General features: G+C 41.7%; 1 long non-coding RNA gene across 1 annotated transcript; it reads right to left on the bottom strand.

Annotated features, from left to right (window-relative positions):
• Positions 1-3,708: 3,708 nt before the first annotated feature.
• LOC117519562 lies at positions 3,709-30,810 on the bottom strand. The gene is made up of 3 exons (XR_004563345.1): positions 30,745-30,810; positions 25,398-25,400; positions 3,709-3,743 (listed from the first exon to the last, which is right to left on the bottom strand). It is a non-coding gene; the product is annotated as an uncharacterized LOC117519562 (long non-coding RNA).
• Between the last annotated feature and the right edge of the window lie 41,279 nt (positions 30,811-72,089).

The raw sequence follows: 72,089 nt of genomic DNA on the forward strand, positions 1-72,089 counted from the left end.
GGTAAAGGCACTGGGGAGATGGCTGTCATTACATCATCAATAAATGCACAAGTTTACGTTGATATTTTGGACACTTTCTTTATCCCATCAATTGAAAGGATGTTTGGGGATGATGAAATCATTTTTCAAGATGATAATGCATCTTGCCATAGATCAAAACTGTGAAAACATTCCTTGCAAAAAGACACATAGGGTCAATGTCATGGCCTGCAAATGGTCCGGATCTTAATCCAATTGAAAATCTTTGGTGGAAGTTGAAGAAAATGGTCCATGACAAGGCTCCAACCTGCAAAGCTGATCTGGCAACAGCAATCAGAGAAGTTGGAGTCAGATTGATGAAGAGTACTGTTTGTCACTCATTAAGTCCATGCCTCAGAGACTGCAAGCTGTTATAAAAGCCAGAGGGGTGCAACAAAATACTAGTGATGTGTTGGAGCGTTCTTTTGTTTTCATGATTCCATAATTTTTTCCTCAGAATTGAGTGATTCCATATTTTTTTCCCTCTGCTTGGTCTAAAAAGTAATCGTTACTGACTGCCACAATTATTTTTCCTGTTTTTTATAGTGTTTCTTAAGCCAGAAAGTTGCCATTTGAAATGACTTTAGTTTTGTGTCATGTCTGTGATCTGCTTTTTTCTACAAAATTAAACAACTGAATGAACATCCTCCGAGGCCGGTGATTCATAATTTTTGCCAGGGGTTGTCTAATGTAGTTTTAACACTGAGAATGGCACAAACTGATATACAGTGAGGAAAATAAGTATTGAAACACCCTGCGGTTTTGCAAGTTCTCCCACTTAGAAATCATGGAGGGGTTTGAAATTTCACCTTAGGTGCATTCCACTGTGAGAGACATAATCTAAAAAAATCCGGAAATCACAATGTATGATTTTTAATACTTTATTTGTATGTTACTGCTGCAATAAGTATTTGAACAACGACCAACCAGCAGAATTCTGGCTCACACAGACCTGTTAATTTTTCTTTAAGAAGCCCTCTTATTCTGCACTCTTTACCTGTATAATTGCACCTGTTTGAACGTTGTTTACCTGTATAAAAGACACCTGTTCACACACTCAGTCAATCACACGGCAACCTGTCCACCATAGCCAAGACCAAAGAGCTGTCTAAGGACACCAGGACAAAACTGTTGACCTGCACAAGGCAGGATGGACTACAGAACAACAGGCACGCAGCTTGGTAGAAGACAACAACTGTTATGATTATTTATTAGAAAGTGGAAGAAATACAAGATGACTGTCAATCTCCCTCGGTCTGGGATTCCATGCAAGATCTCACTTTGTGAGGTAAAGATGATTCTGAGAAAGCTCAGAATGACACAGGAGGACCTGGTCAAGACCGGAAAGAGAGCTGGGACCACAGTCACAAAGATTACATTAGTAACACATGATGCTGTCATGGTTTAAAATCCTGCAGGGCAGCAAGGTCCCCCTGCTCAAGCCAGCACATGTCCAGGCCCGTTTGAAGTTCATCAGTGACCATCTGGATGATCCAGAGGAGGCATGGGAGAAGGTCATGTGGTCAGATGAGACCAAAATAGAGCTTTTTGGAATCAACTCCACTTACCATGTTTAGAGGATGAGAACAACCCCAAGAAAACCATCCCAACCGTGAAGCATGGGGGTGGGAACATCATACTCTGGGGGTGCTCTTCTGCAAAGGGGACAGGACAACTGCACCGTATTGAAGGGAGGATGGATGAGGTCATGTATTGTTAGATTTTGGCAAACAACCTCCTTCCCTCAGTAAGAGCATTGAAGATGGGTCATGGCTGGGTATTCTAACATGACAACGGCCCCAAACACAAAGCCAGGCAACTCAGCAGGGGCTCCGTAAGAAGCATTTCAAGGTCCTGGAGTGGCCTGGCGGTCTCCAGACCTGAACTCAATATAAAATCTTGGAGGGAGCTGAAACTCCAAACCTGAAAGATCTAGAGAAGATCTGTATGGAGGAGTGGACCAAAATCCCTGCTGCAGTGTGTGCAAACCTGGTGAAAAACTACAGGAAACGTTTGACCTCTGTAATTGCAAAAAAGGCTACTGTACCACATATTAACATTGATTTTCACAGGTGTTCAAATACTTATTTGCAGCAGTAACATACAAATAAATTATTTGAAAAAAATCATACATTGTAATTTCCAGATTTTTTTTTTTTTTTTAGATTATGTCTCTCACAGTGGACATGCACTTAAGATGAAAATTTCAGACCCCTCCATGATTTCTAAGTGGGAGAACTTGCAAAATCGCAGGGTGTTCAAATATTTATTTTCCTCACTGTAGAAGCATTTTATGCAAGTGTGTGGCCCCCCGGCACACCATATGTGTTGGGGGGTTAGCGGGAGGAGCGAGCGACACATGCACCACATGCGTGTTACTTTTTGCAACTCCAGCCGTGGGGGCACTTAGACAAATTTCACCACCAGCTCGAAAGTGATCACCTGCTGACTGTTTTTGTGCTAATAGTGCGAATGGCCACACATTTTCTCTCACAGTGAACATGCACCTAAGATGAACATTTCAGACCCCTCCATGATTTCTAAGTGGGAGAACTTTCAAACTCGCAGGGTGTTCAAATACTTATTTTCCTCACTGTATAACCATTACGTAGATCTTTATCAATAAAGAGGAATATAAAAATATAAAAAGGTCGGATCTAGTGAACAAAACACATTTCTTAATCAAATCATTGTATAGTAACAACTCATGGAAAAGTAACTGCAGCCTATGGCAGATGTCGGTCCAAAACTAAATCCACAGGTAATTTTCCCTTGTGATTTCAATTAAAATATAACTATATGTGAAAATAAAATGAAACAAAATGAATAATAATACCATTTTCATAAATAATTTGTGTGTATTTTTTGAAATAAAATGATGGAATATTGTGTTATATCTACAGTGCATCCAGACATTATTCACAGTGCTTCGCTTTTTTCCACATATTGTTATGTTACATCTTATTCTAAATGGAGTAAATTCATTTTTTCCCTCAAAATTGTACTCACAACACCTCATAATAAAAACAAGTGTTTTTTTTTGTTTTGTTTGGTTTTTTTTTGTTGTTTTTTCTGATTTATTAAAAAAAAATAAGATATTACATGTAAATAAGTATTCAAATCCTTTGCAAAGTACTTTGTTGATGCTCCTTTGGCAGCAATTGCAGCCTACCGTGTTCTTGAATATGATGCCACAAACTTGGTGCACCTCTCTTTGGGCAGTTTTGCCCATTAGTCTTTGCAGCACCTCTCAAGCTCCATCAGGTTGGATGGGGAGCGTTGGTGCACAGCCATTTTCAGATCTCTCCAGAGAAGTTCAATCAGATTCAGGTCTGGGCTCTGGCTGGGCCACTCAAGGACATTCACAGAGTTGTCCTGAAGCCACTCCTTTGATAGCTTGGCTGTGTCCTTAGGGTCAATGTCCTGCTGTTGCCCCAGTCTGAGGTCAAGAGTGCTCTGGAGCAGGTTTTCATCCAGGATGTCTCTGTACATTGCTGCATTCATATTTCCTTCAATCTTGACTCATCTCCCAGTTTCTGCTGCTGAAAAACATCCCCACAGCATGATTCTGCCACCACATGCTTCACTGTAGGGACGGTGCCTGGTTTCTTCCAAACAGGACACCTGGCATTCACACCAAAGAGTTCAATCTTTTTCTCATCAGAGAATTTTGTTTCTTATGATCTGACGGTCCTTCAGGTGCCTTTTCGCAAACTCCAGCCAGGCTACCATATGCCTTTTACTCAGGAGTGGCTTCCGTGATTGGTGGATTGCTGCAGAGATGGTTTTCCTTCTGGAAGGTTCTCCTTTCTCCACAGAGGAATGCTGGAGCTCTTTGATACTGGTGGTTGGCTCTCACTGCGGTATTGTATCACTTCCTGTTCCAGAGCACAGCGCTGTTTTTCTGTATCTGTTAGCTGTTTAATCTGCGCAGTTAGATTGATCTAGTTAACTAGATAACGATTTCACAGTGTAATCTTCACGTGCCTTAACTAAAGCACTCCTTCTGCTGAATCACCTCTAAATTATTTACACATTATTCACTTTGCGTGGTTTTAGGAATCCGCCAGCTTAGCGCAGCTACTAGCTCTTAGCCAGTTTAGCATGGCGGCTTCTCCTGTCTCTCCTGCACTTTTCTGCTCTGGGTGTGAAATGTTTAGTTATTCCTCGGCCTCCTTTAGCAGTAATGGTACTTGTAATAAGTGTAGCTTATTCGTAGCTTTGGAGGCCAGGCTGGGCGAATTGGAGACTCGGCTCCGCACCGTGGAAAATTCTACAGCTAGCCAGGCCCTGTAGTCGGTGCGGACCAAGGTAGCTTAGCTGCCGTTAGTTACCCCCTGGCAGATCCCGAGCAGCCGGGAAAGCAGGCCGACTGGGTGACTGTGAGGAGGAAGCGTAGCCCTAAACAGAAGCCCCGTGCACACCGCCAACCCGTTCACATTTCTAACCGTTCTTCCCCACTCGGCGACACACCCGCCGAGGATCAAACTCTGGTTATTGGCGACTCTGTTTTGAGAAATGTGAAGTTAGCGACACCAGCAACCATAGTCAATTGTCTTCCGGGGGCCAGAGCAGGCGACATTGAAGGAAATTTGAAACTGCTGGCTAAGGCTAAGCGTAAATTTGGTGAGATTGTAATTCACGTCGGCAGTAATGACACCCGGTTACGCCAATCGGAGGTCACTAAAATTAACATTGAATCGGTGTGTAACTTTGCAAAAACAATGTCGGACTCTGTTGTCTTCTCTGGGCCCCTCCCCAATTGGACCGGGAGTGACATGTTTAGCCGCATGTTCTCCTTGAATTGCTGGCTGTCTGAGTGGTGTCCAAAAAATGAGGTGGGCTTCATAGATAATTGGCAAAGCTGCTGGGGAAAACCTGGTCTTGTTAGGAGAGACGGCATCCATCCCACTTTGGATGGAGCAGCTCTCATTTCTAGAAATCTGGCCAATTTTCTTAAATCCTCCAAACCGTGACTATCCAGGGTTGGGACCAGGAAGCAGAGTTGTAGTCTTACACACCTCTCTGCAGCTTCTCTCCCCCTGCCATCCCCTCATTACGCCATCCCCGTAGAGATGGTGCCTGCTCCCAGACCACCAATAACCAGCAAAAATCTATTTAAGCATAAAAATTCAAAAAGAAAAAATAATATAGCACTTTCAACTGCACCACAGACTAAAACAGTTAAATGTGGTCTATTAAACATTAGGTCTCTCTCTTCTAAGTCCCTGTTGGTAAATGATATAATAATTGATCAACATATTGATTTATTCTGCCTTACAGAAACCTGGTTACAGCAGGATGAATATGTTAGTTTAAATGAGTCAACACCCCCAAGTCACACTAACTGTCAGAATGCTCGTAGCACGGGCCGGGGCGGAGGATTAGCAGCAATCTTCCATTCCAGCTTATTAATTAATCAAAAACCCAGACAGAGCTTTAATTCATTTGAAAGCTTGACTCTTAGTCTTGTCCATACAAATTGGAAGTCCCCAAAACCAGTTTTATTTGTTATTATCTATCGTCCACCTGGTCGTTACTGTGAGTTTCTCTGTGAATTTTCAGACCTTTTGTCTGACTTAGTGCTTAGCTCAGATAAGATAATTATAGTGGGTGATTTTAACATCCACACAGATGCTGAGAATGACAGCCTCAACACTGCATTTAATCTATTATTAGACTCAATTGGCTTTGCTCAAAATGTAAATGAGTCCACCCACCACTTTAATCATATCTTAGATCTTGTTCTGACTTATGGTATGGAAATAACAGTATTCCCTGAAAACTCCCTTCTGTCTGATCATTTCTTAATAACATTTACATTTACTCTGATGGACTACCCAGCAGTGGGGAATAAGTTTCATTACACTAGAAGTCTTTCAGAAAGCACTGTAACTAGGTTTAAGGATATGATTCCTTCTTTATGTTCTCTAATGCCATATAACAACACAGTGCAGAGTAGCTACCTAAACTCTGTAAGTGAGATAGAGTATCTCGTTAATAGTTTTACATCCTCATTGAAGACAACTTTGGATGCTGTAGCTCCTCTGAAAAAGAGAGCTTTAAATCAGAAGTGCCTGATTCCGTGGTATAACTCACAAACTCGTAGCTTAAAGCAGATAACCTGTAAGTTGGAGAGGAAATGGCGTCTCACTAATTTAGAAGATCTTCACTTAGCCTGGAAAAAGAGTCTGTTGCTCTATAAAAAAAGCCCTCCGTAAAGCTAGGACATCTTTCTACTCATCACTAATTGAAGAAAATAAGAACAACCCCAGGTTTCTTTTCAGCACTGTAGCCAGGCTGACAAAGAGTCAGAGCTCTATTGAGCTGAGTATTCCATTAACTTTAACTAGTAATGACTTCATGACTTCCTTTGCTAACAAAATTTTAACTATTAGAGAAAAAATTACTCATAACCATCCCAAAGATGTATCGTTATCTTTGGCTGCTTTCAGTGATGCCGGTATTTGGTTAGACTCTTTCTCTCCGATTGTTCTGTCTGAGTTATTTTCATTAGTTACTTCATCCAAACCATCAACATGTTTATTAGACCCCATTCCTACCAGGCTGCTCAAGGAAGCCCTACCATTATTTAATGCTTCGATCTTAAATATGATCAATCTATCTTTGTTAGTTGGCTATGTACCACAGGCTTTTAAGGTGGCAGTAATTAAACCATTACTTAAAAAGCCATCACTTGACCCAGCTATCTTAGCTAATTATAGGCCAATCTCCAACCTTCCTTTTCTCTCAAAAATTCTTGAAAGTTGTAGTTGTAAAACAGCTAACTGATCATCTGCAGAGGAATGGTCTATTTGAAGAGTTTCAGTCAGGTTTTAGAATTCATCATAGTACAGAAACAGCATTAGTGAAGGTTACAAATGATCTTCTTATGGCCTCGGACAGTGGACTCATCTCTGTGCTTGTTCTGTTAGACCTCAGTGCTGCTTTTGATACTGTTGACCATAAAATTTTATTAGAGATTAGAGCATGCCATAGGTATTAAAGGCACTGCGCTGCGGTGGTTTGAAGGGCTGGATCAGGTGACCCTGAACCATCCCTTAGTTATGCTGCTATAGATGTAGACTGCTGGGGGGTTCCCATGATGCACTGTTTCTTTTTATTCACCTCTTTTTGCTCTGTATGCACCACTCTGCATTTAATCATTAGTTATTGATCTCTGCTCCCCTCCACAGCATGTCTTTTTCCTGGTTCTCTCCCTCAGCCCCAACCAGTCCCAGCAGAAGACTGCCCCTCCCTGAGCCTGGTTCTGCTGGAGGTTTCTTCCTGTTAAAAGGGAGTTTTTCCTTCCCACTGTCGCCAAGTGCTTGCTCATAGGGGGTCGTTTTGACCGTTGGGGTTTTTCTGTGATTATTGTATGGCTTTTGCCTTGCAATATGAAGCGCCTTGGGGCAACTGTTTGTTGTGATTTGGCGCTATATAAATTAAATTGATTTGATTTGATTTAACAGAGTGACAGTTGGGTTCTCAGTCACCTCCCTGACTAAGGCGCTTCTCCCCCATAGTTCAGTTCCGATGGGCTTCCAGCTCTAGGAAGAGTCCTGGTGGATCCAAAAGTCATCCATTTATGAATGATGGGGACCAATGTGCTCATTGGGACCTTCAAAACAGGAGAAATCTTTTTGTTTCGTTACCCACATCTGCGCCTCCAGACAATCCTGTGTCGGAGGTCTATAGACAATTCCTTTGACTTCATGCTTGGTTTGTGCTGTGGCATGCACGGTCAACTGTGGGACCTTATATGTTGAAAGGTGTGCGCCTTTCCAAATCATGTTCATTCAGCTGAATTTACCCCAGGTGGACTTCAATTAAGCTGTAGAAGCATCTCAAGGATGATCAGTGGAAACAGGATGCACCAGATTTGAGCTTCATCGCAATGGGCTTGAATACTTGTGTACACGTGTACCAAAAAAAAAAAGAAAAGCATTTTCACTTTGTCATTATGGGGTATTGTGTGTAGAATTTTAAGAAAAAAAATCAGTTCCATCCATTTTGAAATAAGGCTGTAACATAACAAAAATGTGGAAAAAGTGAAGCGCTGTGAATACTTTCTGGAGGCACTGTACAACTCATTTCATGAAATCACTTTTGTCTGTATCAGCGTTGCTTCTCTCGCTCTCACTGGTGCACGGTGTGCCGTTATTTTCGATGCTATTGGATTGCGTCTGCATGTCTTCCAGCTGTCTGCTTCTCAGCCTGTGTGATGGTTTTTATCACATTACACGGGACCACTGAAGCATGTGTGGTAAGAGGTGTGCTGACTTGTCATTGTCAAGCATGTCTGGATTTTCTTTTTTTTTAAACCTGCCACTAATTTTTTTTTTTTCTGCTCCTGTCCCGTTAGATAAGAATGGTGTTCTGTGATGACGCACGTCATAGATGCCTAAACATTCCCGCTTTTGCAGTGGAGTAGTAACAAAAAAGTCAGGTAAAGCCACACACAATGGGTTGTTGCACAGTGACTGATAACACAATGGTAGCTGGAAGCTTGATGATGATCATTACATGCGAACTCATTTTGAATCTAAACAACAATAACAAAAAAAAAAAACTAAAAGGCAAACCACAAGATTAAATCATTTGGTAAAATCATCAACTGGATAGCAGCGTACTGTCACAAACGCCACTAGCTCAGCTTATGGCAAGCTAAAAGTAGACGCTCTCTTTTTGGCCGAACAACTATACAGTTTTTGTATAGTCTGTGTTTGTACATGCCTGCGTCAAATGTGCTTGATGAATTCCTGCACAAAAAGTAGTTCCCAAACAATGCTGTATTTGCAATGACAGTGCAATTTCATGGTTAACAAAAACATATGGAGTATATGTGGCACAAGGACTTGTGCATCTCGTGTGTTTTTAATGCCTAAATGATCGTAAGTCAAAATACTCACACTCATCCAGCAGCATCTTCTCATGTTGGCAAATTCAACGCTGGGTCAGGCGAAAGTAGTCCGGCGAGTTATCCCACAATGCCAAAATAGCAGAGATTTCACTCAAACGAGAGCGGCACTTTGAGCAGGGTGGGATAGCAGCCTAACATCTGAGAAGAACATATTCAAAGAATGCCCTGTTTGCTGGAAAACTAGCTCAGGGTCTTTGAGCCAGCTACAGGCTAATTAACCAAAATAGTTAGCTTGATAAGCCACTGTATAGGGTGACCAAACGTCCTGTTTTCCCAGGGCATGTCCTGTTTTCATGTTCTGTCCTGGTCATCCAGGGTTTTTTTTTTTAATTTTTTTTAGAAAGTGATGAAAATGTCCTGATTTTCATTGATTTTCATCTTTGAGCATCTTTGAGTAAACTTCCAGTATCATTTGAGTATGGGAGCTACTAATCGCCGGAACTATAGGCGTAATGAAACCGGAACAACTGGTAATTTGGCAGAACGATAACAATCGGTGAAATGTGTCATTTTAGCTTATATTAAGTCATTTAGCCACTATATAAAGCAATAGCTTGGCATGAGAAACCCCCAAACTCTTGACAGAACAGCAATGGAATGGCAGAACAGGAGCTAGTGTGGTGCCATCTAGTGTTAGTGAGGGTAAATTTTCCAATATGGTGATCTGCTATTTCGGCAATTTCAAAAGAGATAAGTTTGTGCTTTGAATAGGTGTGTGTGTGTGTGTGGGGGGGGGGGGGGGGGGGGGGTAGAGGGGGCTTTCTGCTTTGTATAATAACATTTTATTACACTATCTTGGAATTGGTTATCAGTACAAGGAGCGTGGGAGGTAGGGGACATAGTAAGGTGCTGTTCTGTCAATCATTCCATCAATTGTATTATCATTTCAATTCTGGTTCCGCCAAGTACTCGCTTTTGAGTATCTCATTCCGAGTGTCCTGGCTTTCAGTGATCAAAATATGGTCACCCTACCACTGTAGTAACAGGGCTAATGCTAAAAGGCTAACAAATGTGTTACTGATATGCTAAGCAGTTGAAGAGAATGCAGTTGTACTACCTTGTCTTGCAAATTAAATTTGTTTTTGAAACAGATTTTTTACAAAGATGTCTTCAAGTAGACATCACTTTTGTGTTTGTGTCACTGTAAATTTGTTTGTTTCAACTTTCTTTTTGTCATATCATATCTTGCCATAACAGTTCTAACATGAATCTGCATGTTGATTTGGCACACGTTTTATCCTGGATGCCCAAACTGACCCAACTCTACATTACATGTATAAAGGGTACGGGTGGTCTTGAACCAAGAACAAGCTAACCGTTTGGCCACCACACTGTCTGATATTTCCTCTATACTGCTATATATTTTCCAGCTGTACACCCTCCATCAGGTGCTCGAGGGTTCATGGGAGTTCGCCCAACCAGTCCACATGTGCTTTGTGGATCTGGAGAAGGCGTTTGACCATGTCTCTCAGGGCATCTTGTGGGGGGTGCTCCAGGAGTACGGGGTCCGGGGTCCTTTGCTAAGGGCTATCCGGTCCCTGTATGACCGCAGCAGGAGCTTCGTTCGCATTGCTGGTAGTAAGTCAAACCTGTTTCCAGTGCATGTTGGCCTCCACCAGGGCTGCCCTTTGTCACCGGTTCTGTTCATTACCTTTATGGACAGAATTTCTCGGCGCAGCCAGGGTGTAGAGGGGGTCCAGTTTGGGAACCACAGAATCTCATCTCTGCTGTTTGCAGACGATGTGGTCCTGTTGGTTTCGTCAAATCAGGACCTTCAGCGTGCACTGGGGCGGTTTGCAGCTGAGTGTGAAACGTCCAGGATGAAAATCAGCACCTCCAGAACCGAAGCCATGGTTCTCGACCGGAAAAAGGTGCCTTGCCCTCTTCAGGTCGGTGGAGTGTCCTTGCCTCAAGTGGAGGAGTTTAAGTATCTTGGGGTCTTGTTCACGAGTGAAGGACGGATGGAGCGTGAGATCGACAGACAGATCGGTGCAGCATCTGCAGTGATGCGGTCGCTGTATCGGACCGTCGTGGTGAAGAGAGAACTGAGCAGGGGGGCAAAGCTCTTGATTTACCGATCCATCTACGTTCCGACCCTCACCTATGGTCATGAAATTTGGCTCTTGACCGGAAGAACGAGATCGCGAGTACAAGCGGTCGAGATGAGTTTCCTCCGCAGGGTGGCTGGGCGCTCCCTTAGAGATAGGGTGAGGAGCTCAGTCACTCGGGAGGAGCTCGGAGTCGAGCCGCTGCTCCTCCACATCAAAAGGAGCCAGGTGAGGTGGCTCAGGCATCTTTTCCGGATGCCCCCTGGACGCCTCGCTGGAGAGGTGTTCCGGGCACGTCCTATTGGGAGGAGGCCCCGGGGAAGAACCAGAACACACTGGAGGGACTACGTCTGTCGGCTGGCGTGGGAACACCTCGGGGTTCCCCCGGAGGAGCTGGGGGAGGTGTGTGTGGATCGGGAGGTCTGGGCGACTTTGCTTGAGCTGCTGCCCCCACGACCTGACTCCGGATAAAGCAGAAGAAAATGGATGGATGGATGCTATATATTTATATAATTTATATGCACATTTTGTCCTCTAAAGGGACCAATAAATAAATGAATAAATAATTTGGAAGCTCTGCAGGTTTTGGTTAAATTTCGAGGCATACTTCTTGTCTGTGTTGGACAAGACACTTCAATTGCATTGTCCCAGCTGTAAATGGATACATGCCTTGTCTAGGAAAGTAACCTGCGATGGACTAGCATCCTGATCTGCGGACTCTTATCTGCTTCACACGATGATATCTGTGATAAACATCAGCACTTTTTGCCTCATTTTGAAAAAAAAAGAGGCAAAAAAGTTTTAAGATACATAGATGCTGACTAGGCCTTGCTAGTAGACTATTAAGTCTTAACTTTTGCTGACTTGCTATATATTTAGCTTTATGTTAAGCTGTGTTAATAAAGGTGTCAACTCACTAGTTTATGATCATAAGCCAGAAATCTTATTTCATTCCATCTGATTCAATTCTATTTCAGTAGATGTTTAGCTGGTACATAATTGATGAAAATGAACAATTGGTAAATGATTGATAATCAATGCAATGTTAGCAAATTTGTTACATATTGGACATTGGCAATAAGCACTGTTGTATATTTTACTGTCTTGATATGGTGGCTAATTTGCCACCAAAATTTAATTTTTCTTCTGGGTATTCTAGTTGACTAGCTACTCTTTGTTCAACATGGTTCTTTGGCTTCTGAGGTTGGTGGTTCCTTTGCTGTTAGCTTGTTGTCTAATGCATGCGCAATGTTGTCCTTCTGAACATGTATTCACAACAGTGCTGAAAATGAGAATCACACCCCATCTGTAAGGGTTTTATTTTCCTCAAAAAAAAAAAAACCTTAAACACCCAATGACCTATATTAGCTAAAAGGTATACAATACCCTTTAGTATGTGGCTGTAAGTGTGAGAGTCATATCCCAAGTGATAGGGGCGACAGGTACGAGACACGTCTGCATGACTAAGACGGAGCACAGCAGTATTAAGAATACAGATGAACCTTATTAACTCGTGCAAACTGGGTTCCCCAAAATCGAGCCGCGCATTATCTGAAACCGTGAGTGAATGAGATTGACCAAAAACATATATCGTAATAGTCAAATTTTTCAGGGTCCACAAATGAGTAAAGCCAAAATGTAAGTTATGCATACGCGAGTTAACGGGGTTCACCTGTATATGAATAATGTATTGCAGTTTGATTACACAGTACACAGTAGTGCCATTCAATAATTAGCCATATCGTATCTGTATTTTTACATCCTGTGGCTGTGACACCTGAGATATCACAAGATCTCCAACATGTGACACGTGGTTTCAACTACAATTGTAGATTGTGATACAAGTTCCACAAAAAGATCATCAGTTTTACATTAGAGCCCTTACTCCATTATATTTTTGTTGTTTGGAAGGGCATCCAGCATAAAAGTTGTGCTAGATGTCATTACAGATGTATACTGGATACACAGCCGAAAGACAACTCCAGTACACTGTTAATCACCACATGATTCTACTGGGATCTCTCATGAAAATGTCGGAGCACCTCTGCATGGAAATACCCAATGTTTGGGGAGGGTACACACTAACACTATGGTTATGGTTAGAGTTAGGAGAAGGGGAAGATTCTAAATAGCAAAATAAAATAAAAAAAACGTGTCACAAAAAGCGGCCGCTTTTCATCAAGGGGGCCACCGAAAAAAGTGAGACTGGGCTGAAATACCTCGTACCTGTAGCCATGACCACTTGGGATGCGAGTCTCTTCCCTGCAAAGACTTTTGTATCTAGTAGGAGATAATATCAATCACTCAATCAATCAATCAATCAATTTTTTTTATATAGCGCCAAATCACAACAAACAGTTGCCCCAAGGCGCTTTATATTGTAAGGCAAGGCCATACAATAATTATGTAAAACCCCAATGGTCAAAACGACCCCCTGTTAGCAAGCACTTGGCTACAGTGGGAAGGAAAAACTCCCTTTTAACAGGAAGAAACCTCTAGCAGAACCAGGCTCAGGGAGGGGCAGTCTTCTGCTGGGACTGGTTGGGGCTGAGGGAGAGAACCAGGAAAAAGACATGCTGTGGAGGGGAGCAGAGATCAATCACTAATGATTAAATGCAGAGTGGTGCATACAGAGCAAAAAGAGAAAGAAACAGTGCATCATGGGAACCCCCCAGCAGTCTACGTCTATAGCAGCATAACTAAGGGATGGTTCAGGGTCACCTGATCCAGCCCTAACTATAAGCTTTAGCAAAAAGGAAAGTTTTAAGCCTAATCTTAAAAGTAGAGAGGGTGTCTGTCTCCCTGATCTGAATTGGGAGCTGGTTCCACAGGAGAGGAGCCTGAAAGCTGAAGGCTCTGCCTCCCATTCTACTCTTACAAACCCTAGGAACTACAAGTAAGCCTGCAGTCTGAGAGCGAAGCGCTCTATTGGGGTGATATGGTACTACGAGGTCCCTAAGATAAGATGGGACCTGATTATTCAAACCTTATAAGTAAGAAGAAGAATTTTAAATTCTATTCTAGAATTAACAGGAAGCCAATGAAGAGAGGCCAATATGGGTGAGATATGCTCTCTCCTTCTAGTCCCCGTTAGTACTCTAGCTGCAGCATTTTGAATTAACTGAAGGCTTTTTAGGGAACTTTTAGGACAACCTGATAATAATGAATTACAATAGTCCAGCCTAGAGGAAATAAATGCATGAATTAGTTTTTCAGCATCACTCTGAGACAAGACCTTTCTGATTTTAGAGATATTGCGTAAATGCAAATAAGCAGTCCTACATATTTGTTTAATATGCGCTTTGAATGACATATCCTGATCAAAAATGACTCCAAGATTTCTCACAGTATTACTAGAGGTCAGGGTAATGCCATCCAGAGTAAGGATCTGGTTAGACACCATGTTTCTAAGATTTGTGGGGCCAAGTACAATAACTTCAGTTTTATCTGAGTTTAAAAGCAGGAAATTAGAGGTCATCCATGTCTTTATGTCTGTAAGACAATCCTGCAGTTTAGCAAATTGGTGTGTGTCCTCTGGCTTCATGGATAGATAAAGCTGGGTATCATCTGTGTAACAATGAAAATTTAAGCAATACCATCTAATAATACTGCCTAAGGGAAGCATGTATAAAGTGAATAAAACTGGTCCTAGCACAGAACCTTGTGGAACTCCATAATTAACTTTAGTCTGTGAAGAAGATTCCCCATTTACATGAACAAATTGTAATCTATTAGACAAATATGATTCAAACCACCGCAGCGCAGTGCCTTTAATACCTATGGCATGCTCTAATCTCTGTAATAAAATTTCATGGTCAACAGTATCAAAAGCAGCACTGAGGTCTAACAGAACAAGCACAGAGATGAGTCCACTGTCCGAGGCCATAAGAAGATCATTTGTAACCTTCACTAATGCTGTTTCTGTACTATGATGAATTCTAAAACCTGACTGAAACTCTTCAAATAGACCATTCCTCTGCAGATGATCAGTTAGCTGTTTTACAACTACCCTTTCAAGAATTTTTGAGAGAAAAGGAAGGTTGGAGATTGGCCTATAATTATCTAAGATAGCTGGGTCAAGTGATGGCTTTTTAAGTAATGGTTTAATTACTGCCACCTTAAAAGCCTGTGGTACATAGCCAACTAACAAAGATAGATTGATCATATTTAAGATCGAAGCATTAAATAATGGTAGGGCTTCCTTGAGCAGCCTGGTAGGAATGGGGTCTAATAAACATGTTGATGGTTTGGATGAAGTAACTAATGAAAATAACTCAGACAGAACAATCGGAGAGAAAGAGTCTAACCAAATACCGGCATCACTGAAAGCAGCCAAAGATAACGATACGTCTTTGGGATGGTTATGAGTAATTTTTTCTCTAATAGTTAAAATTTTGTTAGCAAAGAAAGTCATGAAGTCATTACTAGTTAAAGTTAATGGAATACTCAGCTCAATAGAGCTCTGACTCTTTGTCAGCCTGGCTACAGTGCTGAAAAGAAACCTGGGGTTGTTCTTATTTTCTTCAATTAGTGATGAGTAGAAAGATGTCCTAGCTTTATGGAGGGCTTTTTTGTAGAGCAACAGACTCTTTTTCCAGGCTAAGTGAAGATCTTCTAAATTAGTGAGACGTCATTTCCTCTCCAACTTACGGGTTATCTGCTTTAAGCTACGAGTTTGTGAGTTATACCACGGAGTCAGACAGTTCTGATTTAAAGCTCTCTTTTTTAGAGGAGCTACAGCATCCAAAGTTGTCTTCAATGAGGATGTAAAACTATTGACGAGATACTCTATCTCACTTACAGAGTTTAGGTAGCTACTCTGCACTGTGTTGGTATATGGCATTAGAGAACATAAAGAAGGAATCATATCCTTAAACCTAGTTACAGCGCTTTCTGAAAGACTTCTAGTGTAATGAAACTTATTTCCCACTGCTGGGTAGTCCATCAGAGTAAATGTAAATGTTATTAAGAAATGATCAGACAGAAGGGAGTTTTCAGGGAATACTGTTAAGTCTTCTATTTCCATACCATAAGTCAGAACAAGATCTAAGATATGATTAAAGTGGTTTGTGGACTCATTTACTTTTTGAGCAAAGCCAATAGAGTCTAATAATAGATTAAATGCAGTGTTGAGGCTGTCATTCTCAGCATCTGTGTGGATGTTAAAATCGCCCACTATAATTATCTTATCTGAGCTAAGCACTAAGTCAGACAAAAGGTCTGAAAATTCACAGAGAAACTCACAGTAACGACCAGGTGGACGATAGATAATAACAAATAAAACTGTTTTTTGGGACTTCCAATTTGGATGGACAAGACTAAGAGTCAAGCTTTCAAATGAATTAAAGCTCTGTCTGGATTTTTGATTAATTAATAAGCTGGAATGGAAGATTGCGCTAATCCTCTGCCTCGGCCCGTGCTACGAGCATTCTGACAGTTAGTGTGACTCGGGGGTGTTGACTCATTTAAACTAACATGTTCATCCTGCTGTAACCAGGTTTCTGTTAGGCAGAATAAATCAATATGTTGATCAATTATTATATCATTTACCAACAGGGACTTAGAAGAGAGAGACCTAATGTTTAATAGACCACATTTAACTGTTTTAGTATGTGGTGCAGTTGAAGGTGCTATATTATTTTTTCTTTTTGAATTTTTATGCTTAAATAGATTTTTGCTGGTTATTGGTGGTCTGGGAGCAGGCACCGTCTCTACGGGGATGGGGTAATGAGGGGATGGCAGGGGGAGAGAAGCTGCAGAGAGGTGTGTAAGACTACAACTCTGCTTCCTGGTCCCAACCCTGGATAGTCACGGTTTGGAGGATTTAAGAAAATTGGCCAGATTTCTAGAAATGAGAGCTGCTCCATCCAAAGTGGGATGGATGCCGTCTCTCCTAACAAGACCAGGTTTTCCCCAGAAGCTTTGCCAATTATCTATGAAGCCCACCTCATTTTTTGGACACCACTCAGACAGCCAGCAATTCAAGGAGAACATGCGGCTAAACATGTTCATATAGATATAGATATCATAAACATCTTTCGAACTAAAACTTTTTACTTTTGTTTTGGTTGCAGAAAATCTATTCATCATTTTTTCAGACTAATAAACACCACATTTACGGAAAATCAATCATAATTAAGACTCTGCTATAGCACCCCAGTATACCGTAACCATTAAGCACAGGATTAAGGATGGAAGGATTAAGGACAGAAAAGGAGAATAAATCAAACATCACTGCTGTGACAATGGTCTTACTGCCATTTTAGTTGTGATCTGAAGTTTTCTTTCTCTCCCATCAACACAGCGAGATAATACTGCTTCACAAACGAGCACATTCTAATCTTATTATTGAAGCCGAGTTTGTCATTGTGCCTTTGATGTGTGGAGCGTAGCTTTCCCTTCACATTTTCCATGTGTTAAATATGACGGCTCTAACGACCTAGAACGTAATGAGAGGTAATTGCCAGTGCTAACTGCAGCTCAATTGAAAGCCTTTATTGTTCTCTATTGGACAGCATTTACACCCTGATAGCACACTCTGCTAATTAGGCTTGATGCAAATCTTTGTTAATGAGCGATATGTGAGCACTGTGTGTTTAGGCTGGTCTCAGTAAAGCTATTAAACACAATGCACACTGGTTTAGGAGCTATCCTTAAAGCTCGATTGTCTGATTAGTCCTTTTAAACTTTTAAATCTACGTCTCGTTGAACTGAACGATAGAGTTTGCGGTGTTCGCCAGCTGTCCTTATTTTTATTTATTTTTTTGCTGGGGGAGGGGTGCTTTCATACTCACCCTCCTCCTGCCTGAGAAAAAACAAAACAAAACAAAAAACAAAAAGGACACCTTTTACCCAAGATGCATCACGATCTGGCCTTCGATTGACCCCGTCCGCCATAATGCCGACGTCTAGCCGCGGGCGGGGTCAAATATCGGTCACTCTCATCCAGTCAGAATCTCTCTGCAGCGTCCACCTCTTCCTAATTGGTAGCAAGTTGGAATACAGCAAACGCAATGGCGACAAGAGCAACAACAAAGCGTCATATATGGTAAGCTTCTTAATCTGTGAAACTGGCCGATGCCCCACTTTTTACGATTCATTGTATTTGTTATTTTTTTGAAAGAAGCTTTTCCGCTCTCCTGCTGCGCTGGCTTCACATTCAACGTTTTGGCGATTTGTTGTGTTTACAGGTCAGCGGAGGTGCCGAGTTTGCTATTAGCTGACATTTTTTTCCCACACTGAAACACCTCAATGGGTTTGGATCCCACACAGCTGTGAAGTTCACAGGAATGTTAGCACATCATCAAGCGACCCCCGTCATCCTACCTTTGTTTGCCTGCCAGCTGACATTAGGCCTCTTCATTTCAGACTTGTTAGAGGTACCGAGTGGGTCAAGTAAGACACCTGACCGCAGACTTGATCCATGATTTTATTGATCAAGAGTAGGCTTGTCAAATTCCTGCATAAGAATTATTTTCTTAATGTATGCATAGAAATATAATTGATTGAACCATGATAATCAGTATTAAATCAATAATTATTATTATTATTTTATTCTGGTGCTATGCTGTAAGGTTTTAATGAGTAGAACATCCTCTTTCCCTAGCTGAACCTTTTCCCACCCATCTGAGCTTTTATTTCATTATAGTCTTACTAAATTACTCATATTTCTCTTTTTTACTCCAGTGATTTATGTGGTGGGAGATGGGGACATAATCCTACCTTCTTTATCATCTACTGCACCAAAAACTTTATACTCCTTTAAATGGCACACTTTGTTCTAAATAAGGAAGTTGAAAGAAATGTCGCTTCATGTTCCGTTGTGATCTGCACAATAATGTCATCAGAAAATGGAATCAGTCAAGAGTTTGGAAATGACTTTTTTTTTTTCCAATTTCTACTAGTGTCACATTTAAAACACCACAAAAAATTTCAAAAGGAGAAAACAAAGTGCTGAAGCAAATTTATCATACGGAAGACATACAAATTAAGTTGTTTACTATTTTTAAATAAGTTCTGAAAACAATTCATATATCACAATCAATAATATCTAGTACAGTAAAAGTTTTAGACATATGTAATGCATCATAAAAGCATTAAAAATTAGGAAAACTTCATAAATATTCCTACATAAATAAAATATATGATGAATATATATATATATATATATATATATATATACACACACACACACACACATTATATATGTATGTGTGTTTATCCAGTTTATTTATATATTTATTTATTTATATATTTATTTATTCATTCATTCTTATAGGTCCTTTTTTTGACCCTGTGTGAATATAGCATCAAGGTGACCCCGTGTCAAAATTTCTGGAAACAAATTTTATTTGTTTTTCCAAATGCTGAGTATAGTTTCTTTAAATGGGGGCAGTGTTCAAATCATTTTAATACAACACCTACAATAATGTGCAAATGTTTTAAGCACATTTGAACCATCTAAAATTTTTAGAACAGTTGTAATGCTGCAAAATATCTAATAATAGAAGTAAATGTGTGATTATGTGTCACATAATTTATTTCACCATAAGAACACTGGATCGCATCTGATTGATTGATTTGTGTCATTATTATAACAACTGGCTTTGGATTGCTATGGAACAGGTAGCACACGTGCCAGTTTTTTTTTGTTTTTTTTTCATGCCTGTGTCAGTTTTTTAAAATCAGTATTAGTTTATTTGATTTTTGCTGTAATAAATGGAATAAATGTTTGGACCACAATGAAAATAAGTATTATTGTGTTGTATTTTAAGGTGCATGATATATTTTTGTATTTTGCACCTTATTTTATGACATAAATTAAATCAATTAATGAACCAGTTTCACATTTTAAACATGGTCATTTGTTAAACCATTGACAATAAAATTAAAGGTTATTTTAAAACTTCTTGAACAAATTAACATCATTTATCAAATAAATATAAAAAAAAAAAAATCTTCATGCAGTTCACATTTAATCAACTAGATCCAGTGTGCTCAAATATCAGGTAGGTAGAGAAAATGTTACATGGACTTTTAAGGTCACATTCACTCACTATAAAATGTTTGAATAACTGGTTGTTTCAGAAAAATGAAACATTTTCCCATGTCTTGGCATAGGGCCAGAAAGTTTTCCTTGACCTCTGACCTTGATTGTTGTCTAATCCTAACACAAATCAAACGGCGTCTTCCCTTCCACAGGCCCAAACAACCTGCCACGTTTGGACAAAATGGGATTAGGGGTTCTTATGATGTATTGCTGAAATACGTGGTCTATTAGATAAGAAACCGACCCTTTTATTTTTTTTTTAACTATATGGATTTGAATGACATGCGATTACACCAATCATGCTTGAACCCTCGTGTGCATGCGTGAGTTTTTTCACGCGTGTCGGTGACGTCATTTCCCTGTGGGCAGGCCTTGAGTGAGATGTGGTCCAGCCCCCTCGGGTGAATTCCTTTGTTTCACACGCTGCTTATCAAACTTTTTTCTGGACCTGTGAGGAATATCTGAGTGGACACTATTCGAGAAATTAAGCTGGTTTTCGGTGAAAAGTTTAACGGCTGATGAGAGATTATGGGGTGTTTCTGTCGGTGTAAGGACTTCCCACGGAGCGGGATGTCCTGCAGCGCTTCCAGGCGCCATCGTCTGCCTGTTTCGACCTGAAAACATCGTAATTTAAGGCTTAATTCACCCAGGACGTCGTGAGAGAACAGAGAAGATTCAGAAGAGGCCAGCATGAGGACTTTATGCGGACATTCCACTGTTTAAGGACATTTTGTAATGAAAGATGTGCGCACAAATTCGCCAAGTCGTTTCCGTGACGACTTGGCAAATCTGTGTGCGCCGCGACAGGAAAAACACCTCCGTGTTGAAAACCATTTGTAAACTTCAGGAGGCTTTTGATGGCTTTCAACAAGTGAGTAACTGAGAAATTGTTTAACAGCTTGGGCATGTTCCAACTTGCCCGTTAAGGTTTCCAACGGAGGTGTTTTTCCTGTCGCGACCCCCCGCGGTCAGGTCCGGCCCGACATGCGACTCTGCCCGCACGTTCTTTCATTACAAAATGTCCGTTAACAATGGAATGTCCGAATAAACTCCTCATGCCGACTTCTTCTGAAAGTTCTCTGTTCTCTGACGTTTCCTGGGTCAACAGAGCCTGAAATGTGGACGTTTTCAACTTGAAACGGTGAGACGCTGCCGCCTCGAAGCGCAGATCGCCGTCAGGCGCCGTGGGCCGTCCTTACGGCGACACTACCAGACCAAAATCTCTCATCAGCCGTTAAAATTTTTACCGAAAACCAGCTGAATTTATCGAATGGTGTCCACTCAGTTGTGCCTTACAGTTTTGAAAAAATTTTGATCAAACAAAGCAGCAGTCTCTGAGCCATTCCTAAACAATGAAAAAATCAATGAGAGAGTGGGCGACTCCTCACTCAAAGACTGCCCACAGGCGAATGACGTAACCGACAGGCGTGAAAAAACTCTCGCATGTCCACGAGGGTTCAAGCATGTCTGATGTAATCACACGTGATTCAAATCCATATGGTTTTTGAAAAAAATAATAAGGTCGGATACTTTTCTAATAGACCTCGTATATACAAACACAGACACAGAAAAACCAAGGTGATCACAGGTGTGTTCCTCCAGCGATGCTGACATGATCCATCTTATCATGCAATACATTTGGAAATGTTTTGTGTTCAGTTTCTCTTTTTGTTTTAAGATAGTCCTCTCAAACTTCTCCAGCCGTTGCCAACTGTTTTTTCCCTCTGTGAATCAAGGACAGTGGAGAGGACGAGGTGTGATTGCTTTCACACCCTGGAAGTAATCATTCTGGACCTGCCACATCTCTGATTAAGACTGATAAATATCGACGAGCAGTTAATGAGATGTCAGGCAGAAACAAGGACCTTCCCTTCATGGTTACCGACGGCTCCAACGGAGAGGAAAAATGACCTCGACTTGGCAATGTCATGACCGGCTTTCAAAAGCAAAAGCACAAGACGTTAATTATCCTTAGATGGTGACGGAGATTCGAAATGGTGCAGGTGGATTACTCACATCAATGGCCAACAGATGCTTGTTGGGGTATTATGATTCACGATTATGTCAGTTAAACAGAGAATGATTGTTCTTAATTGTCATTTAACGTTTTTCTTTTTGTTTTACAGTAGCAAGGTGGAGCAACAGTTAGCACTGTTGTGTCACAGCAAGAAGGTTGAATGTTTGAACCCACCAGGGTTTTGTGTGTAACATTTGTATGTTTTCCTATGTTTATGTGCATTCTCTCCACATCGCAGAGAAGAAGCTGTTTTTTACTCATCGTTGATGTGCATGCAGGGACAATTGGGCAGTGCAGTCTCATTTGAGGGCAAGCGCTAAATGGGTAAAATATGACGCATGAGACACAATTTTTCTTCATCCAGGGACAGCCCTCATTTGTCCCCAGCAAAAACATGACACTTTCTCTGAGTTTTTGGGCAAATTACATGCAAACAACCTGAAAATGCAAAGACAAAGTGACAATGCGGTGGTTAGCTGTGCAGGCTAACACTTACTGACATGACCACTCCCATTTGCCTCGTCCTTTGCAGAAATATAGCACTTTCTCTGTGTTTTGGGGCAAATTACACACAAAGAAGCTGAAAATGAAAAGAAAAAGTGACAATGCGGTGGAAAGTGGATATGTTGAGGTTTCTTTTTGACCCAGAGCTCAAACTTGTTGAGGCGGTTGTGCAGGAGAGAGAACACAGCTACACTTTGGTTAGCTGTGCAGTCTAATGCTTACTGACATGACTGCTTCATTTGCCTCGTCTTCTTGCAGAAACATGACGTTTACTCTGAGTTTTTGGGAAAATTACATGCAAACCAAGAGAAAATGCAAAGAAAAAGTGATGATGCGGTGGAAAGTGGGCAGGTGTTGAGGTTTCATTATGACCCACAGCTCAAACGTGTCAAGGTGGTTGTTCAGGCGAGAGAATGTAGCTACTCAGGTTAGCTGTGTAGGCTAACACTTACTGACATGACCTTTTCCCATTTGCCTTGTCTTTTCACGACTGCTTTGGTGATTGCAGCCAAAAACAAAACAGTACACAATTTTTCCGTTAGAAGTGACGCTCTTTGTGGGGAGAGACTAAACCCCAGGCGGAGCGTGGGAGTGTCAACAGAAATCATTCAGAGGATGGGGTTTCAGTGCAAACCATTTAAAACCGGCACAACCGCTAGGTGATGGAGAGTATGCTTTTAAGTTAACCATGCCGGACTGAATGGTTTGTGCTGAAACTCCCACACTCCCCCCGAGGATTCTCTACCGTGTTCATGCCAGCTGTCCCCAGATGTGGTCAAATCCTGCAATATCACACGGGTTCAAACAAGACTGTACTGCCCTATTGCAGCTGCAGTTCATCTTAGAGTATAGGACATGATTTCTGAAACAAGTTGTACAACTTACCAGAGTTATGCAAACATGTACATCAATGACAAGAAGCAATAAGAAGTTCTATAGAGGCACAGACTCCCACTGGTGCCTGTGCTTATCTCTCAAACATACGAGGTCTATTAGAAAAGTATCCGACCTTATTATTTTTTTCAAAAACCATATGGATTTGAATCACGTGTGATTACATCAGACATGCTTGAACCCTCGTGGGCATGCGAGAGTTTTTTCACGCCTGTCGGTTACGTCATTCGCCTGTGGGCAGTCTTTGAGTGAGGAGTCGCCCACCCTCTCATCGTTTTTTTCATTGTTTAGGAATGGCTCAGAGACTGCTGCTTTGTTTGATCAAATTTTTTTCAAAACTCTAAGGCACAACTGAGTGGACACCATTCGATAAATTCAGCTGGTTTTCTGTAAAAATTTTAACGGCTGATGAGAGATTTTGGTCTGGTAGTGTCGCCGTAACGACGGCCCACGGCGCTTGACGGCGATCTGCGCTTCAAGGCAGCGTCGTCTCGCTGTTTCAAGTTGAAAACTTCCACATTTCAGGCTCTGTTGACCCAGGAAGTCGTCAGAGAACAGAGAACTTTCAGAAGAAGTCGGCATGAGGAGTTTATTCGGACATTCCATTATTAGCGGGCAGAGTCGCATGTCAGGCCGGACCCGACTGCGGGGGGTCGCGACAGGAAAAACACCTCTGTTGGAAACCTTAACGGGCAAGTTGGAACATGCCCAAGCTGTTAAACATTTCTCAGTTACTCACTTGTTGAAAGCCATCAAAAGCCGCCTGAATTTTACAAATGGTTTTCAACACGGAGGTGTTTTTCCTGTCGCGGCGCACACAGATTCGCCGAGTCGTCACGGAAACGACTGGGCGAATTTGCACACACGTCTTTCATTAAAAAAATGTCCTTAAACAGTGGGATGTCCGCATAAAGTCCTCATGCCGGCCTCTTCTGAATCTTCTCTGTTCTCTCACGATGTCCTGGGTGAATTAAGCCTTAAATTAGGATGTTTTCAGGTCGAAACAGGCCGACGACGGCACCTGGAAGCGCTGCAGGACGTCCCGCTCTGTGGGAAGTCCTTACACCGACAGAAACACCCCATAATCTCTCATCAGCCGTTAACATTTTCACTGAAAACCAGCTTAATTTCTCGAATAGTATCCACTCGGATATTCCTCACAGGTCCAGAAAAAATTTTGATAAAGCAACGCGCGCCGTCGCGAGCAGCGTGTGAAACAAAGGAATTCAGCCGAGAGGGCGGGACCACATCTCACTCAAGGCCTGCTCACAGGGAAATGACGTCACCGACACGCGTGAAAAAACTCATGCATGCGCACGAGGGTTCAAGCATGATTGTTGGAATCGCACGTCATTCAAATCCATATAGTTAAAAAAAAATAAAATAAAAGGGTCGGTTTATTGTCTAATAGACCTCGTATACCATTACATGGATGAGAGTTTATGGCTTACCCTGGATAAGATGCCACTCTCTCACAGGTTAGTTCCCAAGGCAGACAGGTACCCATTTACAGCTGGGTGGAATGAGACAAGGCAGATGAAATGTCTTGTCAAAGGAGACAAACAGGAAGATTGACCGGGAACCAAACCCACAGCCCATCTCCTTATCCCACTAAGCTACCTGCTCTACATGTAGATCCAGCTCTGTGTAATCCCAGGAGTACCGAAATATTTTCCATAGAGACACGTTATGAAAGACTTTGAGACTTAGGTCACTGGTAGCATGACCAGGAATCAAACTGAGGTATTCGATTTGGTAACCTAACTCCTCAACAGCAAACAGCATAGGGCTTGTACAGTAAAAAATGTAGACAAGTGGGTGGTTGATTTAACCTATCTAAGCTTTGTGTTTGCAATAACCTGATTAGATGGTGAGGAACTTTTTGTAAACTCAGTAATAAAAAACGTTTTAACTATGTAATTGTCCTGTAAATGTGTCTGCCACCTGCTGGATGGTTAGAGTATGTTGGATTTAGAACAGCCGTGTTTGAGTTTGGGACAATGGAACACATGACTGTGATAGATGGCAGTTTTCGGCAGATGAAATTGGTACTATGGTCTGCTTGGACAACTATCAAACTGAGACTAAGGTGGTTTTGTACGATTCTGTTTGGGGCAAAGTGCTTCTCATCCTGACCTGATCTGGGATACATACAGGAAAACAATATCTCACATTGGCAACAAAATGCAAGCCTGCAAGACCTATGGTTAACTGTGCAGAAGACACAAGCTCAGCTTGGGGCTGAAAGAAAGAGAATTCTTTATCCCATCAAACATCTTGTGTGCAGTATTGTGTGTGTGTGTGTGAGCTCTACAGTGCAGAAAAACAGGCTCATGGTCGTCTGTTTTCATCTTGGATAATATGATTTATGACTACAGTGGCTGCATTATACTCTTTACATTAAATCTATGCTCTAACTAAGTAACTGTAGCGGTATCGGCACATCTTACTGTGTTATGGTGGTGTGCTGATGCAGTTGTTCAATGACCTCACCTGAAGGCTAACCAAACCCCTCACATGGAACATATTTTCACCAACAGGCCAACTCTGACTGTGAGCTCCAGGTCACCCCATGATCCCTTGGTGCAATCTTGCAGAATGTTGTTTCCCTGTTTCCCTGTTGTTCTTTGGATGAAACTGCTGTGTCCCTTTGGGGGTATTCTTGCTTTGGCTGCTCCCTTTAGGGTCCACTACAAGAGATCAGATGCACCATCCTTGTAGATACCCTGCACCACCCTCACATGCTTCCCTGCCATTCCAAATCTCCTCATACAATACCATAACTCTTCTCTTGTTACCTTTTCACAACTTTCAGTGCATCCAGAAAGTCAATCAATCAATCAATTTTATTTATATAGCACCAAATCACAACAAACAGTTGCCCCAAGGCACTTTATATTGTAAGGCAAGGCCATACAATAATTACGTAAAAACCCCAACGGTCAAAACGACCCCCTGTGAGCAAGCACTTGGCGACAGTGGGAAGGAAAAACTCCCTCTTAACAGGAAGAAACCTCCAGCAGAACCAGGCTCAGGGAGGGGCAATCTTCTGCTGGGACTGGTTGGGGCTGAGGGAGAGAACCAGGAAAAAGACATGCTGTGGAGGGGAGCAGAGATCAATCACTAATGATTAAATGCAGAGTGGTGCATACAGAGCAAAAAGAGAAAGAAACACTCAGTGCATCATGGGAACCCCCCAGCAGTCTAAGTCTATAGCAGCATAACTAAGGGATGGTTCAGGGTCACCTGATCCAGCCCTAACTATAAGCTTTAGCAAAAAGGAAAGTTGTAAGCCTAATCTTAAAAGTAGAGAGGGTGTCTGTCTCCCTGATCTGAATTGGGAGCTTGTTCCACAGGAGAGGAGCCTGAAAGCTGAAGGCTCTGCCTCCCATTCTACTCTTACAAACCCTAGGAACTACAAGTAAGCCTGTAGTCTGAGAGCGAAGCGCTCTATTGGGGTGATATGGTACTATGAGGTCCCTAAGATAAGATGGGACCTGATTATTCAAAACCTTATAAGTAAGAAGAAGAATTTTAAATTCTATTCTAGAATTAACAGGAAGCCAATGAAGAGAGGCCAATATGGGTGAGATATGCTCTCTCCTTCTAGTCCCCGTTAGTACTCTAGCTGCAGCATTTTGAATATACTGAAGGCTTTTCAGGGAACGTTTAGGACAACCTGATAATAATGAATTACAATAGTCCAGCCTAGAGGAAATAAATGCATGAATTAGTTTTTCAGCATCACTCTGAGACAAGACCTTTCTAATTTTAGAGATATTGCGTAAATGCAAAAAAGCAGTCCTACATATTTGTTTAATATGTGCATTGAATGACATATCCTGATCAAAAATGACTCCAAGATTTCTCACAGTATTACTAGAGGTCAGGGTAATGCCATCCAGAGTGAGGATCTGGTTAGACACCATGTTTCTAAGATTGGTGGAGCCAAGTACAATAACTTCAGTTTTATCTGAGTTTAAAAGCAGGAAATTAGAGGTCATCCATGTCTTTATGTCTGTAAGACAATCCTGCAGTTTAGCTAATTGGTGTGTGTCCTCTGGCTTCATGGATAGATAAAGCTGGGTATCATCTGCGTAACAATGAAAATATAAGCAATGCCGTCTAATAATACTGCCTAAGGGAAGCATGTATAAAGTGAATAAAATTGGTCCTAGCACAGAACCTTGTGGAACTCCATAATTAACCTTAGTCTGTGAAGAAGATTCCCCATTTACATGACCAAATTGTAATCTATTAGATAAATATGAATCAAACCACCGCAGCGCAGTGCCTTTAATACCTATGGCATGCTCTAATCTCTGTAATAAAATTTTATGGTCAACAGTATCAAAAGCAGAACTGAGGTCTAACAGAACAAGCACAGAGATGAGTCCACTGTCTGAGGCCATAAGAAGATCATTTGTAACCTTCACTAATGCTGTTTCTGTACTATGATGAATTCTAAAACCTGACTGAAACTCTTCAAATAGACCATTCCTCTGCAGATGATCAGTTAGCTGTTTTACAACTACACTTTCAAGAATTTTTGAGAGAAAAGGAAGGTTGGAGATTGGCCTATAATTAGCTAAGATAGCTGGGTCAAGTGATGGCTTTTTAAGTAATGGTTTAATTACTGCCACCTTAAAAGCCTGTGGTACATAGCCAACTAATAAAGATAGATTGATCATATTTAAGATCGAAGCATTAAATAATTGTAGGGCTTCCTTGAGCAGCCTGGTAGGAATGGGGTCTAATAGACATGTTGATGGTTTGGATGAAGTAACTAATGAAAATAACTCAGACAGAACAAGCTGAGAGAAAGAGTCTAACCAAATACCGACATCACTGAAAGCAGCCAAAGATAACGATACGTCTTTGGGATGGTTATGAGTAATTTTTTCTCTAATAGTTAAAATTTTATTAGCAAAGAAAGTCATGAAGTCATTACTAGTTAAAGTTAAAGGAATACTCAGCTCAATAGAGCTCTGACTCTTTGTCAGCCTGGCTACAGTGCTGAAAAGAAACCTGGGGTTGTTCTTATTTTCTTCAATTAGTGATGAGTAGTAAGATGTCCTAGCTTTACGGAGGGCTTTTTTATAGAGCAACAGATTCTTTTTCCAGGCTAAGTGAAGATCTTCTAAATTAGTGAGACGCCATTTCCTCTCCAACTTACGGGTTATCTGCTTTAAGCTGCAAGTTTGTGAGTTATACCACAGAGTCAGGCACTTCTGATTTAAAGCTCTCTTTTTCAGAGGAGCTACAGCATCCAAAGTTGTCTTCAATGAGGATGTAAAACTATTGACGAGATACTCTATCTCACTTACAGAGTTTAGGTAGCTACTCTGCCCTGTGTTGGTATATGGCATTAGAGAACATAAAGAAGGAATCATATCCTTAAACCTAGTTACAGTGCTTTCTGAAAGACTTCTAGTGTAATAAAACGTATTCCCCACTGCTGGGTAGTCCATCAGAGTAAATGTAAATGTTATTAAGAAATGATCAGACAGAAGGGAGTTTTCAGGGAATACTGTTAAGTCTTCAATTTCCATACCATAAGTCAGAACAAGATCTAAGATATGATTAAAGTGGTGGGTGGACTCATTTACATTTTGAGCAAAGCCAATTGAGTCTAATAATAGATTAAATGCAGTGTTGAGGCTGTCATTCTCAGCATCTGTGTGGATGTTAAAATCGCCCACTATAATTATCTGAGCTAAGCACTAAGTCAGACAAAAGGTCTGAAAATTCACAGAGCAACTCACAGTAACGACCAGGTGGACGATAGATAATAACAAATAAAACTGGTTTTTGGGACTTCCAATTTGGATGGACAAGACTAAGAGTCAAGCTTTCAAATGAATTAAAGCTCTGTCTGGGTTTTTGATTAATTAATAAGCTGGAATGGAAGATTGCTGCTAATCCTCCGCCTCGGCCCGTGCTATGAGCATTCTGGCAGTTAGTGTGACTCGGGGGTGTTGACTCATTTAAACTAACATATTCATCCTGCTGTAACCAGGTTTCTGTAAGGCAGAATAAATCAATATGGTGATCAATTATTATATCATTTACTAACAGGGACTTAGAAGAGAGAGACCTACTGTTTAATAGACCACATTTAACTGTTTTAGTCTGTGGTGCAGTTGAAGGTGCTATATTATTTTTTTCTTTTTGAATTTTTATGCTTAAATAGATTTTTGCTGGTTATTGGTGGTCTGGGAGCAGGCACCGTCTCTACGGGGATGGGGTAATGAGGGGATGGCAGGGGGAGAGAAGCTGCAGAGAGGTGTGTAAGACTACAACTCTGCTTCCTGGTCCCAACCCTGGATAGTCATGGTTTGGAGGATTTAAGAAAATTGGCCAGATTTCTAGAAATGAGAGCTGCTCCATCCAAAGTGGGATGGATGCCGTCTCTCCTAACAAGACCAGGTTTTCTCCAGAAGCTTTGCCAATTATCTATGAAGCCCACCTCATTTTTTGGACACCACTCAGACAGCCAGCAATTCAAGGAGAACATGCGGCTAAACATGTATCCACAGCACTTCACTTTTTCCACATTTTGTTAAGTTACAGCCTTATTCCAAAATGGAGTAATTCATTTTCCCCTCAAAATTGTACTCACAACACCCCATAATGACAACTTTCATTTTTTTTTCAATTTGTTTAAAAAAAAAAAAATATGAAGTCACATAAGTAAGCACACCCTTTGCTCAGTATTTTGTTGATGAACCTTTGACAATTTCAGTCTCAAGTCTTCTTGAATGTAATGTCACAAGTTTGGCACACCTATCTTTGGGCAGTGTTGTCCATTCCTCTTTGCAGCACCTCTCAAGCTCCATCGGGTTGGATGGGACGTTGGTGTACAGCCATTCTCTGATCTCTCAGAAATGTTCAATCAGATTCAGGTCTGGGCTCTGGCTGGGCCACTCAAGAACACAGAGTTGTCCTGAAGCCACTCGTTTGACATCTTGGCTGTGTGCTTAGGGTCTTTGCCTTGCTGAAAGATGAACCATCGCCCCAGTCTGAGGTCAAGAGTGCTCTGGAGCAGGTTTTCATCCACGATGTCTCTGTACATTGTTGCATTCATCTTTCCCTCATCCTGAAAAACATCCCCACAGCATGATACTGCCACCGCCATGCTTCACTGTAGGGATGGTGCCTGGTTTCCTCCAAACATAAAGCCTGGCATTCACACCAAAGAGTTCATACTTTGTCTCATCATACCAGATAATTTTGTTTCTTACGGTCTGAGAGTCCTTCAGGTGCCTTTTGGCAAACTCCAGGTGGGCACCCATGTGCCTTTTACTCAGGAGTGGCTTCCGTCTGGTCATGCGACCATACAGACCTGATTGGTGGATTGCTGCAGAGATGGTTGTCCTTCTGGAAGGTTCTCCTCTCTCCACAAAGGAATGTTGAAGCTCTGAAAGAGCAATCATCGGGTTCTTGGTCATTTCCCTGACTAAGGCCGTTCTGTCCAGATCGCTCAGTTTAGACTGGCGGCCAGCTCAACGAAAAGTCATGGTGGATCTGACCTTCTTCCATTTACAAATGATGGAAGCCGCTGTCCTCATTGGGACCTTCAAAGCAGCAGAAATGTTTCTGTACCCTTCCCAAATTTGTGCCTCAAGACAATCCTGTCTCAGACGTCTACAGACAAGTCCTTTAACACAGGTTAACAAACATGATTTTTCCAAATATAGGTGCACTGGAGTACATGTTGCATGGCCTCCCAAAAGAGTGAAAAAAGTGTCATTTATACTCAGGAAATTATTCTACTTTATTTTTGTCCACACTTCGTAGGCTCAACTCCTTACTCCCCACGCGGTTATTGTACACCCAGCTTGCGGTTTGCCTCTGCCAGTGTGCTACAACATGACAACAGATGGGAACATTCCAGCCTTGTTGAGTAACTCGCTGCTTCTTTCAGATGCATCAAACCGAGCATTATTTTTTTGTGTGTCTGATGGGAGATCAGCTTGAAACCTTTAAAGCAGCTCGCACAGCGGTGACACCTTGCAAACAGATGTGGTCGGGGTCTAAATGAGAGAACTGTTGTGGAGTTTATTCCGGCAATGCCAGCCTTCTAGTTGGCTGGGGATGATGTTCTAACTAATGACGAGTTGAGATAATCATAGGAAGAATGATGATGGTAATAACCATTACTGTGCTCCATGATAGGCCCCATGGTGATACTTGTTTACAGTTATTAGTCAGCGTTCCACTCCATGCTGCTTGACGCACATTAATAATGTGTGCGCACGTTAAAAGAGAGCGCAAGTGTTAAATGTGTGCATCCATGTGCTGTTTTTGGATTAGAGTTTCTGCTTGTGCATGTCTCAGTGTAATTGTTGTCATGTGTGTGTAAATGGAGCAATTTCTGCTTTTTTTCTCTGTGCATTCTCGCTTATTGCTACATGCCAATGAATGTATTGTAGTGTCTCCAACACTGTGTCTGTTTATGTGCTCCACAGTGTTTTTGCAGCTCTGTTTTTGCTCAGTATCCAACTGAAGCAAAACCATCCATCAATCTGTCGACTCCCCGGCCCACCGTATCACCTTTCTGCTTCCCTCTTGCATTCCTCCATCCTTCCCTTTTATCTCACACCTCGCCCTCGCCCTCTCCCTCCCCTTATCCCGCTTAATCCATGTCACCTACTCACAGTCCCATTTTAAGCCTTACCATAACACTGTGTTGCCATGTTTGGACAAACATGCACAGACACAAGGTACTCTTTTCAGGAGTCAGGACAAGGATGCTGTGCGCTCTCCTTGACTGTATCTGTTCAGTGGATTTTCTTCACATTTCACGGATACAAGAGACATGAAAGGTGAGCTGCCCATCAAAAAGAAGAAAATCTTTAAATTCAAGCAAGAAGAAATATACTGACGTTGCAGATGTAGACTTTAAAACACATACATACACACAAGGCTTTTCCTCCAGCTAAGGCCATTTCCTCTGCTCCTAGGGGCACCCGGTGGAAGGGAACCAGCTGAGGTCAGTGTAATTGTAGCCCCCTTGATCAATGCTCATTTGCTTTTGTAGCTGCACAGTCTCTTGCTCCTGAAGTTCTCCATCCCTGAATCATTCATAAGAAGTGTAAAGGGAAGCTCAGCAACTTTGGCGCCTTCGAACTAGGCTCCCTATTGACCTTTATAAAAGATGTCATCCCGTCTGGATACATCGCAGGGTGTTGAGTTGCCAACAGACGGTCAACAGACAAATACAGTCTGACTTTGGTTGGACTGTGCCGTAAGAAGTAGATCGAGACTTACCTGAGTTAAGGTGCCTTGACACTTGCACACATTTTGGCTCCACACTCCATACAATTCGTCATGACAATGCCACTCGCTGTGATCCTGGCTGGATGCCGCACTTTGTGCGCTGGATGCTGCATATATAAAATAATTATTTCACAGTGGATTAATCATTTTCTCTCAATTTGGCTGTTGAAAACACGTCTAAATCACAGGTAGCCATTTCAGTTGCTGTTTCTTTCCTCTCTCTCTCTTTCCTGTGCTTCATGATGTAGATAACGCATTTGGAACAGTCTAAAACAGGTGGGCAACGAGGGCCGAGACACTGCAAGTTTTCCTTGTAACCAGTCACTTCAGCAGGTGGGTTGCTTATGAGCTTCTCCCCTAAACATAAACACCTGATCTAGGCCAGCGCAATATATCAATTTTATTGATTAATTTGAGTTTTTGTTGCAGAAGATTTAAAAAAAAAAAAAAATTGAGTTTTTTCTCCTCTTGCTGCGGTGCATAGCTTCCCCCTCCCCATCCCGTTTCCTTCACACAATAACAAACATGGCTAACGGCTAATGAAGAGCGAGTTTCGTTCATGATTTGGGATTGCTGCGACAGACGGGGAACAAGTGACTCCACGCTGCAAAGTTTGTCTAAAGCCCATTGCAACAAAACACAGCCACACAACAAACTTATTCCAGCATCTAAATCAGAGGCATCCAGCTGCGTGGGAGAAATGCCACACTTTATGAGGGGAACAAGAGCACAAACTCCCGCTAAAAAGTAGCTTACTCTGGTGGAATCATTTACCAAAGTGTATTTTTTAAATCAAAAGAACAGCTGGAACTTCAATTCCAGGAGGTAAGTATGGGTTACCTTTGTTAAGGTTTTGATAAAATCAAAGCAAAACTTGTTTTTGAGCTATCTCTGTCATTTGTACTAAATGTTTTCTTTAAAAAAGTAGGGGGTGGGGGGATTGGAAAAAATTGAAAGTCAAATTTTTTTCTGAAAAAATTGGAGATTTTATTTTTAGACTAACTTGCCCAGGCCTAACCCAGTCATTGTCATTAATGAAAGTAAGGAAAACCTGCAGTGTGTCAGCCCTTCATGGCACATGATTGCCCACCCCTAGTCTAAAAGGTAATTATTTGTAAAGTTTATATTGTAATAGCTTGGTAAAACAGTTGCATGTTCATTCCTTCTCATAGCAGCTGTAAAAGTATGTTTGTGATAGATTTAACATCTCATTCTAATTGTTCAGATGAGCTGTGCTGTGCTGTGGTGCAATGACACAATCACTTGCACTCACACGCAGTGCTTTTTAATTGTTTGTGCAATGTTCACGTGAAGTTCACGTAATTCATGCATGACAGATTTTGGACATTTCCAAATTTTCTTTGAGCGCTTGCACAAAGCCGTGCACAGTTTACAATGGTTTGTGACAAGCTTAGTCTCCTGCATGGCAGAGTGTGTGCAAATGCATGGATCAAAGTCGTGCAAGTGTCAGGGCAGCTTTACCCACCTACGCTATTTTGGCAACATTTTGGATTGTTAATCTAAATACCATGAACATGATCCCTTTATTTTGAGTTGAGCCCCCAAAAGAGCTGTAAAGACACTTTGGGGGGTGTAAAAAATGGGGTCTGAAACATTTATGTATGGTTAATACCTAGAGCAGAGGAGGTGCGCTTGTTTCCGGTGCAGAAGGTTCCCAGTTGGATGTCCCTGCCCATTTTCCATGTAATGTTGAGTTGCGTCAGAAAGGTCATCCATCATAAAACTTGTGCCAAATCAATCTTTCTTCAATCTGTTTGTCTTTTTCTCCTTTGCACACATTGCACATTTTATTTACACATTTTTTCATTGTGACATATTTACTTTTGAGTGTATATTTATACATGCTTGTACAGAGAGAGTACAGTTCAAACCAGAGTCAAAATCCTTATATTCTTGGAGATACTTGGTGAATCAAGGCTATTCAGATTCTGATTCAAGTCCATCTCTGCTCTGCTGTGGCGACCCTGAGTGAAAACAAGAGAAAAGCCAAAGGGACATACTTCACTTTATGAATTCTTAATATGAGGGATGAGCCTGAACAAGAAGAAACCACAACTGAATTAATGTAATGCTTTATTTTTCAACAACATATCTGCAACATTGTACCCAGTGAGTCAAAATTTCACACATTATCAAAAGAAATCTTGATTTCTCAGAATTCAAAAGACGGAGAACGATGCTCTACTTTTTCTGGGTCAGGATAAAACTTTTCAATCAACCCTCAGACCTGTACCATATAGGCCCTAAGGTCTGCCAGTGCTTATCTCCAGATTCCATAACTTCAAGCGGATGATAGCCTACAACTTCCCCTGGTAGGTAAGCCGGTCCAGCGCAAGTTACTTCCCCTACTCAAGGCCAGTACGCATTTACAGTGGGGCAGACTGGGATAATGCATATTAAGTGTCCTGTCCAAGGACACATGCAGGCTGTAAACCCAGGTGCACAGACTGGCAGACCAGCTCCTTATCCACTGAGCGACAACCCCAATTCCAATGAAGTTGGGACGTTGTGTAAAATGTAAATAAAAACAGAATACAATGATTTGCAAATCATCTTCAACCTATATTCAATTGAATACACCACAAAGACAAGATATTTAATGTTCAAACTGATGACCTTTATTGTTTTTGTGCAAATATTTGCTCATATTGAAATGGATTCCTGCAACACACTTCAAAAAAGCTGGGACAGTGTAATGTTTACCACTGTGTTACATCACCTTTCCTTCTAACATCACTTAATAAGTGTTTGGGAACTGAGGACACTAATTGTTGAAGCTTTGTAGGTACAATTCTTTCCCACTCTTCCTTGATGTACAACTTCAGTTGTTCAACAGTCTGGGGTCTCCGTTGTTGTATTTTGCACTTAATAATGCACCACACATTTTGGGTGACAGGTCTGGACTGCAGGCAGGCCAGACTAGTACCAGCACATGCTGTTGTAACACGTGCAGAATGTGGCTTGGCATTGTCTTGCTGAAAAAAGCAGGGACGTCCCTGAAAAAGAAGTTGCTTGCATGGCAGCATGTGTTGCTCCAAAACCTGGATGTACCTCTCAGCACTGATGGTGCCATCACAGATGTGTAAGTTGCCCATGCCATGGGCACTAACACACCCCCATACCATCACAGATGCAGTCTTTTGAACTTTGCGCTGTTAACAATCTGGACGGTCTTTTTCCTCTTTTGTCCGGAGGACACAACGTCCATGATTTCCAAAAACAATTTGAAATGTCCACTTTGCGTCTGTCCATTTCAAATGAGCTCGGGCCCAGAGAAGGCGGCGGCGTTTCTGGATGTTGTTGATGTATGGCTTTTGCTTTGCATGGTAGAGTTTTTAACTTGCACTTGTAGATGTAGTGACGAACTGTGTTAACTGACAATGGTTTTCTGAAGTGTTCCTGAGCCCACGCGGTAAGATCCTTTACACAATGATGTCGGTTTTTAATGCAGTGCGGCCTGAGGGATCGAAGGTCACGGGCATCCTCGCCCCATCTTTACTTGTAAATGGCTGAGCCTTTTGGGGATACTCCTTTTATACCCAATCATGACACTCACCTTTTTACAATTAACCTATTCACCTGTGGAATGTTCCAAACAGGTGCTCTTTGAGCATTCATCAACTTTCCCAGGCTTTTGTTGTCATTGTCCCAGTTTTTTTGCAACGTGTTGCAGGCATCCATTTCAAAATGAGCAAATATTTGCACAAAAACAAAAAAAGTATATCAGTTCAAACATTAAATACTCGTCTTTGTGGTGTATTCACTTGAATATAGATTGAAGAGGATTTGCAAATCATTATACTCTGTTTTTATTTACATTTTACACAACATCGCAACTTCATTGGAATTGGGGTTGTACCTGCTCGGTGATACCTGTACTCTAAAATATTACAAAAAGTATCCCATATTAATTTATGGTAGAATATGATTTCAGACAACCCAAAAGTGGACCACACCATTTCTTGAATGTGATGTCTGGTTGCCTTTCTCCCATAATTACAATCATATTATGATCCATATTTTAATGCAAGCAACAGGATACTGTAGTAGTTTAATGCAACTAGCTATTTAGCTTATTTCAGACACTTTACTTTCTTACCTTTAGAAATTATGAATAGATTGTTAGACTGTCAAATATCTACAGATGGCAGCTAATTTTAGCTGTTTTCTAACCTTTGCCTAATTTAAAGTTTAACATTGTAATGTTATTTAGCTAAAGGTAATGTTTGCTTTATGTTAAGGACCTGCCTTAGGGCAGGTTTGCCTGGGTTCCCTCCTGGTGTTCTGGCTCCCTTCCACTTTCAAAGACATGCAGGTTAGGTGAACTGGGACTGTATGAGAGTGTGGATGCACTTTTCTGTTAATATGTGGCCCTGCAATGCACTAGCAGCTTGTCCAGGGTGTACCCTACCTCTCGCCCAATGACCACTGAGATAGGTTCCAGCCCCACCACCACCCTTAAATGGGTTTGGAAAATTAATGTATATCTTGTGCTTTCTTTTGGCAGCCACTCTGCTCAGGGTCAGCCTGATCCTGTCAGGTTAGTACTTAGATGGGAGACCTCTTAGGAAGACCATGGGATGTGTGTTTCAATAGATACACTTGGAGTTGTGTTAGGAAGGGCATCCTGTGTAAAACGTGTGCCAAATCCAACAGTGGATCCGCTGGTGTGACCCTAACCAAAAATGGGGGCAGCCAAAAGAAATTTTGTGCTTTATTTTGATCAATCTCAAGATTGTATACAATGTCTTGTTTGTTTTTTTTTTTGTTTTTTTGTTCCAGATAAGGTAAGCTTTACACATATGTTACAATTTTATTGTGGAGTCATGATCTGACATAGGGAATGCTACTTCTAGAGGACTCATCCCTGGGCTACCCAGCTTTACATTTTCCAGTGAAGACAAACAAACAAAAACGTTCCCCGCCTCCTACTTAAAGGCAACAAATGTTGCCCCTTTGTGCATATCGGTATGATGGAATTCAAGCCTGCAAATTAACATTTCATTAGCCATTGCACAGAATCTCACCGTCTTTCACCACATTTCCATTTCCTTCTCACTTTGCCGACAAGACCAACACATAAAAGTGCAAGGAGGCAGAGAGACGAATAATCAGGGATACATTATGTAAATAACTTCCCTTGCTGCTGTGTGGGAGGCATGTGCGTATTTAAAGTTTCCGGCAGTTACCTCTTTTTGGTCGCCGCTGGTGCCTGTTCATTAGTCAGGCAAGCCCAGCAAATGAGTCAACGCGGAAATGCGCTGTGGTCTCTGCAACATTAGTTGTTTTTGTTTTTTTTTGCGGCTATTCAGCGGTGGCGATAACAATGCGACGCTGGGCGTCACAGTGTGAGCACATCATTTGTGCCTGTTGAGGTTCCCCGCTTGGTAGATGCTAAGCTGCTATGAAAGGTGTTGGTCGTTTGTGTGTGTTTGTGTGTGTAGATGGGTGGGTGTGCATCTGCCAAGTGAAAAAGGGGCAAGACAGCATGAAAAGAAAGCCATTCTCAAAAAGATAGTGCAGCGACCAATAAAGTTGTGCCGTGCGCGCCGGCCTTGTGGCCCTGACTGTATCTCCCACTCTTCCCTGTGCCTCCTTATTGTTTCCTCCATCGCCTAGACTCCCCTTTGATCAGTGCCCTTTCATTTTACAGGCTCCACACACACATGCACAGAGACACTTTCTCATCTTGTGTTTTTGACTCTGTTCTTTCTTTCCTTCCCTCCCTGGGTATCAGAAGGTCTTTGATCTGCATCACACGTCCTCCTTTCTTGTGTCTCCTTCTCTTCTCTTCCTCTCACACACTCATAAGCTTAAACCTTTGTTCCTCAAGGTTTCTTTCCAACTCTTTGCATTGCACCCTTACATTCCCTCACTCACACTTATCCTTACATCCTCAACTTTAGCCAGCTGGATTGTTCATTTACTGTCTGGCTCGTTATACCCCCCAGAACAGGGATTTAAACTGACATCATGCTGTCAGATCCTCATGATGCTGGACTTTCTTGATTTAACATTGCTGTCAAACATCAGTGAGGTGTTTTTGTTTTGTTTTGTTTTTTTTTCCAAGGTAAACAATTAGCAAGCTTGCAGGACAGAACAGAGACACGGATGTGACACTTGTGCAGCACGTTTTCTCTGGTAGCCGTTAATTGCGGACTTGAAAGAGGCCACGATGTCAGACAGGAATGATAGTGACACTGATGAAAGGACGGCGTACCGTAGGCTTCCGTCTCTCTCATCAGTCCTCCTGCCTCATCACCTTGTTTGAAGAAGCCGGTAGTCATGGCAACAAGGACAAAGAAGGGCAGAGCAACAGAGAAGTAAGTATACAAGTGTGGAGAAGAGAGACATGCAGGAGGGAACTTTAGATGAAGATGAAAAAGTGATAAAGATTACAGAAAAAGACAGACCGACATGGCCAAAGAGGGAATGAACGATGCGGATCAACTCCGAGGAGATCTGACCCTCGAGCCAACGACAGTTCCTTCCCACCGCACGGACATGTGAGCCCTTTGAGGACAGTGACATTTGCAGGCATCACGTATCGAGGGAAGCAATTTCACAGATACCTTGTACTGCTGAAAGATGTTCCATTTAGCAAATTTGGCCCTCAGGTATCAAATAACTTGAAGGCAATTTGCTATCAGTCCTGCATTTCGATCTGTGTTCATAATCTCATTCTCTCATTGATTTGTTATCTTAGATAGGTCACTTAATTCTCTTGGTTGCTGTTGAAGGTTTAACAAACCCACTCTGATCTCAGATGCTTCAAGCCACACATGCATTTTTTTTTCCTTTCATATTTTCTTTAATAAGGAGAGTCCATTCGTAACAAAATGACGGTTGTGATGCTGCCGGGTTGTTGTATCTTGCTGTCCTGCATGCTGGGGCTGTCTTCTTCTTGCATTCTCCCCAGACAGAAAGTCTGCTGGGAAGTGTGTAACACACTTCAGCAGGTTCACAGTCAAACACGACAGTGCCTGACAATAAAGCAAACAGAAATGAGAAGAGGTTGCAATTTAAGACATACAGCATTCTGCTGGAAAGGTAAACTCAAGTGAACTTGTGGTATTTCAATTTCTGGTTAAAATATGTGTCTCATCCTAAATATGAAGGTTATAATTAAATATACTAAATGAAATGTCTACTGATATAATGTTTTTGGCCATGATATGTTCGGTATAACTTCATACAGTTGAGGTCAGGGAGTGACATTGTGACACCACCATTCAAAAGAAATGACCTCTATTCTGTTGCCAACTACACAGACAGATTCATCCCTAACTATCAAATTAGCCATTGGTCTCCCTCAGCCATGTTGGTGTCCCCTTGACCTTTTCCATTAGCCAAGGTCCTGACTCATGAGGCACCTATGTTACCGATGTTCCAGAAGAAAACTTGCCATATGACTCTAGTGTTGTAAGTCTTGTATCTTTAAAATGTATGCAGTACACTTCAACTGGGTCCCCATTTCACGTGAAATTATTCCAACAGCACCCACAGATTCTCTGCAGAAACTTCGTACCAAAGACATCCAGTGGTACAGTTTCACAACAAGCACCAGGACTCTTCAGTCTTCCATTTTTGTTCTCCTGCAGTGATATCGGCATCCTCAAACCAGCTCACACTTTTTCCCAGCCCCATCACGAAAAGCGGCCCATTTTCGTGACGCGGTTTATTTTACTCTTTATAATCCTCCTCCTTCTCCTCACTCTAAACTTAACCATAGCATAAGTGTCTCCCATCCTCTAACCATAACTATAACCCTCCCAGACCCCCCTGTCAGCCCAAATTTCATGTCCCATCACAAAATGAATTTGTGCCCCATCATAAAAAGCACCCCATTTTTGTGCCCCCATCACGAACCCACAGATTAATGTACTTTTCGTAATGTGGCCATGAACTACTGTGAGACTGGGTTGTGTTCTTCTCAGGGGTCTCAGAACATCAAAGATTAGATTAAATTAAATTAAATAGAACTTTATTGATCCCTTGGAAGACTCCCTCAGGGACATAGAGGTTCCAGTAGCATTGTATTGCAGCACACAGGGTTAGAAGTACACAGAGAATAAAAAGTGAAAGTAAGAGAGTATCAAAAGTGAAAGTAAAAAAGAAAAACTGTCAGGGCTGGGTGTGACATGACACAGGTCGTAGTAGGACACATTATGCAGACTCTCAGGCGGAGGTAAAAAAGGCTTTATCCAAAATCACAGGCAATGGTACGGTACACAGAGAGCAGTCAACGGGGCGGTGGTACACGGCGTAACAGAGATCGAGAAAACAGGCAAGGTCAAAAACAAGAGGCAAACTGGACAGAAAACAAGGATGTGAAACAAGTTCGACAAACTGGCAGGGAAGTGAGGGACTGTGAGAACTTAAATGCTGACAGGCTAATTAGGAGAACAAGGTGCACGTGTGGAACAATGTTCAAGAAGGGGACAAGGTCAGTTAACAAAGATTATGCATGGCGCAAGATAGTGAGGGAAGACAACACAAGGTGGAGTGATGAAAAGACAAAGACACGTAAACGGATGCTAAGAGTGTGAGTGAATGAAAACACTAAGCAGACAGAATCAAAGTGAGAGACAAGACACAGGTGCCGGGTCATGGAGTGAACACAAAGAGTGAGATGAAGGAAAACGGAGAACACAGATAAAACAAAAACCTAGGACAGAATAAAATACAACTATGAACTGGACTAGAGCCGAGCATGAACATGAGAACAAAAAATAAATACAGGAGAAAAACTACATAAGAACTGATCAGAGAATAATCGGAAAATAAACACCAAGACAAAACTGAACTGGAACTGACTAACAAATAAACTATAAGTAAAAAAGAGACTAAGTGATACACTAATGATACGAAAAATGATAAAGTAGCAAACAGGCAAATAAATAACTAGCAAATAAATGATGATAAGCAAACAAACCAGAGGTTACAGAACAGTGCAATAAATAACAAACGGAACTTAATCTGATAAGAAACATTCATTCATTCATCTTCTACCGCGTAGTCCAATTAAGGGTTGCGGGGGCGCTGGAGCCCATCCCAGCAGTCATAGGGCATGAGGCAGGGTACACCCAGGACAGGACGCAAGTCTGCCGCAGGGCCACAAACAGACAAACAAACACACGCACACCTACGGACAATTTAAAGATTCCAATCCACCTAACCCACATGTCTTTGGATGTGGGAGGAAACCGGAGCACCCGGAGGAAACCCACGCAAACACGGGGAGAACATGCAAACTCCACACAGAAAGGCCACGGGAATTGAACCCACAACCTTCTCGCTGTGAGGCAATAGTGCTAACCACTAATCCACCGTGCCGCCCCTGATAAGAAACACTATAAGATAAATAACAACCAAAACCAATGTCTAAAACATAAAACAATAAATGTGATAAACAGAACAAAACTAAGACTGAAGCAACTAAAAGGACCAAGAGTGAAACCAAAACTATAAATGTGGCAAGCAAATGATACACAGAGAGTAAATGAAACAAAACCCATTAGAACTGAAGCGCCACCAAGAAAACTTGACGTACCATGAAAAAAAAAAAAAAAACACAGAAGGGTCAGAGCATGGTAGAGGAAAAGGGTCCACAGGGATACCAACAGGTCAGGTCATGACATAAACATGTTTCTAGAGCAACCTATGTCACTAAGGACATAAGTGAATATCTAAAGAAATTTGACAATTTCAGCATACACAAATAGGTTGTTGAATGGATAAATTCAGGAAGCTGGACCTTAGTGTTGATCAATCACAAACACTCTGTTGCTCGACAGATAACCCATTGATTTCACAAAGATTACAGCATCGTCTGCAAAGCACGTCAGTGAAACTCTCCTCACCCTCAAAAACACCAAGGTCACTTGCCTCCAGAACACAAAAAACAGAGTAAGGACCAGAACATGTCCTTGATGACTTGCAGAATTTACTGAGAAGAAATTCACAGGCTAGTTGTAATATGCAGCAACTTACAGAAGATCTCAGAAATTCTTAGCCTAGTACACTTCATTGCAAATGCAGGTGTTTTTGAAAGAAAAATGAATTATTTCATAGACAACTTTTATATTCACTAAGTGAATTGGTCAGTTCAGTGGTCTGTCTGTACCATGTAGACCAGGGCTGTCTAATTTAGCTCCTGGAGAACACCTGCTCTTCATGTTTTTATGCCCGCCAGCTGCACTCACACAATATTACTGAACTTTGGTGCTTCACAGCTCTTGATAGGCTGAGCACACCTGGCCAAGCTAATGAGGAATGGGTGGACTGGGAGAGTTAGAAGAACGCAGCTTTGGACACTCCTGACTCCACAACTTCAAAAACAGCAAGCACATGTAACTCGAGTTCACATGCATCAAGAAATACAAGCACTTGCCTCGTCTCTTTTATTTGGGAGCAAAGTAAACTGTCCATTCACTACAGTTGTGTTGAGATTAAACAAAAAGTTTTTAAAGTTGACCATGCTCTTAGAATTTAATCATCAAATTTCAATAGAACTGACAACAAGCAATACACAAAGTGTAGTTTGAAAGAGTGAATTCTGGGCACAAAATCAAAAGTGTTCACTTCTTCAGTACATACTGAAAATAAATGGTATGCCTTGTCCAATATTTTTTATGGCTGCATTGGATATTTTGCTGAATATATTTGTTCTATTGGTAACAGTTTTCTTGAGTCAATGAAACATGATTCTTTGATCATTTACAACCATGTTTATGCTGTTTCATATCCTTAAATATAATGGTGATAATTGGCTTCCAAATTTTTGGCCTTTAATCAAACATGATGTTGAATCTTTAAAAGATGAGGAAAACGAGATGCAAAGAAGCACACGCAGGCAGACAGATCAATTTTTCATACATTCTCATTTAAACCTTTCATTTAGCATGCTGTAATCATGAGAGTCAGTTTTCACGGGTAATGCTGAGCACGTCCCTGATGTATGATAACCACTGCATGTTTGCACACCTGTACTGTGTTTGTGTGCGTGTGTGTGTGTATAAAGTATTTTATCCTGTCTTCCCTAATGCTTTTATTTGGTTGGTTTTATAACACACACACACATATATATATATATATATATATATATATATATATATATATATATATGTGTGTGTATGTGTGTGTGTCCTGCACAATATGTTAGCTGTCCCTAGGACTGCCCTATTTTGGACACTTGAGCCGTTCTGAAAGTTCGGGGGGGGGGGGGGTCACAGCCCTGAGAGTTCCTGTCACCACTAGAACCACTGTGGCCTTTACCTTAACACATCATTTGTAGGTCTTCCTTTGACCATCTTTGGCATTCTAGCGGGGCATCTGATGACTGGTAGGGCATACATATATTCTTTGAACGTTTTTTTCCTCATTTTCAAGTTAAATTATAATTTATTGCAAATTAATTTCAGCATATGTCATCATTTTGTGGTAGGACTGGGACAAAAAATTCAGCCCTGGACTTTTTGGTCCATATACTGCAGATACTGTGCCAACTCTCCGCCCTGTTGAAGTACATATAAACACACAAGCCTTTAATAACAACACTATACTGAACAATATCCCTTTATATTCCCGGAGCCTTGAGTTAAATAAGTGATGGCGACATGGTGTGTTGCTCACTTGCTCTTAAGAACGATGCTGGAGAAAGGATTTAAGATTCAAGAGTGTTTCTCTCTCACTCACTCATAGATGGTGAAACTGTCACGGCATTAGCATCCTGGCACTTGGAATGGATGAAATAATCCATAGGTGGGCTTTGGGTCTCTGGTGACATGTGAGCAAGACTACATGCAAAAAAATAAAATGAGTCTGGATGCAATCAGAACTTTGGCTAGTTGGCTTAAGTATGAAAAACAAGAGTATAATAATGATCTGCACAATGGACAATCACTTTTTATGACTCAACATAATGCATAGCCAATAAAGCACGACAAAAGAGGAAATACTTGCAATTTGTGTACTGCATCATGCAATATGCAGGTTTTTTATTCTGACAGTAGTGAATCAGTGCTATAGTAACTAGTTTTAAGTATAATGTGAACATGTTGAAAAGACAGTAAACCACAAACAGTCTGGAAAAAAATATGTAAAGCATGGATATTTATGTTGTTAGATCAATGTCCTTCATGAACAAATTGGACTCTGGGTGTGTTGGTGCATGTTGACACTTTAAACACTTTTAACTCTGGTGACTTTATTTGGCAAACATCATGATAGGTAGAATAAAATGATAAAAAAAAAGTGGTTAGTAATAAAAGCAACTGATCAAATAATCAGGATATGAATATGGTATTGTTTTCCAATAATTTAGATCACTAAGTTTAGTTGTAACACACCACACTAGGCAGCGTTTGCTATGAGGTGAGTGCATTACATGATCTGAACATTTATGGAGACATAAATCTCTTTGACCAGTAGGTGAAGCCGGAAGTGTGTGTGTGTGTGTGGGGGGGTGGCATTTATATGAATGACTGTTTATCCACATCATGCTGGCACCAAACACACCTGCCACCACCAATCTCCACCCACCGGTACGACCTCCATGGAAGTGCCTCACTTTCACTGTCGTCGTCATACTACCAGCTGCGACCTGACGCAGGTGCCCATGCCAGGCCGGTGTCCTGATGAGATGAACTACCCATCAAGATGAGCTCCACTGCACCCATGCAGCAAACATCTCTGAAATTTTTCTGCGCTTTTAGCCAAATCTCTTTTTCCCCCTCAGTTTTTCTGCACCACCTTTATGTTTCTTCTCCATTTTCTGACTTGCTTTGTTTTCTGTGTTCTGTTGTGTTGTTTTTTTCTTGCACTCTTACCATGATTGTATGGGGGGGGGGGGGGGGGGGGGGTCTGGAACATGCGTGGGTGGGGCTCCAGGCCTCTGTAGCCTATCAGGGCCACAATTGGTCAGCTATTTTTGACAGACAAGCCACTGGGCCTATGATGTGTCTGAAGGCTGCAGTTGACCTCTGTGGGTCGTGTATGTCTCTCCCTAAAAAAAATATTAAAAATAAATAAATAAAATAATAATAATAAAAAACCGGGCAGCCATTGGCCCATTTGTTGATCGGCCCACCGGGAAAAATCCCGATACTCTTAATGGCCAATCCACCTGTGGTAAGACACCATGTTTCTAAATGTCTAAAAGTTGAAACAATATGAGTTCTTATTTAACTCTGAGGGTTAGCAACAAAATCAATATTCTTATATTTTTCCATAAATCTTTTTGTTTTTTCAAGTTACTTATCCCATATGATTTTTTTTTTTTTTTTTGAAGCAAAAGTTCAGCCTGCTGTACGACAGAATAAAACAGGATAATTGCTCATCGTCTTTCTCGGCAGCTTTGAAGTTTAGGACAGAATTCACACAGGGTGAAGTTTTTAAGGGTTCGTGGTAACAAGCCCTCTCAGAAAAGACAGACCAAATTTCATGTGAATTCTCATTAGGGAGAGACAACGAATGTGTGCCAGACTGTCATTACCTGTCTACTCTCATGCTGAACTGTAATGCCGGGTCCCCGCCTGAGGTTTTACTCTAATCCAAACTGTCTCATTGATAGCTACAACAAAATGTACAAACTATATCCCAACCCCCACACTTCAGTTCTTTTGCTTCTATTTGTGTGTCCTGCTACTGATCCTGTCACTTCAATTCAACTTGCTTACTTCAAAGGGCCTTTTAAAAGCAGTTTTCAGTAAATTCTTATAGTTTATTTTCCTGGAAATCTGATAAAGACATGATCGTGAAAATAATAGCCCAGTGGATGAAACAGAATGAAGAAAAAGCAAGAAGGCATACTCATGCACTTAAGCATCCCACACTGGCATTTTATACCATGGAATTCAAATGGCTTACTGTTGGCTTGATCACTCTGGCAGATAAATTAGGAGATGTTCACTGAAACAAGTCTTGAGTGTTCCATTGCTGTATTTGGAAATAAAAACAACCATCTGTATTACTGACCCAACATTCTATCACATTGGAATTTGGGCAAACAGAATATTGGCAGGTCTACTGTCAACATTTTAAAGATGGAACATTTATAATTTATGTAGAATATTTGTAGGCTGGCTATAGTGTGTTTTTTTGTAGCTTAGTGGTTAGAGTAGGGATCTGACAAAAACCCAACTCACACTGAAGAAAAAAAATACTATGGCTGACACACGATAATAATTTACAATAATTGGCACCTGGTTCAGTGAAGTACTGAGTCTCAAGAAGATTTTGCTGAAGTCCAATCATGCTCAAATTCAAATTCACCCATCATTTAGGATGCCCAGTTCAAATTATTTTCAAAATCAGAAAATGTCTGTTCAGGTTATCACATGCACAAGAATTGAATTTCAGTTTAAATGCCAAATTATTTATACAGGACCAATTCATAACATTAGTCACCCTATGGGGCTACAAGCAAGGCTTAAACTGTGCCTACCCTGTGAACAAGCACACTGGCAACAGTGAAGAGGAAAGCATCAGACATTTTTGGATTATAGCAAGAAACATTAAGTAGACCAACCCAGTGGGGTGACCATCTGCATTGGCCATACTAAAAACAAAGCAAAAGCAAAAATGTATTATCAGAACATGCAGTGACAGAAATATTGCATGTATTCAACTTTATTCATATAGAGTTCAGTGATACAATGCTAGATGACAAGACAACCAGGACATGAACAGCAGAGTCTCAGTGAAATGCACTACAATTTGCAACTCTATTACTGTAACAATGCCAAATCAATCACTGAAATTGGGCATTCCCTAGTTTTCACCCCACCTTTACATGTCCAATCCCCTGCCATATGCTGGCCCTTTGTCCTACACACAAGTTTTGGATTTCAAATAGTACCCATGTATACCTTACACGTCCACAGTGCCAAAAGGGATCACTCACATCCATAGAGCTTAGTGTATTTGACTGTCTTTCACACATTGAGATCCTAATATAGCATACACTCACAACCATACATTTTTTGGGCTTTGTCAAAATAAAGAACGTCAGGATTCAACAACTGTAGCTTGCTCCCATATCATCTACTTCTTGTTCGTTTCTCTTCCTTGTGCAGTGATAAGGGTTTTGATGCACTGAATAAAGCACAACAGAGCAATGCAGTCTGGTTTGTGAGTGTTTCATCCTCTGACTTTGAGTGTTTCCTCCTCCTTGTGTTGTCCCTCATCGCCATTGCACCATAAAGCAGTTTGATAGACCCAACCCTGGAGTTAACAAACATGCGAAACTGGCCATCTGTTCGAGGTGCAGCCTGTGAGAAAAATAAATAAACTACATGTGCACACATCGGCACTTGTTTGTATATGTGAATGTGTGACTGAGACAGGGGCAAAAAGAAAGTGGACAACTAATGCACTTCAGGCACGTGTGTTTAAAATGCAGCAAACGTAATCTGGTTTGCTCTCAAAGAAATTGGTTTGGCTAAAGTGAGACAGCACGCTATAGACCCATTTTCAATCAAGATTAGTTGGGTCTAGAAGTTCAGACACTATAAATCATGTCACATAAATGAAATGTCAAAATAAACGATTTCAAATAAACAGCTACTGAAAAATAGCACTGCATTAGTAGGAGCAAAATGGCAAAGCTCAATTGAGTTAAGTCCTTTCCTTCACATCATGAGCTATAAAGACTCAAAATTTGACAGCCATTCTGGTTCAAAATGGCTGATAGAGTCACAGTTTCCACCCAGCTGCCACTTTTCCTGAACCACTGTGACCCAAAAAAACAAAATAAATGTAGGTCTGGCAGCAGAGCGCACAAGAAGTAGACTGTGACAAGTGAAGTCCATGATGTGTTTCATGTGCACGTACACACAGACACACACACACACAGAAGGTGTAGGCTGATGCTTCAAGGGCCTGTCAGCCTCTTGCCAGTTCACTGCTGCCCTCAGCTCCTTTCCAGGTCTTCATCCTCTCCTACCTATATTCATGTAGCTGGACCTTGGACTGTTCCTATAATTGGGAACCTCTGGCTCTGGGCAAGGTGTGTGTGCCAATACTTGATTGTGGAGTGCGCATGCAAATGTTTGTGTCTATATTTGTAGAAGACCCCTGAAGCCAGTGCAAAAAAATGTAAGAAGCATTAAAACACTGTACTACATGGAGCTTTACATAAATGTATGTAATTATTATTATTGCCCAAAGAAGTCTGGACCCCATAGATCCCAAGCCTCCTTTCTACGTGAACCAGTGACTTCAATATGCTGAATTGGCTGACGTGGTAGTACAGCTCATATTTGCGCATTTAATGCCAATTCATATTTATCAAACTCAAGTTTGATAAATATGAATTGGCATTAAATGGGACAAATGTTTCTCCATCTGTTTGCTTCCCTACTTCTCAAACATTAGAAATGCCATTTAAGGGTTTGTTTTGGCAAAGGTCAAGATCATTGGGGTCAAGAGCCAGAATCTGTTTTAATGCAACCTTGCTATGTCATTAAAAGTTGAATCCTCAAACTGCCTTTAAATCATTCATTTTGGCAACGGAGATGGCACGGTGGATTGATTAGCAGTAGTTGCCTCCCACCAAGAAGGTCATGGGATCCTTTCTGTATGGAGTATGCATGTTCTACCCACATTCGCATAGGTTCCCTCCGGGTGCTCTGGCTTCCCCCCACTTCCAAAGACATGCCTGTCATTTCTATATGTTGTCTTGCAATAGACTGGCACCCTGTCCAGCGTGTACTCCGCCTTTCATCCTATGACTGCTGGGATAGGCTGCAGCTTCTCCTTGACCCTTGACTGGAGAAAGCAGGTATAGAAAATGAATGCATTTTGGCAAGGATCACAATCAAGGAATTCGATTTTCACCCTGATTTGACCAAATGTGTCATAGACATAGGTGTATTCCATTATTGCTCTGGCAAGGCCACCAGAGGTGAGTCATTTGAGTGAAGGTCAGCCTCATTGGGGTAAAACGTCAGATTGCCATAGGCCTAACTGTCTTTATGCTCATGGGAACTATTATCTATTTTTCACAAAAATCAGGATGACAGAAATATAAGCTTATTTTAAATAAATGCAAAATTAACAATCAATCTGTAAATTTACTAGTAACAGGAAGACAGAGGTTGGGAATGAGAGGAACAGTAGCAGCCAGTAAACCAATATTGATATGGGTATTTATATTTGCAAACTTTTTCTTTTTTACTTTCACTTTTGATACGGTGTGCTTCTTACCCTTTGTGTTGCTATACAATGCTACTGGAACCTCAATTTCCCTGAGGGAATCTTCCCAAGGGATTAATAAATTTCCATTTTATCTGTTGTGTGGGCCGCTGAAGAGGAGGTACTGCTGGCCCACCACCACCAGATGGCGCCCTGCTTGGAGTGCGGGCTTTAAGCAGGAGAGGGCGCTGGAGCCACTGGGAGTGACAGCTGTCACTCATCCTCAGCACCAGCTGTCACTCATTCATCTCATCACCATCACCATAAAGGCCGGACTGCAACTCCACCTCCTCGCCGAGAAATCAGCTACCATTCAGGTAATTTTCTCTGCTGACTCAAAACATTGAGTATTAATCTGAACTTCTTTGCAGCCGTTTTCCTGGTGTGTCCTTATCTGTGGGATTGGCGTTTGGTGTTTCGCGTTTCGCCTCACACCCCAAACCAGATAAGTGGTTAAACAGGAGCTGCACAAGTGTGTGATTGGAGGTGTAGGTGCTCCCTCCTAACTAAACACTGACTGTGGGATTACTGAGTGTGCGACCTCACACTCATCAGGACTGTCTGTTTTCTGCCAGCAGTACCGGGTCTGACTGCTGAAGACAGCGGCCACCTGGGGCGCAGGGCTTGGCGGCTCCGGTGTTCTTCAGCTCCGTTGGTGGTGGAAGCTGTGTGGGGATCCGGCTCTTCTCTCGCCAGGCGTCTTCTATTGTCGAGCCTGCCCACACGTCACCTGGTGTATGATTGACAGTCCACCATATTGTTATTGTCTGTACGTCGTTGTGCGATTCACAACATTAAATTGTTACTTTTGGCTTATCCATTGTCCGTTCATTAACGCCCCCTGTTGTGGGTCCGTGTCACGACACTTTCACAACATTATCAGTCTAATCTTTTCTCAAATAAAGTTGAACATATATTTAATACGTTACTGTCCCAATCTAATAATACTGTATTATTTATCAAGGTCACAGACAGAGTTTATTCAACTTAAAAAATTTATGAAATCCTCTGTTTTATTTGCATATGCTCAAAAATGGCTTCATTGTCGATACCTTTGACTTTTTCGGCCACTTTTTTTTTTTTTTTAAAGTGTATGACTAATAAGCTTTCACATCTGCACATCATCTTGCCTGAAATTGCTCAAAACAGCCATCAGTCTCAAGGGATTGAAATGTAATTGCAATCACATTTTACTGTAAAATGTACAATACATTTTTTTTATTATCCCTAGTATGAAGCCTTCAATCATAGAATTAATATTTTCTGAAAAACATTCTGAGCAGTCGTTTCCTTGTTTGGTTTGGTGAAGAGCAATCGTGTTCTCTTCTTCTCAGAATTAGTGTTGCTCATTGTAATGTTTGTACAGTTAAATCTTTGATCAGTGTCTGGCCTTGTATTTTCTTGTCTCTGTTTGTATCTAGTATGTCTAAATTGTCCAAGGTCTGTTTATGTCTGTGTAGGATTGCATAGTTACCTGAGTGATCTGGCTTGAGAACAAAGCCAAAGATCCTTGTTGTGGCTGCCTGTAGGGACAAACGTCAGCGTGGTGGTCTTACTGAGTAATCACTTGAGCTGCATTAAACATGTTTGTTCTGTCGGCACTGTGTTTTGGTGTACGGTGAGCCATTACCAACAACACTAACTCCAGGATGAGACATTTCAGAAAGACATTACTTTACTCTCAGTGCAAACACAGAAGTCCAAACATTTTTTGCCACCGTTGTTACATTTGTTCTGTTCGAGGACAAAGAAGATAGTGTAACAAGGAATTAAAGACAGGTCTTTAAAGACAGGTATTGGTAACCCATCTCTAATCCCACTAAGATACCTGCTCCAGAGTTAGTGGACTGCTCAAGATTTCCCCGAAATAATTTCTGAAGACCAAATCAAAATCAGAAAGCTGACCTCTGGAGGGAAACTGCTATAATCTAAGAGCTTCAGCATGTCTGTGTGATCTTCATGGATGTCTCCACAGATTTTCAGTGGTGTTTCTTCCTCCAGCAGGATTGTCTGTCAGGTAACGCAGAGGTGTGGATCAAGAAGCAGTCAGACACAAAAACAGACTCACAAATGTAGGTATTGGAGTAGGAAAAAGGCTTTAGATAGCAATCAGGCATAGGTCTGGTACACAGTTTGTCAGTCAGCCAGACGGAGGTTATAAGCAGCCTTGAGACAGGGGCGTAGTCCAAAAACGAGCAATGTCCAACAACACAGAAAGATGAAGTTCCAAGGCTGAGTCCAAAAAACAAAGTAGAGCCATACACGGCAAGGCAAAAGAACAATGACTAAAGGGTGAGAAACAAAGGCTGGAACGAAGGCAAAAATACAACGAAGTGGCAGTGACATGGGGAACACAAAGGCTTAAATAACACAGTTGGTGATTGGGGAAACAAGACACAGGTGTGTGAGAACAATCAGGAAGGGGGCGTGGCAAACAGAAGAGACAAGACACCCAGACCAAACCTTTAACACCAGACAAGAGCGTGCAGTTAGACAAACAGAAAGTGGACAGCCAAAACCAAAGATGAGTAAAAGCCAAGGCCTTATAAGTAAAAAATTAAATAAAGAAAACAAAGGAACAAAGGATCAAATCAGGAAACAAGGTAAGAGCTGAAAATAAATCCTCATGAAAAAACCAAGACAGAACACAACTTGTGACTGAAGTATAGCAAACAGACAATCAAAGGCCAGGACCAAGTAGGAGACTGATAAGATGGAAAGAGGACACAGACAGAGGTCAGACCATGACCTCGGCCCGGACAGGGGCAGACCATGACATTGGCTGACTGAGGAAGATCTTCCAAGATTTACTTCACAGGCATTTTTGTATTAACAATAAAATTAAATCAGTAACAGTATCAAAAATGGTTTTAGTAAAAAAATAAGTTAATAAAGTGAAACTACTCCTTTATAGGGCTCCCTGATGAGTTGTTCACACCCTGAGCATTTGTATAAGAGATGGGCAACTCCAGCTGTAGTTTTGAGCTTGTCAGCCATCAGGGCCCCCTACTGGCCTCGGGTCCTAAGAAGTTGCCTGGCTTGCCTGTTAGTAAGTAACCCCACTGCTTATTAGAGTCAAATGGCTTTTTAATAACACGAGCAGACACAATAAGATCTAAGGTCATGTTTTGCTTAGGAATTAATATTTAGTACACAAAAAGCGTAATCATTTTGAGGAATCAGCACATGGAAGTGAAAGAGTTAACGTTCACCCGTATACATTCAAACCAGTTTGACACACTATTTGTGATAGTGACGATGATGATGACGATGATGATTGACATGAAGGATCCATCAGGCTGACACACATCTGTGCTTTTCTCAACACAGAGTGCGTGCTCAGACAGATACAGTCAAACACAGCGCCGTTCACGGATTCACACCCTGTGGAAGTCTCCCAGAGATGCAGCCATTCAGTCAGTGTCACTCACATCTTGCCAAGAGAGCTAAATCAGCTGCTCGGATTCACTCATACAGTCGCTCTCACAAAGCTCCGAATGACGCACTGCCATACACAGCTTCGCTTTGAAGCCTGATAGAAACTGTGAAGAACATGGAAATAGCTGCTTTGATGGCACAGAGTGCTGAAATGTTTTGATCACCCGACTTTTGCATTCACAACAAGTTTTGTCCCGTCAGAAAATAGGTAACCGCAACCAATCATAGCTCTTTAAAAGGCCAGGAAACCAATGCCGCAAATGCACTCATAAACTCAGTGGAAATAAGTAAAGTCTCCCCTGTGAAATTCACCAGGGTTGCATTCATCTTGCCTTTGAGGCTACTTCAGGAATCTGCCTGACACGAGGCGGTCCCCCAGACATTCCGCGTGGAGCCGTTGCTCGTAATTCTACATTTACATGAAGGCGGCTGTTTGAGTGATGGGAAATTTTAAGAACGGCTCACTCTCATCTCCTCACCTCCAATGCCTGTAGCTGGTGATTACCTTTGTCGCTCCCGACATACCTTGTTCTTTTGCTCGAGCTGTATCTTCACGTCTCGTCATCAGCTCTCCGGGGCGATGTATCACTGTAGGCGGTACAAGAGACTATTATGCTTCTGTTTCTTCTTTACCCTCCCTTACACCTTCTGATTTGTGGTCATCACCTTTTTACTTGAAGGCCACAAACCTGAATGCAAGCCAGGGGTGTGACAAAAAGCTGACACTGATTAACAAACTCACAATTCAGATCGGATCATGGTTTTTAGTCAGGGATCGGATCAATTTTCAGATCTGTAAACAGTCAAATCAATAAAATGTTTTCTATTTATTAAAGAACTTACAGCCACAGTGTGGAGGATTTAGGGGTGGATATTAGCAGAAATAGAATTTAGCATTTATATCCATCTATTCATGTGTAGTGTACCTGCAACAATGAACGGAAGCATTTTTATAGCATTAGAATAAACCCTTCATATTTATGTACATGGGGGCAGGTCCCCCTCATAGCTGCAGCCATATTGATACAGTAGCTTAAAATGGATATACAGTGAGGAAAATAAGTATTTGAACACCCTGTGATTTTGCAAGTTCTCCCACTTAGAAATCATGGAGGGGTCTGAAATTTTCATCTTTGGTGCATGTCCACTGTGAGAGACATAATCTACAAAAACAAAAACAAAAAAAACAAATCCGGAAATCACAATGTATGATTTTTTAATAATTTATTTTTATGTTACTGCTGCAAATAAGTATTTGAACACCTGTGAAAATCAATGTTAATATTTGGTACAGTAGCCTTTGTTTGCAATTACAGAGGTCAAAAGTTTCCTGTAGTTTTTCACCAGGTTTGCACATACTGCAGCAGGGATTTTGGCCCATTCCTCCACACAGATCTTCTCTAGATCAGCCAGGTTACTGGACTGTCACTGAGATGGAGTTTGAGCTCCCTCCAAAGATTTTCTATTGGGTTTAGGTCTGGAGACTGGCTAGGCCACTCCAGAACCTTGATATGCTTCTTATGGAGCCACTCCTTGGTTATCTTGGCTGTGTGCTTCGGGTCATTGTCATGTTGGAAGACCCATCCACGACCCATCTTCAATGCTCTAACTGAGGGAAGGAGGTTGTTCCCCAAAACCTCGCAATACATGGCCCCGTTCATCCTCTCCTTAATACAGTGCAGTCGTCCTGTCCCATGTGCAGAAAAACACCCCCAAAGCATCATGCTTCCACCCCCCATGCTTCACAGTAGGGATGGTGTTTTTGGGATGGTACTCAGCATTCTTCTTCCTCCAAACACAGCGAGTGAAATTAAGACCAGAAAGTTCTATTTTGGTCTCATCTGACCACATAACTTTCTCCCATGACTCCTCTGGATCATCCAAATGGTCATGGGCAAACTTAAGATGGGCCTGGACGTGTGCTGATTTAAGCAGGGGAACCTTTGTGCCATGCATGATTTTAACCCATGACGTCTTAGTGTATTACCCACAGTAACCCTGGAAACAGTGGTGCCATCTCTCTTCAGATCATTGACCAGCTCCTCCCGTGCAGTTCTGGGCTGATTCCTCACCTTTCTTAGGATCATTGATATGCCACGAAGTGGGATCTTGCATGGAGCCCCAGTCCGAGGGAGATTGACAGTCATGTTTAGCTTCTTCCATTTTCTAATATTTGCTCCAACAGTTGATCTTTTTTCACCAAGCTGCTTGGCAGTTGCCCCGTAGCCCTTTCCAGCCTTGTGGAGATCTAAAATTTTGTCTCTGGTGTCTTTGGACAGCTCTTTGGTCTTAGCCATGTTAGTAGTTGGAGTCTTACTGATTGTGTGGGATGGACAGGTATCTTTATGCAGCTAATGGCCTCAAATAGGTTCTTCTAATTTGGAATAACAAGTGGAACAAGTCTTTGAGGGCCAGAATTTCTGATGATTGGCAGGTGTTGAAATACTTATTTGCAGCAGTAACATGCAAATAAATTCTTTAAAAAAAAATCATACTTTGTGATTTCCAGATTTTTTTTGTTTTTTGTTTTTTGAGATTATGTCTCTCACAGTGGACATGCACCTAAGATGAAAATTTCAGACCCCTCCATAATTTTTAAGTGGGAGAACTTGCAAAATCGCAGGGTGTTCAAATACTTATTTTCCTCACTGTACGCCATTGTGACGAACAGATAAGAGTAGGGGGTGCAACGAATCCCAGGATCACAGTTTTTAGCAAGGGATCAGATCAATTTTCCAACCAGAAAAAAAAAAAAACACCTAGAAATAAATCAAACTTTGTATTCCACTTATTATTTTGTTTCTGATTAAATAACTTGTAGGATTTAGCGGTGTTTTTATCATAGAGCATGAATACTTTTCATTCATATTTTTGACAGTTATGAGTTCTTTCCCTGTTGTAGAAAGTCCAGTAAAAGGTTTAGTTTATTATTTGATGTTGCCAGTGTTGCAGACCGAACGGTCCGCCCCTAAAAAATTGGTCCGCCCTGCCTCGACTGCGCATGCGTCATTTCAGAGCTCAGCAGCTCGTCTGAGACAGAGTCTCTTCACCCAAAGCGATCAAATGGATTAATGGGATTATTAACCATTAGATGATGAGGTAAAACCTCTTAAATCAGTGTAAAGTCAGTTTTAAGCAGAAATGAGGCAATACTTTGTGATGCTTTGAAGTGACCGGCGCACAGTGAACACATCAGCTAGCAGCTCGTGTAGCTGCAGCGCTCTGATCAATTCCTGTCTTTTATGATGAAATAGTGCTGAATATATGTGGAACTGATTGTTGTACAAAAGCTTCAGATATCTGTCGCTGAGATAGATGATAATCAGTGAACCGCGGCTAATGACACATGCGCAGTGAAGGCAGGGGGACCAATTTTTAGGGGGACCGTTCAGTCAGCGACAACGATATTGCCTTCACTGTTCAGTCTCAGTGATTTCAGTTGGAACCTGGGAACAGGTCAGAAATTCAAGCAGAATGCCACTTAGTAGAGTGTATACCTCAACTAAGGCAGTTTGATTGTACACCTGATTCATAGCTACAGGCAGAAACTGAAGCTCTGCAAACCTCCAGTGAGGACATCTAAACTTTGGAGCAGTGAGGCTATGGAGGATCTACAGACATGTTTAGAAAAAAGGGACTGTGATGTGTTCAAGACTGCCACCAACAGTCTGGATAGGTACACAGATGCTGTGACCTCATATATCAGCTTCTGTGAGGACTGCTGCATTCCATCACGAACAATGTTGTGGTATAACAATGACAAACCCTGGTTCAGGATGCAAAAGGAGGAGGCTTTCAAGATCGGGGACAAGGTCAGGTTTAAAGAGTCGAAGTACATGTTTGGGAAGGCGGTCAGGGACTGTACTCTGAGAAACTCCAGCATCAGTTCTCAGCCAAGGACTCAACTTCTGTCTGGAAAAGTCTCAGACAGATCACCAACTACAAACCAAACCTGCCCCAGTCTGCCAAGGACCCTTGTTTAGCAAATCAATTGAACGAATTTTACTGCAGACTTGAAAGGCAATGGGACAGTCTTACCACCACCCCCAACGACAACCAGCAGCTCCAACCAACCAGCACTTCCTCCCCCACTACCTCCCTCTCCATTCAAGAGAAATGTCAACAGGCTCTTCAAAAGGCAAAACCCATGTAAAGCAGCTGAACATGACTTTGTCTCCCCATCCACATTGAATAACTATGCAGACCAACTGTTCCAGGTGTTCACAGACATCTTCAACACCTCAATGGAGACATGCTAGGTGCCAGCATGCTTCAAATCCTCCATCATCATCCCCATCCACAAAAAACAAAGTACTTCAGGATTTAATGACTACAGACTCGTCGCCCTGACCTCTGTGGTGATGAAGACCTTCGAGCACCCTGTACTCACACACCTCAAGGCCATCTCTGACCCTCACCTGGATCCCCTGCAGTTTGCCTACAGAGCCACCAGGTCGGTAGACGATGCTGTCAACGCAGCCCTCCACCTCATCCTCCAGCATCTGGATGCCCCAGGAACCTATGGCAGAATTCTGTTTGTGGACTTCAGCTCTGCTTTCAGTACGATCATCCCGGCCCTGCTGCAGGACAAGCTCTCTCAGCTTGGCATGCGCAACTCCACCTGCAGGTGGATCACTGACTTCCCGTCCAACAGGAGGCAGCATGTGAAGTTGGGGGAGCAAGTCTCCGACACATGGTCCATCAGGCTGCGTTCTTTCCCCTCTACTCTTCTCCCTGTACACTAAGAGTTGTACCTCCAGTCACCAGTCTGTAAAGCTCCTGAAGTTCACAGATGATACAACCCTCATCGAACTCATCTCTAATGGGGACGAGTGTGCCTACAGGTGGGAGGTCAATCACCTGGTGTCCTGGTGCAAACAAACAGCATCTGGAGCTGAGTGCCCTCAAGACAGTGGAGATGATTGTTGACTTCAGAAAAACCCAGTCTTGGCCAACCCCATCACCCCATGTGACTCCCCAGTGGGAAATGAACGTCAGCTCTCTCACCAAGAAAGCATATCAGAGGATGTACTTTCTGCAGCAGCTAAGAAAGTTCAACCTGCCAAAAGCAATGATAGTGAACTTCTACACTGCCATCACTTAGTCCATCATCTCCTCCTCCATCACTGTCTGGTATGCTGCTGCCACTGCCAAGGACCAGAGGAAACTGCAACATATCATCCACGCAGGAGAGAAGGTGATCAACTGCAATCTGCCATCCCTACAGGACCTGTACACCTCCAGGGCCCTGAGGCAAGCAAGGAAGATCGTAGCCGATCCCTCACACCCAAGACACAAACTTTTTGTCACCCTCCCCTCTGGTAGATGGCTGAGGTCCATCTGGACAAAAACAGCTTCTTTCCATCTGCAGCTAGACTTATAAATAATGCCAGAGACCCCCATTTAACCCCCCCCCTCACACACACACACACAGAGTATAGATCGGTCATCCCTTTACTGAGAGGTACTGTACATCTGCATGTCTTTGCACAGCCCCATTCCACTATGTTATATTTATTTGACAGTGAACATAGTTTTGCCCATTTGTCTGACTTCTGCACTTCTTACAGAAGTATTCTTTCCTTTTTCTTTTTATTGTTGTTTATGCACCAGTGACACCAGATCAAATTCCTTGGATGTAAGAACTTGGCAATAAATTTGTTTCTGATTCTGATAGCTATCACAAATGCTAAGACAATAGCATCTTACTGACACGCTCTGCTAACAGTTCAAGTGTTTATTCTGTCATATTCTGGGGGCTGAGTGGTTTTACTTTGTGTGGGTATTAAAAATTATGATTCTCCTATTTCTCAGTAATCGTGGAAGAAGAACCAAACATCATGAAGCTGTAATGGAGAAACAGTGAACATGCCTGCACTTCAACTCAGTTAAAGAGAGCTGAACAAAGGACTGCTGAATCTTGTACATGGAGCTGTGTGCACTGTATCGACAGACCACATACATTTTTAAAGTAACCCTCTGATCCCCAAACAAATGCTCCCATAACAATTGTGTGAACATTATACTTTTAAGGATTCATAGATTGGCATGTCTCTAAACTAATACTGGAAATGTCATTTGATAAATCTTGCGCTGACCTTTAAACTTCCAAATTAATATTTTCTATTTATTACATATTTCTGCAGCAGTCGTACCAGCATGAGATATTTGATAAGTGATTTTCTTCAGTGTCGTCAGCATGCGTCTGCTTTTGAGCCTGCAGAGGGAAGAACAATAATCATCATCATCACATGCTCAGAGTTATGTGCAGGCCTTCAAACACTCTTCAATGAGCTCCACTCATACTGTGAATAAAAATGCAGCAACTTTAACCACACAGCAAAGCAATTTTTTCCCCAACTTAAAGATCAATTAACCTCTCACCATTCAGATACAACACACAACAAAATAAGCCCTCATATGTCACACTTTGGCCATGCAGTTGACAAGTTATTCTGAATCAAATGTTAACAGCAAAGAACAGAATAAATAAAATAAATAAATTATCTTTGAATATTGCTTTACTATACTTGATGTGTCATAGTGGACACCTATGAGAGCTGCAGATGACTGAGGAAAAGAACTAAAAGGTAAAGTTCAACATACTTTGACACTGTGCCATAATTAATGATATAATAGTATAATAGTGACAGGGTTTTTTTTTAAACTCACTATTACTAACCCTACTCCTACCGCCAACCCTAACCACCCTGCCCACCCCCCGCTTCACTTTTAATTTTGTGCAGCCATCGCGGAATGAATTAAAATGAATTTGTGCTGCTGTGACGAAAATGAGGCTCTTTTCGTCACAATATCACAAACCAATAGATTAATGTATATTTCGTGCTGCTGAATCACGACTTGCCTCTAACTGTGATGGAGCACGTGCACATTTATAATTTGTTGCAGAGATGGGGGGCTAAATAATCCAATACATTTTGAAGAAAATCTACATCCAGGCTTGTATCCCAGGGTTGTATTCATGTAATGATGACAATGGCATTTCTAGGTATGTATGGACAGCCATCATTCTGGTAGCCTTCTGAACTCTTATTTGATTGATTGTTCTGATATTCTCTAACCGACGTCCTCCAAATGGCTACTGTACTGTGCAGCGATGACAGATTTACAGACTAATGCAGGTCAAGAAAGTACAGAAAAACATTTTGCAATGACATAGAGAAGGCGGGGCGTGATAAACTGGTAGATTGTGAATGATCAAAAGACAGAGGCATGCAGGCACATACTGTAGAATTTCTGTTGAGATAAAGCAGGTTTACAACAGTAATCCAGGGAGAACAAGTCCAGATGGTGGGTGTGATACTGTATGGGAAAGTTCTGGAAATAAGTACAAATGGAATCTTTTGTGTGGTAGCATGTCTAAAGGTTTCAGTCCAAAAGCAAAACTCACGCAATCGTGCATTTGCAATCTGTGCTGCCTTTTTGGCACCTGTATAGAGGTGCAAAGGAAATTGTTAGTTTTTTTGAAAAGTCTGAAGCAATGATTTTCTTTTAATTTCACAACCTTTATTTTTGTCATTTGAGATATAATTCTGTCCCTTTTCAGTTGCGGAAAATAGGCCAAGGCATTTTAGGTGGTCTGACACCTTCATGCATGTCTCCACCACAGGGACAGCCACTGAAAGGGGTATTCAGGTCCTTTTTAGGAGGATGGGAAAAGTCCTTGTTCTGGAGTTATGTAATTCTGAAGGACCCTGATAAACCTTTGGATGGGGCTCAACAATGGCTAGATTTTAACATATGGGAGAAGATGAACAAAACAGACAAGTAAAATGAGAGCTACAACAGATGAACTCGACAGTAGAGGTGACAGATGGACCTATGAAGTAATATTGTCATTGTTGGCTTTCTTCTCAATAGACAAGGTCCAGCATGGATCTCAGTACTTGAGAAGGAATAAGAAAATCTACATTATGGCCAAATGTATCCCAGAATTATTACATCGCTGCATATGAGAGTTTCCATCGCAACAGAGACACGCCAACAATTATAGGGCACCTCCTGTAAACATTTGCAATATCTGGAAAGTAGGTTGAGTTCTGATGCTGGAAACAGACCTCTTCTGACAATCCTGACATGTTATGGAAATATTGTACATATCTCTGTTCAGATGCTGAAAGGTACCTCAGGCACTCCATCAGGTGCAACAATTAGTGGCACACAGGGTACAAATCCATTTGGGCTGCATCCAAATCCACATTGGCATTTAAATGGTGGTACATATCAATGTAAACCAGAGCACTAGGCACAAAGGCGTTTGACTTGCCGTGTTCATCACACATAGGCATGGTGTAATCATATCAATCAAGCAGAGCGGGACCCATCATTCACTTTCAACCAGATTGCACCAGGCGCATATTGCTCTGTGCAAAGTGCGCCTGGTAAAGTGGGTAAGAGAAAAGAGTAATGGAGAGTTACTGGATTAGCACCAATATGTTCCAGTGCACCAGCAGAAACAGTGCACAATCATCTCCAAGGTCTACAGAGAACATCTGACATAAGAAGAACCAGGCAGTGAGCAGCAGTTCCCTGAGAGAAAAATGCCTTGCTGATGGTAGAAATCAGCGAACAAGCCAAAGTGATCTGAGTTTACAGAAAGGCACCAATAAGTGATAAAAACCACTCCTTACAACCAGCATATGCCAAAGAACATATCTGAATGCACAACACATGGACATTTGGAGCAGATGGGCTGGAGAAGCAAACCATACTGAGCACCATGATTGTCCAGCTAAGTCCAGGAAACTGAGGCAACACCAAAAAGAAAGACTGGAACAAGCGACGAACAACGATTTTTTGTTTTTCAGTTTTCTACAAATGCGGATAGAAACGGAAACTGAGTTAGTTTGTCATCCTATGCACCTAGTTCTTGATGTAAAAAAAATAAAAGATATGCATCTTTGCCTGGGTGAAGAATAGTTAAACAATGGGAAGCAGTTTTCATAAAAAAACAAAACAAAAAAAAAAACAGTGTTGGAATCATTGAATCAACACTGTGGTTTTAGGCTATAAATAAACTAATAATACAATCATGGCGTAGGCCAAGGTTCAGTCATTGGTCAACATTTGTATAAAGGCAGTCTTTTAAAAGTGCCGTGTAATGTGCTAAAACTATCAAACTTGTGCCATTTCCTCATAGTGGTAATTATATATATATATATATATATATATATATATATATATATATATATATATATATATAAACGCAACACTTTTGGTTTTGCTCCCATTTTGTATGCGATGAATTCAAAGATCTAAAACTTTTTCCACATACACGATATCACCATTTCCCTCAAATGTTGTTCACAAACCAGTCTAAATCTGTGATAGTGAGCACTTCTCCTTTGCTGAGATAATCCATCCCACCTCACAGGTGTGCCATATCAAGATGCTGATTAGACACCATGATTAGTGCACAGGTGTGCCTTAGACTGTCCACAATAAAAGGCCACTCTGAAAAGTGCAGTTTTGTTTTATTGGGGGGGGGGATACCAGTCAGTATCTCATTTGCCTTATGCAGTGCAACACATCTCCTTCGCATAGAGTTGATCAGGTTGTCAATTGTGGCCTGTGGAATGTTGGTCCACTCCTCTTCAATGGCTGTGCGAAGTTGCTGGATATTGGCAGGAACTGGTACACGCTGTCGTATACGCCGGTCCAGAGCATCCCAAACATGCTCAATGGGTGACATGTCCGGTGAGTATGCCGGCCATGCAAGAACTGGGACATTTTCAGCTTCCTAGAATTGTGTACAGATCCTTGCAACATGGGGCCGTGCATTATTCTGCTGCAACATGAGGTGATGTTCTTGGAAGGCACAACAATGGGCCTCAGGATCTCGTCACGGTATCTCTGTGCATTCAAAATGCCATCAATAAAATGCACCTGTGTTCTTCATCCATAACAGACGCCTGCCCATACCATAACCCCACCGCCACCATGGGCCACTCGATCCACAACACTGACATCAGACAACCGTTCACCCACACGACGCCACCCACGCTGTCTGCCATCTGCCCTGGACAGTGTGAACCGGGATTCATCCGTGAAGAGAACACCTCTCCAACGTGCCAAACACCAGCGAATGTGAGCATTTGCCCACTCAAGTTGGTTACGACAACGAAATGGAGTCAGGTCGAGACCCCGATGAGGACGACGAGCATGCAGATGAGCTTCCCTGAGACGGTTTCTGACAGTTTGTGCAGAAATTCTTTGGTTATGCAAACCGATTGTTTCAGCAGCTGTCCGAGTGGCTGGTCTCAGACGATCTTGGAGGTGAACATGCTGGATGTGGAGGTCCTGGGCTGGTGTGGTTACACGTGGTCTGCGGTTGTGAGGCTGGTTGGATGTACTGCCAAATTCTCTGAAGCGCCTTTGGAGATGGCTTATGGTAGAGAAATGAACATTCAATACACGAGCAACAGCTCTGGTTGACATTCCTGCTGTCAGCATGCCAATTGCACGCTCCCTCAAATCTTACGACATCTGTGGCATTGTGCTGTGTGATAAAACTGCACCTTTCAGAGTGGCCTTTTATTGTGGGCAGTCTAAGGCACACCTGTGCACTAATCATGGTGTCTAATCAGCATCTTTGTATGGCACACCTGTGAGGTGGGATGGATTATCTCAGCAAAGGAGAAGTGCTCACTATCACAGATTTCGACTGGTTTGTGAACAATATTTGAGGGAAATGGTGATATTGTGTATGTGGAAAAAGTTTTAGATCTTTGAGTTCATCTCATACAAAATGGGAGCAAAACCAAAAGTGTTGCGTTTATATTTTTGTTGAGTGTATATATATATATATATATATATATATATATATATATATATATATATATATATATTGTTTCACCTTCTGTATTGTATTGACTTAGAATAAGTAATGCCATGATTCCACAAACTGATCCAGTCTGTGGCAGTATGCACCTTTAAAGCTGGATTATTTTTAAGATTTATTTTTATTTATTTATAAGCGCTGAGTTTATTTTGAGGCTGTGACTGACAGGGTGATAGATGTCTTGAATACGACACCATCTTTTAAAATTTGTTAACATCACATAGTGCGATGGTAACGGCTAACTTGGCATGACCAAACTGATCCTTTGTGAGCACATTACTAAAAACATCTGCAATAATGTTGTTGCTTGTTGTGGGGTTAATCTGCCTAATTGATCAACTAAGAAGTGTGTACTCCAGTTTTTGAGCTTGCAACTATGCTGACAGTACTGCCTTTGCTTGTAGAGAGCCACATATGCAAAGTCATTTATGGTACAAATTTGACAGCGAAATCAGCCAGTCGTTGTCAGAACATGTGCTCATACAAGAGGTGATAAAGGAATACTGTACTTTATCTTGGACAGGATTTGACACACAGTGATTTTTTTGTGTGTGTGTGTGTTGAGTTGTCCTTTGTTGTGTTTATCATCTCTCTGCCTGTTGTTGTCTTTGTGATTGCAGCCCGTTGGCTTGAACACAATGCCGTGTGTAGTGGGTTTATCTGATAGTGCTGACATCTTTACCTTTTTGGCTCCTTTACTCTGCAGTTCTCTCATGGCACGCATCCATCTTGGGCTCAGAGGTTCAAGGTAAGAACGCAGTCAAATCTATATCTGGAACTTTCAGGTAGCTGAAAGCATGTCGTGCACAACAATGTCATTTTTTAAAGGACTGGACAGCTACTTCATCTACATTTTTAGTGGTAATTTTACAGTTTATTCTTTTCAAACCATGTGCAGACCTGGTGCCTGAATGAGGCAGGCTAATGTTTACAAAATGCAGCTTGCTACCTGCTGTGTAATTTAAAAGTTTCACACATATCCCTGGGTATGGTGATCCAAATACACCCGATTTACATCTGTCATGTAGCGTCTTGCTCGACGTTCTCAATATCTTATAATCAACTTACTTTGCCCTATTACAATTGATTTGACCATTTGAAGCGTGATTCCTTCCTGCATGGTGAAGATTTCTTCATCTGGACTTTGTTTGAGATATTTTTCTTCCTTGTCGAGCTGCTGGAGGTTGGCGATGTGGGCTTCATCCGTGCCCACACTGCATATATGATTTTGAAAGAATTATATGTTTCTATAAGCAAAGATGAACATAAAAACACGCTTCCTACAAGAGCAATTAGAGAGTTCTGACGTCCACCAATCCGAATCCGGATCATATCCAAAATGTGGTGGAGTCTTCCATGCCCTAATATATAAAGGGAAATCTTGATCCAGAATCTTGATCTGTATCCAGATCACCACCAAAATGCAGTAAAGACTTCCATGCCCAAAAATCTGTCTGTGTGCAAATTTGGTGAGAATCCATGAAGTAGTTTGAAGTAATCCTTCAAAGCCTATATAAAGGAAAATCTTGATCCAGAATCTGGATCCAGATCACCGCCAAAATTCAGTGGATTCTTCCATGCCCTAATATCTACCTGTGGTACAAATTTGGTGAGAATCCATGTAGTAATTTTGTTATAATTCTTCAAAATGTATTTAAAGTGAAATCTTGATCCAGAATCTGGATCCAGAGCCAGATCGTCGCAAAAAATTTAATGGAGTCTTCTTTAGCCTAATATGTGTCTGTGGTGGGAATTTGGTCAGAATCCGTGAACTAGTTTTGACATAATCCTTCAAAGCCTACATAAAGTGAAACTTGATCCAGAATCCAGATCATCTGCAAAATTTTATGGAGTCTTCCTTGGCCTAATGTGTATCTGTGTTGAAAATTGTGTCAAAATCCATGCAGTAGTTTTGACATAATCCTGCTAAAAGTAATCCTTCAAAAGCTATATAAAGTTGAAACCTGATCCAGAATCCAGATCTGGTTCCAGATCAACTCCAACATTTAATGGAGTCTTGATTGGTCTAATATCCATTTGTGGTGAAAATGTTGTCAAAATCCGTGTAGTAGTTTTGACGTAATCTTGCTAAAATTCAGACAGAGAAATAAACAAATAAATAAATAAATGCAGATGATTTTATTATGTCCTTGTCGACATAATCATTTTTGTGCAAGTGTGATAAAGGCAGGTATGAATTCCCACTCATCTTATTGAAATAGATAAAAGACTTCTTGAAATTGCCAAACAGCCTGAAATCTACTCAACGTACGTCACTTTGCAAAATAAGGCCACCATCCACACAGCACTGTTGTTACTTATGCAATCAGCCACATGGGTAATGTACAGATCAAATCATACTTGTTTCGACATGCAGATCTCTATCAGCATAAATGTTCCCCATGTGTACATTTTGTCCACCATAAGTATCTTGGCAATGCATCAGCGAATCCCTTACTGTTATCTTCAAATGTTGGTTTGATCACTCCATGCTGGGTCTTTAGTTACACAACTTTGTGGTGGACTGGAACAGGAATTTTCTTTAAATAAGACGCTTTTAGGGTTCAGTTTGACAAAAGCATTTGGAATACTTGAGCCTCAACTTGATTTGTTTTATTTATTTCTGTGAAGTTCATTTCTGCCCACTCAAACTCAGATTTCACAATATCAGAAATTGAGTTGTCAGTACCAGTACCAGTGAAACTACACCCAAAAAAAGTTTAAAAAGAGGTAAAAATTTGATATTTATTCTTTTAATACCCTTATTCCACAGGGCACCATTCTGTTATGATCCTTCGCGATCCAGAAAAAGTGCAAAAAGGGGATGAAATGGCTTACTCTGGCATGCCTCCTCTCAGGATGGCTTATAAAGCATATACCTGGCAACCTGCTTGAAAACAAAAGAAAATGAATGCAGCTCCTGGCTGCATTCTCAGCCAGAACCGAAACAAATATTGCTTTTGCCTCAAATTTTTACACCAATGGAGCACAATCAAACATCTGTATTCACTAGGGCAAGCCTGTTTAGGGCACACATTGTACAAATAAGTACAACTCAGGGTGAATCACGGTGGAACAGCTCGTATGAGCGAACCACGAAAACATAGAGCTGACAGGCAGACGTGAAAGATGCTGCTGCGATTCTTTCATACACGTGGGAACACAGTGCAAGCAGCTGTACATCCCGTGGTTACACATCATATTTAAGAAAAAATAAAAGCACACACCATATGAAAACACTACATTTTTTTGAATCCCTCTTATCAAGCAGACAATACAAATATGATCCGTCTCTTCCTCTGTAGATGACCCATGGTCATAGACGTACAGTCATGAAATGACATGAATGAGATGCAGAGCACTCTTATCATGTCCACATCTGCTGGTGGTGTGTGCTGCCCAACATGCGTGTCTTGTGGATGGTGCACCGCAGGACAGACACCTCGTCATGTGGAACAGAGCTCATGTGGGTGGCGTGACATTTAGATCGCCTGCTGCGTGTTATGATCTGGTCCGAAATACCTGGGGTACCCTGTCAATGGGTGCACCGTGCTTGCGTTTGCTGCAGCCCATTGCAACAGAGATATATGTATTTATGTATGTCCACGTGTGGACAGCAAGCAGACACACGCGTGTCACAGTGGACAGTTGTTAGTTCATGTCTGTCCAAACATGGTATGTGTTCCCCAGCTGTGATGTTCAGAACCACAGATCTCCACAGCCACTCCTGTCGACAGACACACCCCCTGTCAGTTCAGCGCACTCACCAAAGTGTCAGTGTGTCTGTTTGCAAAGCCACACTCGTGTTGGCACTTTGACAAATTTCACATCCAGCTCAACAGTGATTGTCTGCTGACTGTTTTCGTGATGATAGTACAAATGGCCACACATTTTTTAAGTGCTATGCGAGCGGTTTTAGATGTTCGTGTGTGTCAGCTGGAATTTGACTGACACCTGCCGCGAGAGAGTTCGATGGGCTCTCACAGCCGCTGGTGTGAGCATATAGTTGTAACAACAGGTTTATGAGGCATTGGAGGCAGCTACGATTTTACACGTATTGCATACGATTCCTTCTTCATGCGCAATTTGACCATATGCATATTATGTGTGAAGGGGCCCTTAAAGATGTTTGAACATGATTGAAGCTGTTAAGACTACGAACACCCAGAAGTATCCACGTAGTCAGGCCAATGTGGTGAATTGGGATGAAATTTTTGAACAGCTTGAAAATTTCACCCTGAAAAGCTGGGACAGTGGTATGTTTATCACTGTGTTACATCATCTTTCCTTCTAACAACACTCAATAAACGTTTGGGAATGGCGGACACTAATTGTTGAAGCTTTGTAGGTGGAATTCTTTCCCATTCTTGCCTGATGTACAACTTCAGTTGTTCAACAGTCAGGGGTCTCCGTTGTCGTATTTTGCGCTTCATAATGCGCCACACATTTTCAATGGGTGACAGGTCTGGACCGCAGGCAGGCCAGTCTAGTACCCGCACTCTTTTACTACGAAGCCACGCTGTTGTAACATGTGCAGAATGTGGCTTGGCATTGTCTTGCTGAAATAAGCAGGGACGTCCTTGAAAAGACGTTGCTTGGATGGCAGCATGTGTTGCTCCAAAACCTGGATGTACCTTTCAGCATTGATGGTGCCATTACAGATGTGTAAGTTGCCCATGCCATGGGCACTAACACACCCCCATACCATCACAGATGCTCGCTTTTGAACTTTGCGCTAGTAACAATCTGAATGGTCTTTTTCCTCTTTTGTCCGGAGGACACAACGTCCATTATTTCCAAAAACAATCTGAAATGTGGACTCATCAGACCACAGTACACTTTTCCACTTTGCATCTGTCCATTTCAAATGAGCTCGGGCCCAGAGAAGGTGGTGGCGTTTCTGGATGTTGTTGATGTATGGCTTTCACTCTGCATGGTAGAGTTTTAACTTGCATTTGCAGATGTAGCGACGAACTGTGTTAACTAACAATGGTTTTCTGAAGTGTTCCTTTACACAATGGTGTCGGTTTTTAATGCAGTTCCACCTGAGGGATCGAAGGTCACGGGCATTCAATGTTGGTTTTTGGCCTTGCCAAAAGTTCCAGATTCTCTGAATCTTCCGATTATATTATGGTCTGTAGGTGATGGAATCCCTAAATTGAACATTGAGAAACACTGTTTTTAAACTGTTGGACTATTTTTTCACGCAGTTGTTCACAAACTGGTGATCCTTGTCCCATCTTTGCTTGTGAATGGCTGAGGCTTTTGGGGATGTTCCTTTTATACCCAATCGTGGCACTCACCTGTTTCCAATTAACCTGTTCACCTGTGGAATGTTCCAAACAGGTGTTCTTTGAGCATTCATCAACTTTCCCAGTCTTTTGTTTCCCTTGTCCCAGCTTTTTTGAAACATGCAGGCATCCATTTCAAAATGAACAAATATTTGCACCAAAACAAGGTTATCCATTTGAACATTAAATATCTTGTCTTTGTGGTGTATTGACATGAATATAGGTTAAAGAGGATTTGCAAATCATTATATTCTGTTTTTATTTACATTTCACACAACCTAACTTCTCTGGAATTGGGGTTGTATGCTGTGAACACTGCCATGAGTTTGTGCTGATGCCAGCAAAAGGCAGGACACCATCACCTGCAATGTGAGTGAATGATAACAAAATTCGAGGTCTGTCAATAACGTATAGGTCCTTTTTATTTTTTTCAAAAACTATATGGATTTCATTCATATGTTTTTACGTCAGACATGCTTGAACCCTCGTGCGCATGTGTGAGTTTTTCCACGCCTGTCGGTGACGTCATTCGCCTTTGAGCACTCCTTGTGGGAGGAGTCGTCCAGTCCCTCGTCGGAATTCCTTTGTCTGAGAAGTTGCTGAGAGACTGGCACTTTGTTTGATCAAAATTTTTTCTAAACCGGTGAGACATCGAAGTGGACACGGTTCGAAAAATTAAGCTGGTGTTCGGTGAAACTTTTAACAGCTGATGAGAGATTTTGAGGTGATACTGTCACTTTAAGGACGTCCCACGGTGCGAGACATCGCGCAGCGCTCTCAGGCGCTGTCGTCAGCCTGTTTCAAGCTGAAAACCTCCACATTTCAGGCTCTATTGATCCAGGACGTCGTGAGAGAACAGAGAAGTTTCAGAAGAAGTCGGTTTCAGCATTTTATCCGGATATTCCACTGTTAAAGGAGATTTTTTTAATGCAAGACATGCGGACGGATTGCAGCGTCGGCTCGCAGCCGCTGCGATGCTCCACCACAGGAAAAACACCTCCGTTGGAAGCCTTAAGGACAAGTTGGAACATGTCCAGCTGTTGGTTTTTCCTGTGCATCCCGACGCGCGGACCCGTCCGCACGTCTTTCATTAAAAAAATCTCCTTTAACAGCGGAATATCCGGATAAAATGCTGAAACCGACTTCTTCTGAAACTTCTCTGTTCTCTCACGACGTCCTGGATCAATAGAGCCTGAAATGTGGAGGTTTTCAGCTTGAAACAGGCTGACGACGGCGCCTGGGACCGCTGCACGACGTCTCGCTCCGTGGGAAGTCCTTAAAGCGACAGTATCACCTCAAAATCTCTCATCAGCCGTTAAAATTTTCACCGAAAACCAGCTTAATTTTTCGAACCGTGTCCACTTCGATGTGTCTCACAGGTTTAGAAAAAGTTTTGATCAAACAAAGCGCCAGTCTCTCAGCAGCTTCTCAGACAAAGGAATTCCGACGAGGGGCTGGACGACTCCTACCACGAGGAGTGCTCACAGGCAAATGACGTCACCGACAGGTGTGGAAAAACTCACGCATGTGCACGAGGGTTCAAGCATGTCTGACGTAAAAACATATGAATGAAATCCATATAGGTTTTGAAAAAAATAAAAAAGACCTATACTTTATTGACAGCCCTCGTAGACTACCGCTTCCTCAAATTCAGTGACTCAAGGATGGAATTATTCTGACATTTTATATTAGGATAAAAGTGTGACATATTTCACTTATTGTAAAAGGTAAAAATGACCTTTTGGAAAAAAAAATACAGACATATGACAGCCATAATTTTCAAAACAACAAACAGATGTGGATTGAATAACTCTGAGCTGCCTTTTTTACACTGCATTGGCAGCACAGCTCAGAGTAAATAGTGCTTATCCTGTAAAATACTGTGCTGAAATGTGTTTTCCTCTCTGAAGACAAAAGCATGATGACCCAGTGATAAGCGAGGCTTGTTTAGTGAACCCTCTGGTGTAGCATTGCATATGACACAGACTGTCTTTATATTTCCAAAGACACATTAGCAGAGAGCTTAAGTTGTCCCCGTTTGTCCTGCACTTCTGTCAGGATCAGGGACAGGTTTTTGACACTGGAAACACTTTCAGCGCTCTGCAGTCAATGTCGCTTTCAGTAATAGCGAAGACTCACCAGCTGGTTGTGTTGCCAATTCAAAGGGGAGCAATGCTTAAGCTGCCAGCAGGGACACATAAATTAGCATCCTGAAAGACACCACCTAGATTTACTTTCCATCTGGGAGGCTTTGACTCGACAGGGGTTACTGTTCTTTAAATGAGCAAACTTAAATATAGACCCCATCTTCTACACCCCACCTGCAACAGACTTAAAGTGGGGGCAGCCTCCTTGGCAGGAGATAATTGCTTGATTGTAATGCAGTTCACCCAAATGAAAAATGTGTTGTCTAAAGTCTGTCTTAGCACCACATCCAACTTAATATATTTACTGCCATGTGTCTGATAGGTAGTGGAAAACACAGTTCAAAAAAGTTGGATTTTAGGAAGATGATAGGGCAACTATACCTCAGCTGGAATGGCAGTT

This window comes from Thalassophryne amazonica, chromosome 10 (assembly GCF_902500255.1).
Source record: "Thalassophryne amazonica chromosome 10, fThaAma1.1, whole genome shotgun sequence".
Taxonomy (NCBI): Eukaryota; Metazoa; Chordata; class Actinopteri; order Batrachoidiformes; family Batrachoididae; genus Thalassophryne; species Thalassophryne amazonica.